Here is a 72,089-nt window from a genome sequence, read left to right as displayed (position 1 = left end):
GGACAATAGGAATAAACCTGGATGGTCCCCAAGAACTGGAATGTATGATTACCACACTCACGACCTAGTCTTCATAATCAGAAGTTGTATCTTCTATTATATATGGGAGACACTCTACCTATGGTTTTCCATGCTTCTTTCTAAAAGGAATTTAGGAAGTCTTTTACATCCTTACCTGGTTATTATTAATCCTGTTTCCTTGTTAAATAGGCCTCGAATATGGAGGACTACAAGGAAGCCCTTATTTAATATTTTCTTACCTTTCTCTGTCAATAAAAGTCCTTACAGGCCATTGGAAAGAGAGTCCCATCTTTGAAGTCGGACTAGGCTACATATTCAGGTCTGCCATCAAATAGTACATGACCTTGAGCAAAGTTTTTACATTTCTTGGAGTGTTAGTTTTAGTTGTGAATGGGCGGACAGGTGGTACTGGAGTTTGATGGTGTCTTCCTGGTTCACCTGAAACTATCCTGGTTTAAAAACTAAAACTCTGCCTCCCAGCAACTCTCAGTCCTGGGCAAACTGGGATGGTTGGTCACTTTACAACCCAGCAGAATTATTATGAAGATCATGTGTGGCATGTCATAGTGCATCTCATCCAGATGGAGCTGCTGTCCTCAGGACTGTTGAGTGACTGTTAGAGAACAACTGCCTAGTAAAAGTGCTGTTTTGCTTTGCTCTGTATCTATGTAATTCTACTTTATCCCCAACTATGCAAAGTCACAATCTGTTCAGTAGGTATATCTGGATAATGAGCTGGTCATTTAAGTCATCTCAGTAATACAATTAATAATTAAGTACAAAGTAAGAATTTTGAAGACTGATCTGATACCACCCTTTCCTCCCCCTCCCCCAGACTAATCCCCAAAATAATTCTTTAAAGAAGACTCTTTAATCCTCTCACCAAAGTCTATGTTGCTAAAGGTAGGCTCGATTCTCCTGTTACTTTGGAATATTCTCTGTGATCAGAGAGGCAGAGGATCAATCAAGCTGTACATTCAATCCTCCTCTCAGAGGACCAGCGGGAAACTTCTCTCACAAAGGCTTCATTTAGACTGGCTTAAAAAGAACCTTCTTTTTTCTAAGACACAAACTGGGAAGTTAAAGGTTCTCCTACAGCTAAATTTAAGCATAATGAACTCCAATTCATACTGGAGTTTTCTTGTGGCCCACACCAGTCTGTAATTTACTCACGAATTTCATTTTGAAATTTCATCCATGGAGATGTCTGGGAATTGACGGTTAGGCTAGAGGAAGAGTTTAGAGACCTAACTCTTACTAGCAACTCATATATTGGCTACAGAAAGCATATATTGCCTACAAATTAAGGCACCTCCTTCTGTTGGACTCTTCTTTTAGTTCTTTTTGTTTAACTTTTGCCCTACTTTGTTGTGCAAGCTTGCTTTGCGAGGCTGTGCCAGCTGTGGCTCTGGGACAAAGCTTTCCTTTTTTCTGCAGAGTTGTTTCATCTGGGGCCAGTCTTGACTTTTCTTTCAGCCATAATGTAGGCATGAAAATACTATGAAAATGAACAGCACAAATAAGGTTTTATGGCTCTCTCCAGCCACGTAGGAAGCCAGGAAAGGCAATAACAGAATTCAATCAGTCATCTTCCTTTCCTGTTAACTTGATTTCAATTTCTCTTCCAGAGTAAATATTTGACAAATTTCTTCATTAGTGTGGAGTTGGAGAAAGTGCAATAACTTCAACTCAGGTGGGTTCACACTGCTCTACCCTGGCAGCTGGCCTATGGAGTTTAGCATTGGATTTATGATTCATCAGGCAAAGACTATATAGCAAAAACTGAATAAAAAAGGCAATAAGTTTGGTGAGTGGGGGTCCAAGGTTGACACAGCCAAGAGCAGACATCCCATGCCAAGGCTGAGGTGTGCTGGCAGAGATGGGCAAAGAACGAACTCTGTATCCACTAGCTGTACGCATTCCCAGAAGTACAACCCATTCTCCAAAGTGGGAAACTACAAAAAGACTACTACAAAGAGAGTGAAGCCTTCAACAAATTAAACGCAGTCATGATATTCACAAATTCCTGGGGTCAAAGTGCTAGGTGGTCCTTGCAAGTCAGATTAGGGGGCAGTGACACAAGTGCACATTCCAAAAGGACAATGAGGTAATTCTGAGAGGACACATTCAGGGCGGCCTGAAGCAAAGTTAGGCGATTTCTCCTGGCCTCCCTACTTCTGCTAGTTTATTTTGTTTCTCAAGTCTTATAACTCTTCACTTTTTCCAGGAGACTTCTGGCTCCATCCATTCAGTGAGACACTGAATTCCTAATTAAAAAAATAAGGAAATGGCCCTGGGCTCAGCGGTAGAGTGTCGGCCTAGCGTGCGGGGGACCCGGGTTCGATTCCCGGCCAGGGCACATAGGAGAAGCGCCCATTTGCTTTTCCACCCCCCTCCTTCCTCTCTGTCTCTCTCTTCCCCTCCCGCAGCCAAGGCTCCATTGGAGCAAAGATGGCCCGGGCCCTGGGGATGGCTCCTTGGCCTCTGCCCCAGGCACTAGAGTGGCTCTGATCGCGGCAGAGCGATGCCCCGGAGGGGCAGAGCATCGCCCCCTGGTGGGCAAAGAGTCGCCCCTGGTGGGTGTGCCGGGTGGATCCTGGTCGGGCGCATGCGGGAGTCTGTCTGACTGTCTCTCCCCGTTTCCAGCTTCAGAAAAGAAAACAAACAAACAAACAAAAAATAATAAAAAAATAAGGAAATGCTTCCAGGAGAACGTCATATGGTGAGTTTGATAATTTGGGATTCAGGTTTAGATGTAAATACTGTCTTCTTATTACACTCTAGTAGAATGAGGTGCAAACCAGCCTGCATACTTAGAATCCCCTTGGAAGTTTTTTATTTATTTTTTATTTTTGGGGAAGCCTTTTTAAGTATCCATTCATTCCCCTCCTTCCTCTTCTTCCTCCAAGGAAGCAGGGCACTGAGGGGAGGGGGCGTTATGCTGATGTGGTGGGGGGAGGCAGTCGGGCTGTGGAGCAGAGTGGGGAAGATGCAGAGGTGACAGGCGAAGGAAGCAGGCGTGGGATGGGTTACCTTCAGCAAATAAATTAATTGATTGATCAAATATATTGAGGATTATCAGGTCTACATTTCTCTTCCTCTGAAACAAGAAGTCCAAACATTAAAATAGAGGGAGCTAGAAAGATTCCAAGGTGTTGGACCGAACTTAGAAGTCTTAGTATAAACTCATAAATTTTTATAAAGTTTCTTTTTTTTAAATTTTTATTTATTTATTTATTCATTTTAGGGGGGGAGAGAGAGAGAAAGAGAGAGAGAGAGAGAGAGAGAAGGGGGAGGAGCAGGAAGCATCAACTCCCATATGTGTCTTGAACAGGCAAGCCAGGATTTTGAACCAGCAATCTCAGTGTTTCCAGGTTGATGCTTTATCCACTGCACCACCACAGGTCAGGCTTTAAATACATATAATATAGATATAGAGATAGTTATAAATACATGTAGCAGTGAGCACAGTAAGTCCACAGATCTTGTCTTTTAAACACCTCCTCTATTAAAAGGAGTCAAGTCTCCTTACAGGAGTGGCTAATGTAAGGCCAGGGCAAGAAAATAACAAGATAACCCTGAGTTATCTTGTTGTAACAGAAAATAAATACTCAAAGAATGATAGGGACATGTTAATGGAACACACAAATCAGCCTGAAGGAGCTCTTACTGGACAAGTTCAGGAAAACTTAAGCATCAAAATAAATAATAAAAACTTTTAGTAGAAACTCAGTAAATATGACAAGAGTCTATGGGTTCACAGTAATATAAATAAATGTATAAATAAACTAATAAAAAGAAGAAAATGTTTTTCTTTACAGGAGGATAACAATTGAATGTCAAGTTTTGATGAAAAGTAACATATTGGTGTAATATTAGAATATCTCCCACAAAACACTAATCAAATACAAGGAGGAAATCGTGTATTCAGTGGCGAACTTGGCAGAAATAAATGTGGCTAGGTCGCCAGATTAACATCACCGGTGGTGAACAGGTTGGTACAGTGCAGCCTCCCAATGTGATACATTGAGAAGAGCAGAGCATCATTTCTCCAATTTTTCTGTCAAGAACTGCAAGGCTTGAGTCTGAGGATTCATCTGACTGATCCAAGTAAGTGCAATCCTGGTGAACGAAAATCTATGTTCTTTAAAACTGTCGAGGACAGAGCTGGGCATAGAAGGGTGAACTGCCTCAGAACGAAGGAGAACAGTGAGACAATGGGTTCTCCTGGGGAGAAATAAGGAAAAGGGACATGTCAGTAGATTGGAAGTTGGTGTTGTGTTGATGTTGACTTTCAGACTGTGGAGATGGGGTCATGGTGCCACAGAAAAGCATTCTTGTTCTGTGGAATTAGACGCGAAGTATTTAGGTGTCATGGTTCAGGATGTCGGAAAAACAACTCTTCTCTCAATAACATTATATATATAATATTTTTTATACTTCTCTATATAATTTATAAGTATACACAAATGTGCATGTATGTGTATGCATGTATACAGAGTTACTATAATCAGCCTAAATACACAGAGCATTAGGGGACTAATACAAGAAACAACCTACTATGTGCCGGGCCCTTTTCATGTTCTTGGGACACATCAGTGACCAAGAGGTAAGTTCCCCTGTCTTTGTGGCACTTCTGTGTTAGGTGACGATTTATGTGTATTATCTGTGACATAGAGTCATCTGGATGGTGCCCACCTCACTAAGTTGTGACCACACCACAGCAGAATTGAGACACACTATGTTTGTTTTGATTGAAAATGAAAACTGTTCCCATTGTGCCTACAGACAAAACTTTCCCACAACACCAGGAAACCTGGAAATTCTCTTCAATGACATAACCGAGTTTCTTCCATGATCTGCACAAGCCATCCCTCTTCTCCTTTGGGCTCTGGGGGACCCAGGTGGCTTTAAAAACAGTCAGACTGTTCTCAGCACTGGTTTTCCATTGAACAGAGCCATGTACTCTAGTGTGTCAGAGAAAACTACATGTTTTTGGGGCTGGAAGTTAGCATACTACGTCCTCATTCTTGTAGCTTCCACATGTGAGGGCACCAAGGACGTGCACATGAACCCTTACAGTGCTTGGTTACTTCTGTCCTTACCTGAGTGTAACTCTGACAGGCCTGCTGATGGGGCTTACTATGCTACCAATGTAGGAGAAGAGGAACATCTCTGCCTTGGTCCCTGGAGGGGGAATGGAAATGCTGGAACGGGTTTGTTTTGATAGGAACCCCTGCCTTGGCCTTGAGCCTGACCTACCCCGGATGCCCTGACAATGACCCCTGCCTGACCCTGGCCGAGCCAGCCTCTCCCTTTATAAGAAATGCACGCTAGGGAGGTTGGGGTAGGGGGAAGGGGTGTTAGGTGAGAGGCTTTTACCACAGTGTAGACATTGTGGTTTTGTTGGAATCACATTCGGGTTTATGTGAATTTGGGTTTTGTGAAAAATCCAGGGCCATTTGCCTAGGAGTGAAATGGGTTGACCCAGCGCAGCCATAAATGATGTTTTGGCTAGAGATAAGCTTCTAGAGGGGAGGGGGGACACCCCCTCCTCTAACTCTAAAGACGGTGCGGCGAGAGAGACGGACGCTTGTGTTACAAGGGCTTCGCTGCTGCTCTCTCTGTCAAGCAGTCAGCTGCGTGACCAAAGCCAGGCCTGGCTGCCTCTCTGGGTCTGTTTCTTCATTGCTAAAATGAGTGGGGGTGGAACAGATGAGCTCTCAAAGTCCACCTAACTCCGACACGCTACAATTCTATAATTCTATGTGGAAATTTGTGGGTCAAATATAAAATGAAAATGCAGGCCCTTGTTCAAAATTCTTAAGAATGTCAGGGCAGCCACAGCAGAACATATAACCAAGCATAGGGCCCTTTCCAAGCATGGGGCCCTGCACACCTGCCCAGATAGCGTGCCTGTGAAGCCACGCTGGATTCTATGCAGGTCCCCCTCACCAAACCTTTACTTCCTACTTTTCATGGAGGATGTGTTGACATAAGGAGAAGAATATAAGCTTGCAGTCAGAAAGCCTTGGTCTTTAACCTTGGCCCTGGGTACTTGGATGTGGTCTTGGGTGACTCGCTGAACTGATCCCTGCCTCAGTTTCCTTGTGTGTATAAAACAGGGATGATCATACCTACCTCGCTGAGCACGTGGAGGGTTGCGGAAACAGCATCACCAGTGTCGGGAGGTACCACGGAGTCACATTAAACTGAGTTCCCTCTGAAAGCGGATTTCACGGAGCCGTTGCTTTCTAAGGCAAGGTTGTGTGCTGCTGGAGGGGTAGATTCAAAACAGACTTCCTTTTTGCCAAAGAAAAAGTCACGGGTGGTTTTCTACAGTACCAGCCTCTGCGGCGCTCTGCTTTCTGGACCACACACTCTACGATTTAGGAAGTCATTCCGTTCCCAACTGTAAATGATCTTGTGGGCCTGTTACGTTTTTCACTCAGTTCCCTATCCTCCCACTCTTTTTTCCTGCTCTTCGGGATGGCCTATTGGTTTTGAGAAAAACCATTTGAGTTTCACATTTGTTTCATGGATATTATTGGTTCTTGTTTGCTTTTAGTTCACATGTATCACAGGTTTTTCCCTGCTCTTGTGTAACCGGTGATGACCTGCCTCTCCTCGGGTCTCTCTCGGCTCTAGTAAACACACTGAGTGGAAGTCAGCTTCCTGCAGGGCAGGGATGATCACTCATTCATTTACGTATTCTTTCCTTCCTTCCTTCACTCATCATTTTTTGGGGCACTTACTATGTGCCGGCCGTGTTGCGGTGCCCTGGGAATACAGAGATGAATTATGAGCTTTGAGAAGCTCAAGAACAAGTGGGAGAGACAAATAAGTGAATGTAAAACTTGAAATACAGCAAGGTAAATACTTCTACAAGGACTGTGGGTGTGGGGTGCGGGGAGAATGACTCCTGTGAGTTCAGCTTCTACCTGGGTGAGCCTGAGAAGGGAACATTTGAGCTGGGTCTTAAAAGGTGAGGAGTTTTCCCCTGGCTGGTTGGCTCAGTGGTAGAGCGTCGGCCTGCCGTGCAGAAGTCCAGGGTTCGATTCCCGGCCAGGGCACACAGGAGAAGCGCCCATCTGCTTCTCCACCCCTCCCCCTCTCCTTCCTCTCTTCCCCTCCACCAGCCAAGGCTCCATTGGAGCAAAGATGGCCCGGGCGCTGGGGATGGCTCCTTGGCCTCTGCCCCAGGCGCTAGAGTGGCTCTGGTCACAACAGAGCCACGCCCCGGAGGGGCAGAGCATCGCCCCCTGGTGTGCATGCCGGGTGGATCCCGGTCAGGCGCATGCGGGAGTCTGTCTGACTGTCTCTCCCCGTTTCCAGCTTCAGAAAAATACAAAAAAAAAAAAAAAAAAAAAGTGAGGAGTTTTCAAGCTATGTCCACCTGAAAGGAGTCCTGGAGCCTCGCTGCTGCTTTGCCGTCCTTTAAATGGTCTCTTGTCACTTCCCTGAAACATCTGTCTTAGGACCACGCCCCTGTGTCTCCAGCTTCAGTAACTGGGCAGGCCTATCTCCTCTCTTGTTCTAGCAAATGAGAAAACCTCCTCTTACCTGAGTTATGTCGTTCTTCATTCCTCCCCTCCTTTTTCCTCTCCCCCAGAGGAACTGGTCCTTCCACCTTCCAAAGCCATCCCGCCTCCTCTAAGACCTGCTTATGGAGCTTTTTCTCCCAGAGCTTCGAAATCCCCTGCTTTCCAGTTCCTTTCCCTCTGTCCACAAACACGTCAGTCTCAGTTGGCCTAAAAACAAGCAAAACCTTTTTGAACCCTGCTATCCCCCCAAGTGATGGTGCTGCTGCTCGGCTTCCAGGTTTCTAACGTACTTGTTGAGGAAACTGGCTTTCAGGCAAGACATTCTCACTGGTCCTTCAAGCCTTACCTTCTTCTTCCTTTTTTTTTTTTTTTTTTTTTTACAGAGACAGAGTCAGAGAGAGGGACAAATAGGGACAGACAGACAGACAGGAAGGGAGAAAGATGAGAAGCATCAATTCTTCATTGCGACACCTTAGTTGTTCGTTGATTGCTTTCTCATATATGCCTTGACAGTGGGGGAGGGGAGCTACTGCAGACCAAGTGACCCTTTGCTCAAGCCAGCGACCTTGGGCTCAAGCCAGCGACCTTGGGCTCAAGCCAGCGACCATGGGATCATGTCTATGATCCCTCACACAGACCCCACGCTTAAGCTGGATGAGCCTACCCTCAAGCCAGTGACCTCAGGGTTTGGAACCTGGGTCCTCCGTGTCCCAGTCTGACACTCTATCTACTGCACCACCGCCTAGTCAGGCCATGCCTTACCTTCTAACACTCTGGTTTTCAGCCTTCTTCACCTGAACTCACTACATTTTATCTTTCAAAAGTCAAAAGGCCTCCAAATCTAGGAAGCCACAGGCCCACCTCCAGCCCTCATTCTCACCCACTTCGGCATCTTTAAATCCTTGGAGTGTTATTGTCTCTTGGCATTGTGCTTCCTAGCCCCGTCCTGTTCCCCTGCTTGCCTCCTTGCCTCCCTACCAGCCCCTTCTCTTCCTTTATCCCAGACCCCACTCCCCAGTCATCCCATATTGCTCCTTGGCCTCAGCCATGTATCTGACTCCAAAACCCTGTCTTTGGGTTCTTTCATTTCCCTAAGCCTCATTCACGTCTTTCCAACACTCTCTTTGATTTTATTGGTGTGGTTCACAGACACTTCAACTGCTGAGTTCATTACCTTCTCCCCCAAATCTTGATAGTTTGGTGAGTAATACTGCCATCATCCCTGTACCCATAATCAGGATCTAAATGATATTATTTATTTCTACTCCTCTCTCCCTTTTGTCCATTTTCAGTTAAGTACCAAATCTGGTGTGGTGTCATTTTAAAATGATTCCTGCCATCTTTGCTGTTTTCAAAGCAATGGTTTTACCTTGCCCTTGAACGAGAGTGGTTGCCTGATAGCGTACCTCCATTCTCTTCCCACCTAGATAAATTAATCTTTCTTTGATGGTGTCATAATCCTCTTCTTTCTTGAATTTACTCACATATGTCTCTGGATATTAACTGAATGTTTTAAAAACAACCTTTGATTTTTCTATTTAATTCAACAAATTTTTGTTTGATGTCTAGTATGCTCAAGTCAGTTGATGAGGAGCTGCTTAGCTAAAAAGAAGATAGAGGCCTGACCTGTGGTGGCGCAGTGGATAAAGCATCGACCTGGAAATGCTGAGGTCGCCGGTTCGAAACCCTGGGCTTGCCTGGTCAAGGCACATATGGGAGTTGATGCTTCCAGCTCCTCCCCTTCTCACTGTCTCTCCCTCCTCTCGCTACCTCTCTGTCTCTCTCTCTCTCCCTCTGTCTCTCCTCTCTAAAAATGAATAGATAAATAAATAAATAAATAAAATTAAAAAAAGAAGATAGAGAGTATTTGCCTTTGAGGAGTGGAATCTAACTTCAAGAGAAGACCGTTGGTTTAAGACAGATAATGAGAAGAGCTAGAATGTAGAAGAAAAAAGCAGTAATGCTTACAGAAGGAAGAGATTACAGCATGTGTGTGTGCGCACGCGTGCGCGCATTTGTGTGTATATCTCTAGGGTTGTGAAAATAGAGGTGCTGTTTGCAAAGGATTTTGACAGGGAAAAATGAGAGTAGAACTTTCCAGGTAAAGACAAAAATTTCAGCAACAGTGTAAAGATGGGAAAATATTATGCACATTTAGAAAATGGTAACTAATCCAGATTTGCCGAAGCATAGAAATCTGGTGCGGTCTAGTCCAATTTAATCTACTTGATAAGTATGTAAATCTACATATTCCTCTAGGAACTACGTAGCAAGTGATATAACTTTGGACTTTGGCTTACGCTTCAATAAAAACATTTATTTGAATTGTGTATATTTGTTGGGACACACATACACACACTCGCTCATGAGATCGTGCTGGCTAAGGTAGCGTGGACACACAGACCTTGCTCTTGAGGAGCTCACAGCCTATTGGGAGTTGAGAATAAGTGCAACTTCCCATGGGAAGCATATTAGTACAAACAGAGATGTGTGCAGGGCCTACGGCAGCTTGAGGGTGAAAAGAAATTGGCATGAATTGTAAGGAAAGCTAAATAGGTAGCATTTGATTTAGGCTTCAAGAATAAGCTTGAGTTTGTCAATGCAAAGGGGGAAAGTGAGGTGTTTCAGATAAAGGTAAGAGGAAGAAAGGTATGTGTGTATGCTGGGGGGAGTGTGAGAAAATGTGTTCATAGGAAGGCAAGCTGTCTCATGGGCTAGAGAGCTGGTTCTCAGTTGGGGGTAATTTTGTCTTCCAGGGGACATTTAATAATGCCTCTGTACATATTTTGATTGGCATGGCCTTGGGGAACTGCTACTGGCATCTATATAGTAGGCAGAAGCCAGGGATGCTGCTAAATATCCTACCCAGGACAGCCCCTTATAACAAAGAACTGTCTAATTCAAAATGTCAAAGTGCTGGGGTTTAAAAACCCTGGGGTAGAGTATGGCAGTCCTAGAAAGTTGTGGCAGGAGATGAAGTTGGAAAGATTGGTGTTAATTTGTGAAAGGTCCAAAATAATATATAATGTAATGGATCTTTCTAGAAAGGTACAAGTTTTATTTTTATTCATTTAATTTACTCAATGAATGGTACTCATTTAATTTAGTCAATGGTACCCATTTAATTTACTAAATGGTACTCATTTATATTATAGTTCAATAAAAAGTGATAATGCTTACAAGTGACAAAAGAGCACTTTCTTTACAAAATTCTATAACTAAAACTTTGAGGTCATTTGAGCAAAGATTTCTTATTGAAAAGTATCCATTTGTATCCCCTCCCTGGTTACTGGCTAGATTCCTCCGCCCTCTGCCATCCTGCCCACTCCTGCCCCCACGCGACCTCCACCCAAGGCATCAAGGTCACCCACTGTGCCTTTTGGCTAAGCTGACCCAGGAAGTACAAAGTCTGACCTCTGGGTACAGGTGGACTGGCCCCTCCGGGACTGTCACCGGGAACTGATCACTTGTTCAGAATTACAGCTAGAATTACTGGGTCCCCAGGAAAGATCGGCTCTGTTCTAGGATTAAAACTGGATGTTTGTGAACAGAAGTCTGGGGATCACTTTTTCTAAGCTGTATTCACGTTGGAAAGCTGAATTCATGTTACCATCACCTAGTCCAGTACTGCCCCTCCGCCCCACACACATTTTGAATTGTTGGCCCATCCTCAGAACTAGGTGTTAGATCAGCTTGAAGATTAGAAGGTGGATAACTGGCTGGAAATTACTTAGAAACACAGGACCTTGTAAGCCTACTTTCAACCTGCTAAATAAAGGTATCTACCCAGAAACTGTTTCCCAAAATATAGGGGAAAGAAGGTTATACAGCCAGACCGTTCATTCTGACCAAAGAAGACTGATTACCAAAGACTATCTACTAGTGTTTTTCAAAACTTTGAGTGCAGGAAATACTTCCAAATATTGGAATTTTTGATAGCACATGTAAAGGGATTAAGTGGAATTCATCACCATACTCTGATGGTATTCATACATTGAAATTAAACAGATATAACCCATATGTCCAAAGAGAAATTTGACGTGGAAATCATTCAGTTTCAGTTGAATGATTCTCCCAGCCTTTTACTGAGAAAAGTACATGCTGAAGATTAGGGTTGCCAGATAAAATACAGAATGCCTGGTTAATTTTGAATTTCAGATAAGTAGTGATTCTTTTAAAGTAGAAGTATGTCCTTTGCTAAATTCATTTATTTGAAATTCAAATTCAACTGAGCACCCTGTATTTTTATTGCTAAGTCTGGAAGGCCTAGGCCAAGAGCAGGGGAGGCGGGAATCTTCTGCTTACTCGGTCAGGGCCTGTCCCTCCTGCTTCTCTGGGGCGAGCAGCTTGCCTCTCCGGGTATGACTGTTGCTAAAGATGCATTTACATGGCCCCTTGACCCAGGACAACTGCTTCAGGTAGGACTCCACTGAAGGAATCATGATCTGCTTGCTGTAGAGCTGCAGTGGGGGAAGATTGTCCGAAGAGGACCGGCTTACAGATATTGGTCTCTGGTGTGGTACATTTCCTAAGTAAGCATTGTCATATTAATTGAGAATCTGAACTATTCTAGGCACTTAGGACAGAATGAGGTACAAAATATTATAGTTTCTTGTTAGCACAAAGAACCTAAACATTCCTTTTCTCATGATGCCTAGATGCTCATGGGCTTAGATTTTCAATGCTAATTTCTTTCTTTCTTTTTCTTTTCTTTTCTTTTTTTTTTTTTTACAGAGACACAGAGAGAGAGAGAGAGTCAGAGAGAGGGATAGACAGACAGGAATGGAGAGAGATGAGAAGCATCAATCATCAGTTTTTCATTGCGACACCTTAGTTGTTCATTGATTGCTTTCTCATCTGTGCCTTGACCATGGGCCTTCAGCAGACCAAGTAACCCGTTGCTCAAGCCAGCGACCTCGGTTCCAAGCTGGTGAGCTTTGCTCAAACCAGATGAGCCCGTGCTCAAGCTGGCGACCTAGGATTCTCGAACCTAGGTCCTCCGCATCCCAGTCCGACGCTCTATCCACTGCGTCACTGCTTGGTAAGACATCAATGCTAATTTCAATGTCCTTAATTTTTATCCTGGAATTGACCTGAGTTAGAGGTGACTCCATGTATTGGCTTTGGCACACTTGATTACTTAGTAACTATTTGAATACATCTGCTTACTGCCCCAATCATGTTTTCTTATACACTCCTGAGGTCAAATTCTTGCTATGCTAGCATCTCTCATAGATTTTATGAGAACAGACAGCAATAAATACTGGTGTAAAAAAGAAAGCTTTTAGGAGCCTGATTCTCAGGAGAACTTTCTGTTTTTCTGGTGTGTGGGCATTTGTGCGTGTATGTTTTCGTGAGTGGATCTGGGGCTACAGATGACGGGTCTCTTGGAAATGCTGGGTGTACAGAGATCATCTCCTTTCTGAGTGAACCCTAATTAAAAGAACAAAAAAACCAAACAATTTTCTTGAGCTGTAGAGTTGCAAAAGCAAACACTTGAAAGATTCCAGTAACAACTTTTGGGGCAGAAAAGGTGGCTGCTGCTCAGAGCTTGGTTCTGCAGCAGACACTGAAATGTGGCTTGGCTTGGTCCCTTGGCATGGTACTAGGGTGTTATGTTCCACTAGAGGCCCTGGTACCTTCTCAGAAACTCGCCAAATCAGGCACAGACTTGCTGGCAGCCACAGTAGAGGGATCTTACTGATCCATGCCCAGCTCTCAGGAGGTAACTGGCAAGAGAAAAGAAAGCAAAACAAGCAACCAAATCCTTATACACCTTATAAATTGACTTGGAAATTTGGCCTTAAGGCTGTCAAAGACTAGAAATAATGATTCCATTTTCTCCAAGGCCAGTTCTCAACATTTTGTCTTTAATGTAGAAAAAAGTAAATCCATGATCTGATGATCAACCTGGTTTTTTTTTCCCTAAGCCTAGCTCTTCTGAGGATCAGGTGCTTCTGCTCCTTACAGATAAACTTGGGTATGCCACTCCTGGCCAAAGCCAGGCCTTTAGGTCCTGTGCCTGCTTTCCCGTCAGGGGCCACGCCTTGACGTCATGTGCATCCACTTGCCTGTGAGACACTTGTTTACCTGGATCCCTCTGCCTGGGAGAGTAGATTGTCTCCATTCTGTCTGAGTTTGTGGGGCTGGGACTCCACAGGGGAGTTGGAATGTAGATTAGGTTCCTCTGCTTTGTTGTAACTGAAGCCAGGATGAATGATTTTTTTTTTCCTTTTCATTGAATTTACTGGGGGGACACCGGTAAACAAAATTACAGGTTTCAGGTGTCCAATTCCACAGCACATCATCTGTGCACTATACTGTGTGCCCACCACCCCAAGTCGCCTCCTTCCAACACCATTTGTCCCCACTCTGCCCTCTTCTGCCTACCCCGCCCCATTTCCCTCTTGTAATCACTATACTGTTGTCCGTGTCGATGAGTTTTTCTCTTTTTTTGACTCAATCACTCCAAGCACAGCCCCCCAAACTCTCTCACCCTGACAGCTGTCAACCTGCTCTCTGTCAGCCTGTCTCTATTTTGCTTGTTAGTTCATTTTGTTCATTAGATTCCATATACAAGTGAAATCATTTGGTATTTGTTTTCTCTGACTGGCTTATTTCACTTAGCATAATCTTTTCTAGATCCATCCATGCTGTTGCAAAGGGTAGGATTCCCCTTTTCACAGCTGAGTAGTATTCCATTGTGTAAATGTACCACAGCTTTTGTATCCACTCATCAACTGATGGGTATTAGGCTGCTTTCTAATCTTGTCTATTGTAAATAACACTTCAACAAACATAGGGGTGCATATATTCTTTCTAATTAGTGTTTCTTGTTTCTTTAGAGAAATTCCCAGAAGTGAAATCTCTGGGTCATAAGGCAGTACCATTTTTTATTTTTTAAGGAATCTCCATACTGCTTTCTGCAGGGGCTGCACCAGCCTGCATTCCCACCAACAGTGCACGAAGGTTCCCTTTTCTCCACGTCCTTGCCAGCACTTATTCTGTGTTGTTTTCTTGATGATTGGTGTGACATTCTGACTGGTGTGAGGTGATATCTCATTGTGGTTTTAATTTGCCCTCCTCTAATGATTAGTGATGTTCAGCATCTTTTCATCTGTCTATTGGCCATCTGTAAGTCCTCTTTGGAGAAGTGTCTATTCAGGTCCTTTGCCTATCTTTTAAAAATTTTATTTAGGGCCCTGGCCGGTTGGCTCAGTGGTAGAGCATCAGCCTAGTGTGCGGAGGACCCGGGTTCGATTCCCGGCCAGGGCACACAGGAGAAGCGCCCATTTGCTTCTCCACCCCTCCGCCGCGCTTTCCTCTCTGTCTCTCTCTTCCCCTCCCGCAGCCAAGGCTCCATTGGAGCAAAGATGGCCCGGGCGCTGGGCATGGCTCTGTGGCCTCTGCCTCAGGCGCTAGAGTGGCTCTGGTCGCAACATGGCGATGCCCAGGATGGGCAGAGCATCGCCCCCTGGTGGGCAGAGCTTTGCCCCTGGTGGGCGTGCCGGGTGGATCCCGGTCGGGCGCATGCGGGAGTCTGTCTGACTGTCTCTCCCTGTTTCCAGCTTCAGAAAAATGAAAAAAAAAAAAATTTTATTTAGAAAATTAAATTTAATGGGGTGACACTGGTCAATAAGAGTACAAAGTTTTCAGGTAAACATTTCTATAGCGTCTGAACTGTTGATTGTGTTGAGTGCCCATTACCCAAAGTCAAATCATTTTCTGTCACCATATATTTGTTCCTCTTTACTCCCCTCTCCCCGGTAACCACTTAACTTTCATCTATGTCCACGAGTCTCAATTTTATATCCCAACTATGTGTAAAGTCATATAGTTCTTAGCTTTTTCTTTTCTTTTCTTCCTCTCTCCCTCCCTCCTTTTTCTACAGAGCCAGAGAGTCAGAGAGAGGGACAGATAGGAACAGACAGACTGAAAGGGAGAGATGAGAAGCACCAATTTTTCGTTGTGGCACCTTAGTTGTTCAATGATTACTTTCCCATATGTGCCTTGACTGGGGGGCTACAGTGGAGTGAATGACCCCTTGTTCAAGGCAGTGACCTTGGGCTCAAGCCAGCAAACTCTGGGCTCAAGCCAGTGACCATGGGGTCACGTCTATGATCCCACGCTCAAACCAGCGACCCCACATTCAAGCTGAATAAGTCTGCGCTCAAGCCGAATGAACACACGCTCAAGTCAGCAACCCTGGGGTTTTGAACCTGGGTCCTCCGCTTATCAGTCCGATACTCTATCCACTGCACCACCACCACCTGGTCAGGCATTAGCTTTTTCTGATTTACTTATTTTACTTAATATAATGTTCTCAAGGTCCATCCACGTTGTTGTAAACGGCAATATATCATAATTTCTTATGGTTGAGTAGGATTCCAGTGAATATATTAGATCCTTTGCCTATTTTTAAATTTGTTTAATTGTTTTGGTGTTGAGTTTTACGAGTTCTTTATAAATTTTGGACATTAACCCCTTACCAGATGCATTGGTGAATATGTTCTCCCATTCAGTAGATTGTCTTTTCATTTTCTTGATGGTTTCTTCTGCTGTGCAAAAACTTTATTGTTTGATGTAGTCCCAATTTGTTTACTTTATCTTTTGTTTCCCTTGCCTGAAAATATATATCAGAAAAAAATTATTGCTATGAGAAATGTCTGAGATTTTGCTACCTATGTTTTCTTCTAGGATTTTTATGGTTTCAAGTCTAAAATAGAAGTCAGGAATCCATTTTAAGTTTATTCTTGTGTATGGTGTAAGAAGGTGGTCTAATTTCATTTTTTAGCACATATCTGTCCAATTTTCCAAACACCATTTATTGAATCTTAACTCCATTATATTTCCCTCCTTAGCCCAATATTAATTAAATGTAAGGCATGGATTTATTTCTGGGTTCTCTATTTTGTTCTATCTGTATGTCTGTTTTTATGCCAGTATCATGCTGTTTTAATTTCTATGGCTTTATTTGATATCAGATAGTGTGAGTCCTCCAACTTTGGTCTTATTTCTCAAAAATTACTGTGGCAATTTGGGTCTTTTGTGGTTCTGTATACGTTTTTGGAACACTTATTCTAATTCTGGAAATACGCCATTGTTATCTTGATAGGAATTATGTCGAATCTATAGATTGCTTTGGGTAATATGGATATTTTAATGATGTTAATTCTTCTTGTACATGAAAAAGGTATATACACTTTCATTTATTTTTATCTTCTTCAATTTCTTCAGTGTCATAATTTTCTGAGTACAACAAATCTTTTACCTCATTGGTTAAATGTATTCTTATGTATTTTATTCTTTTTAAAGCAATTGTGAATGGGGTTGTTTTCTTAGTTTCCCTTTCAAGTAGTTCATTATTGATGAATAATGCTGCTTTTCTGAATTCATGTATTAGTTCTAGTAATTTCTTGGTGTAATCTTTAGGGTTATCTACATACAGTATCATGTCATCTGCAAAATATGACTTTTATTTCTTCCTTTCCAATTTGGATGCCTTTTATTTCTTCTTCTGGTCTGACTGCTGTCACTAGGACTTCCAGTACTATATTGAGTAAGAGCGGTGAAAGTGGACACTCCTGTCTTGTTCCCAGTCTTAAGGGAAATGCTTGTTAATGTCTCTATTTATACTTTATTTTTATTGTCAAATAAGTTAAGTAACTATTATTTATCTATCTTAGAAAAGTATCCATGAATATAAAATAGATATTTTAAATGGATTCTAAAGATTTTAGAATAACATTGGACTGTTATGATTATTTATCCTCAGGAACGCATATCTCTGCCTAGCTCAGCAAACTCCATATTTTACTAATAAGAGCCACTACCTCAAACAGCTGTGGTTTGTTTTGCTGGTTGAGTGGAACAATTGGTACAATAATTGCCAGGACCTGGACACATTCCAACTAGGTTTGTGACTGGGGTCCTACAGTGAGAGCACCCCATTCTTGGTGAAGACAAGAGGTCCTCTCCGAGCTACGTGGAACCTGACTTAAAGCCATTTGCAAAGACCCCATGGGACACTGGCTCTTCTTTACTACTTCATCTGTAAAGCCAAAGCTGAGCTTTTGGTGTATTTTGAGGTGACAGTTTACATCCATCATCAGTAAAGATCAAACAAGACTCATTTTTGACCACCTGACCATCTATGAAGACAGTCCAGGCGGACACGTCTGGATCTATATTGTTAGCAGATCCGCAAGGGCACGGAAGGGTCGCGTGTGGACGCCCGAGTTGCCCTGTAGGTAAGGGCGGCTCAGCGGGCTCAGGCGGATCCCAAACGCACGCGGGCCGCCGCCCGGCGCGCCAGGGCTTGCGGAGCACCTCAGTACAGGAGCATTGGCCACCACTGATAACTGGCACCGCACTCCTCTCCTGGCCCGCCCTCCGGGGCAGCTCACTCACTCCCACTCGCAACTGACCACCCCTGTCCAAAAACGAGCGATTTTAGCCAGTAATCTGGGTACGGCCTCTTGCCGCCCTCTGGTGGTAAGGTGGGTGTTGAACAAGCCATAATAGGACTTCCTCATTTTCTTAAGTGCTGCTATTCAAGTGTAGGTGAAAAGGTCCGCGGGGAATAATTACACTTTGAGCTTTTAAGTTACACTAAAATGGGAAACTCAGTGTTATAATAGAGATATATATTAAATGAATAAAGTTTGAAAGACTGCTGTACGAGAATCTGATTTCTCAGTAATGAGGAGCTTTTAATTCTACCCCCTTGTTATTTGTTTGCTGGGAAATTGTTATTCATTTTTCTCTCTAAGCTTTTCATTTTCTTTAACCATAATTTCACGTATCTTGAGATAATTATAAGGTTCTTTCAAGGAGTAATCTCTAAATATTTTTAAAAAGTGAAAATCAGCATTTGACCCCAGAAAATGTTAATTTTTAGATACTCCAAATCTTAAACTGGGATTTGTACCTACATATTCAGGTCAAAATCTAAACCAAAACTTTCTACAGGGATTCAAATGATACATACTAGTTTTATCTCCTCTGAAAGACCTTCAGTGCAAAGCTGTCTTATAAGATTTTTGCCTACAAATTATATTTTTGGAAAAAAAAAATTTAAAGCCCTAAAAGTGCCATAAGTCTCAGGAAGTATTGTCATGTAGAAACACGAATTTTTATTTAAAACCTAGGACAGAAAGCCCTTTGCCGGTTAGTTCAGTAGGTTAGAGAGTCCTTCTGAAACTCCCAGGTTGTGGGTTTGATCCCCAATCGGGGCAGGTACAGGAAGCAACCGATGAATGCACAACTAAGTGGAACAACAAATGAATGCTTCTCTCTCTCTCTCCTTTCCTCTCTCTCCTTAAAATCAATCAATACATAGTAATAAAATAGAATAAAATAAAATCTAACAACATTTTTTAGAATCAAAGAGATTTTTTGGAGATTATGTATGAATAATTAACATATTAGTCATATAAGTAAGACTGCTCTCAACTGTGTTCCACTGACTTCTAGACCTATTATGTTTTTTGAATTAAGAAATCCTCTTTAAAAATTTTTCAATTTGTTAATGAGAGGGAAGAGGGAGACATCGATCTGTTGTTCCACTCAGTTGTGCATTCATTGGTTGCCTCCTGTATGTGCCCTGACTGGGAATTGAACCCACAACCTTGGCATGTCAGGCCAACACTCTTACCAACTCCGCTACCTGGCCAGGGCTATTAGGAGGCTTTTCTAATTCATAAATTAATTCATTCAGTATTTATTTGAGAAGTATTTACTGAGCATCTGTCAGCCAGCAAGAAGAAATATATACATTCCTGCAAGAAGGTGCTTACAGAGCTGAGCACAAGTATATATCAATATTTCAACAAGGCAGGCTGTGGTCATCATCACTAAAGAGATAGAGATAAAGTGAGATGGGAGGTCAGAGATGAAAGAGATATTTGAGCTTTTGGGGTAGGTGAAATGAGAAGCATGTGAAATAAGGTTGAATATGATTTGGACATAAAAATTATTCTACATGGCAGAAATTTGGAAATTTCTACTAAAGGAATATTTTTTCTTAGGGAAATAAGTTATAGACAGATAGTGTCATGGAAAAGACTTTTGTCCATTATGGTGACCTGTGAAATGTGAGAATAACAGTCCAGATATTGTCGAGTCTTGACTGATCTCTGTTTTTTATTATGGAAAGATTTCTGCTCTTTTCCTCAAAATAGTCTTCTCTTTCCTGACCCAAAGTAGTAAACAAGAGGAATAACCATTTGTTTTCTTCTCTCTGTCCCCATCTTTTTCTTCAGTCCAATGCTATTCATTTGATGAATATTTACTGTGCTCTAATTATATGCCAGATACTCTGCTAGTTATTGGAAGTCAACAATTAACAAACACACATGATCCTTTTTCTGAAAAAACTTTTACTGCATGGAGACAGCCAATTAAGAAATAGAATAAACACTCTTAATGTGTAATAAGAAAAACAACACATAGAAGTTATTGACCTCTGGTATAAGGTAGCCTGGATTCAAATCTGGGCTCCATGGAATACTTGCCACGTAACTCTTTTCACTTCAATTTTTTTTTTCTTTGTATTTTTCTGAAGCTGGAAACGGGGAGAGACAGTCAGACAGACTCCCGCATGCGCCCGACCGGGATCCACCCGGCATGCCCACCAGGGGCGTCGCTCTGCCGCGACCAGAGCCACTCTAGCGCCTGAGGCAGAGGCCAAGGAGCCATCCCCAGCACCCGGGCCATCTTTGCTCCAATGGAGCCTTGGCTGTGGGAGGGGAAGAGAGAGACAGAGAGGAAGGAGGGGGGGTGGAGAAGCAAATGGGCGCTTCTCCTATGTGCCCTGGCTGGGAATCGAACCCGGGTCCCCCGCACGCCAGGCCGACACTACCGCTGAGCCAACCGGCCAGGGCCTCACTTCAATTTTTGATAGAAATCTATTCCCAGCTCACCTAATGTCCAAGCAGGTGTTCCTGGTGGGGCACGGCTGTCCTCTAGGCAATGATTCCATCTTGTGGCTTCCTTATCCCCAAGGATTTCACCCTAGCTGCTGAAGGGGAAAGAGAGAGTGTGGAAGAGACACCACTGCTTCTTTAAAGCACTGGTCTGGGAATGGCATCCACTGGCCAGAACTCAGCCATACATAGGGTCACCCTTAATTCAAGAGAGGCTGGGAAGAGGAGCCATTCCCATGACTACATCCAGAAACTGAAAACTCACAAGTGTCTATCTCAGCTCAGATTTTTCTTTCTGATCTTTAGACTTAAAGTAGTTTGACTGTGGAATTAATCTCCCTCTTCTTGGGGAAGAGAAAAGAGAGGACAATTAGTGGAGAAACCCTAAAGTGGAGGGAGAATTTCATTCTAAGACGGAAAAGACCTATTTATGTTTAAATGCTGATAGAAAAGGGCCAATAGAGAAGGGTCCATTGTTGATGTCTGAGAGTAGGGGATTCGTTTATTGTCTGAAGTGTATGAGAAAGCAGAAGGCTTGGGGACACAGAACACAGATGGAGGGTTTGCCTTAGGCGAGGGGTGTATCACCTTATCCACTGAAACTGGAGGAATGACAGGATGGCTGGGGGACAGGAAGTTTGTAGGTTTGGTGTTAGGAAGTTGAGAGAGTTCTTGTCTGGGGACTTCTTTTTTTTCTGTAATCACAGCAATTTCAGAGAGTAGGATTAATATAGGGATGTGTATTTTTCAGGCAAATGTAATGGAAGTACAATGAGGTGAGGAAACTGAACGTTGGCAAGTGATGGTCTGAGAGACCTAAGCTATCCAGAAATAGGGGTGGAGGTGGAGTGCTACTGATTGGGGAAGGCAGGGGTGAGGCACTGGTGAGACAGTGGATTTAAGATTAGATTTATAAGGAGTAATTTAAGTAAGTCAAAGAAATAGGAAGCTATTTGTCAGAAAAGTAAATGCCTGAATTTATGATTTCAGAGATGGAAAAATTTTGGATGACAATAAAATTTGTGCTATGACTCAAGAGTGTACAACTGAAGTGAAGTGGATAAGAAGATCACTGGCAATGACAATGACGTAACTGTGAGGATGGGGGACTGTGGATGGAGAGGAATGAAAGTATTCAAGATCACTACTTCAATGAAGGGAAAAGTGACTGGAGAAAACATCTCCTCCCCATTCCAGAAGTCCCGACCATTTTCCTCATTATCCTAATACAACATCCCACCATTATGTCCTCCTCAGAATCCTGGATCTGATGTGATTGTGCCAGATGGGAACCCCTGTCCCAGGCCTAGAACTCAGCTTTCCCCTCAACCTCCTCTCCCCCAGCCTGTCAGGAGCTTACCGCCGAGAGTCCCAGCTCCCACTTTCCACGTGGTGGGGAAACTGGCTCAGGGATATGGCCGGACATAAGTTTCTACCCTGGCTGCCTGGGCTTGTTCGAGGCAAGGGTGACACAAGTTGAGGAAGAGTACTTTTCCTCTCTTAATCTTGATGTGGCAAGAACTTTTCTGTAATAATCCCAGGGTCTACAGCTGGCCTCTACAGAACCAATGGCAGGGATGTCATAAATGGCTGGAGCAAAGTGGGTTTGGTGGCCTGGTTCTGGATTCTAATCCTCATCTTCTACAATAATTATATGGGAGAATGCATTCAGCTTCAAGCAGTAGACTTAGAAATGACTTTTTAAAGTTAGGGGTTGTCTGTATTAAAATTGTGTGCTGGTCTCTAAATACTTCAGGAGATGGTGTAGCAAAAGTAATAATCAATGGGCATCATTCTCTACATTTTTATGAGCTTCTAGGAGTTGAGATAGAAGGTTGATTGCCAGCAATGATCCTTGCTAAAAGAGTGATTTGTGTTTATAATTTAGATATTTTAACATTTAAAAATATCACCTGATGGCAGGGGTGGAAAAGGTGAAGGGTTTGAGCAGTACAGATTGGTAGTTACAAAATAGTTTTGGGGATGTAAAGTACAGCATAGGAAACACAGTAATATTTCCATAACTCTGTATGGTGCCCGCTGGGCACTGGAAACACTAAGGGAAACTGTTCGTGAAGTATGATTGTCTAACCATGGTTCTGTATACCCGAAACTAATACAAAATAATATTAAATGTAAGCTGTAGTTGAAAAAAATAAAAAACACATTAATATATCATTTATCATGTTACAGAAGTAATTTGTGTTCATTGAACACAATTCTGAAAGTGAAAATAGAAAATAAAACTTCTCTACTCTCACCAACCAGAAATAATTATTATTTTATCTTAGCATCATTTTCACTCCAGGTAGACATCTCTCTTTGCCCTTTCCCCAACTTGGAGTCATACTGTGTGTAATGTTTTGTAATCTCTTTTATTCATTTACTATAACGTGAACTTTCCCCTGTGTGGTTATATATCTTTAAAATATGATGGAGGCAGAATCTTCTAGCTGATCCCCTTTCTAGGCCTCCCTTGCAGTTGGGTGTAGTCAATGGAATATGACTGAATGTGACATTCTTGAGTCACTGCTTTTAAGAGGCAAGTGTGTTTCCTTTATGTTACCTGTTTTCATTTCTTCTAGCAAGATGCAGATAATGACAAGTCCCTAGGGAAATTCAAAGCCACAGAATGGAAGGACCCTAAAATTTTCAATAATCATGTATTGAAGATAATGCAGGTGAGAATCAACATTTATGGTATTTGAACCATTATGTATTTTTGGGTCTGCTTGCTATAACAGTTTCCCCTGTTTTTCATCATATGGATATACCATAATTTTTTAAAGAAATGTTTATTAGATGACAATAGGTTGTTGAAAATGGCTCCCAATGAATGAATCATGTCTTCCTGTATCCATGCTTCTTTGCAATATGTCTTCACAGATTTTTCCAACAGGGTCTAGAGCAGTGTTTCCCAACGTGGGGCCCATGCCCCACAGGGGGGCAATTCGATAGTTAAGGGGGGCAATTTGAAAATGGACTCGACACGACTTTAACTCTTTCGCCCCAGGCCATTTAAATGCAGTGCTAGATATCGGTGCCAAATTTAACAAAAAATGCAATTCTTAAATAATTGCGGTAAATAATTATTCAGTATAATTTCGTTTGACGAGACCAAAATATCAACTGGGTGATTGGCGTCATCAAGTAAACTTCATCCTGGGTTCATCGCGGAGCGTGCCGTCTGCCGCGGGGAAGCCCGGATGTTTTAAAAACTCGCTAAACAACGCAGTTATTCTCACCTAATTGGCCCATCGCAACTTCTGTAGTGTTTCACATCATTCAGTTGATGTTAATTTGAAATAAGTGTCAGTCAAAACTGTTGTAAAAGCTCGTTGATTTAATAAATATACATATATATTGTATAGATATAATTGGTAAGTATTTGATTTTATTTTTATCAATATTAAACTCTTTATTAAGTACTTCTTGCATTGGGGCTAGAAAGTACTAATATTTTAATAAATATTATTGGGGCTATAATAGTGCATGCACGGCAATTTTAATTTTAGAAGCATAACTTTCCAGAAAATTTTGTCAAGTGGAAAAAATATAGATACCTTTTGATTTGCGGTGGTAGTGTAGTAAATGTATTATATACATTTAAATAAATATGAATTTTTAGTATACGTTTACTCTATGTCACATTGAATATATTTTAACACATATTTTAATATTAGTTTTTAATTGATCTTATTTTTATTTCTTATAGCCCATAGTAAAATGAGTGGTGCAAGCAAGAAAAAACTCGTCAATATTCGGAGGAATATTTAAAATTTGGGTTCATACCTGCTGTTCACGATGAGCGGATTCCTTTTTGTCTTTTATGCCAGCAATGCTTGACCAATGAATCAATGAAACGAGGTCGTCTTGAGGCGCATTTGAAGGCAAAACATAGTGCTCATATTAATTCAGATTTGAGTTACTTTAAACCTTTAAAGAAAAATTTTGAAAAAAGAACAACATTAAAGTCTCTATTTACTGCTCATACTTCAACTAATAATCGTGTTCTTGAGGCTAGTTATCAAATTTCTTTATTCATCACTAAAACTGGAGAAAATCACACTATAGGAGAGAATTTAATAAAACCGTCAATATCAGCATTTCTTAAAACGGTTCTTGAAAAAGATGACAAAGATGTAAAAGCTATGCCACTCAGTGACAATACTGTTAGCAGAAGAATAGATGAAATGAGTGAGGATATTGAAAAACAACTTATTGAAAAGCTGAAAACAAGAAAATTCTCCTTGCAAATGGATGAATCAACTTTGAGAGACAGTGAGGCAGTATTGATAACTTATGTAAGATATATTGATAAAGGACATTTTGCTGAAAAAATGTTGTTCTGTAAAAGACTAGAAAGCACCACTACCTCCAAAGATATATATAATAAGCTAAAAAACTACTTAGATGTCAATGATATACCAATGAAAAATATAACATCTTGTGCTGCAGATGGTGCTCTCAACATGATGGGCAAGAAAAATAGCTGCTTAAAATTGATGAAAGATGTGAATCCAGAAATAATTCTTGTGCATTGTGTTATTCATAGGGAAAACTTGGTAGCTAAAAACATCTCGCCTGTTCTGAATGAAGTATTACATACAGTAATAAAGTGTGTTAATGCTATTAAAGCTAGTGCCAAATGTGAGCGTCTTTTCAAGCTATTTTGTGAAGAACAAAATGAAGACCATTTTTTTTCTTAATAAATAAATTTTTATTTTAATGGGGTGACATCAACAAATCAGGGTACATACATTCAAAGAAAACATTTCCAGGTTATCTTGTCATTCAGTTCTGTTGCATACCCATAACCCGAAGAGAGATTGTCCTCTGCCACCCTCCATCCAGTTCTCTCTGTACCCCTCCCCCTCCCCCTCTCCCGCCTTCCCTCCCCCCACCCCCTGTAACCACCACACTCCTGTCCATGTCTCTTAGTCTCACTTTTATGCCCCACCAATGCATGGAATCCTGCAGTTCTTGTTTTTTTCTGATTTGCTTATTTCACCCCCGCACAATGCTACCAAGACTCCACCATTCCACTGTAAGTGATCTGATGTCATCATTTCTCCTAGCTGAATAGTATACCATGGTGTAAATGTGCCCTACCTTCTTCATCCAGTCCTCTATTTTTTTTTACAGTGATTAAAAGCCTTTAAGCAAACTCTTGGCCAATACAGCAAGAATCCATAAAAAAGTAGTGTCCTTAACATGTTCACTGAGTCCAAGTTGGCCCATCACCATGCCAAATCCCTGAAAAATGCAACCCAACCACAGTTCGTCTGTTAGGAGCTGTCACAGGGAGCAGGAGTCCAGGAAAGTTCCCCACAGGAAAAGTCCGCATGGCACTGGAATTGTTGTCACCATTCTATACTTTGCAGCTCATGTCCAAGTCCCAACAACCGCTGCTTCTAGCTGGTAATGATTCAGGTAGACTGGAAAAAGCCATTTGCAGCATGCGTGGATATGGAGCTTCTGTTCTCCTCTACCTGGAGAGTTGAGACCAGGGTGCTTTTCCCTGGAGCTCTGTGACTGTGGCATGGTAAAGAGAACCTTGGGATACACTAAGCTGGGTGGCAAAGGTAAATTCATAATACAAGTTGGCAAAAGGAGAAAAGAGAGCTCTAAATTAGGAGTAGGTCCCAGCCTGAAATATGAGTGGGGCATTGAGGTAGGAGGGATAAAGGAAACACTATATATTAGGCAAAGCAGCAGAAAATAGGACTATCAACACCCACAACAGAGATCTTTGAGGGAAGAATAAAAAACCTGACTATTCAGGCAAAACATAGTTAAGTGGCCCTTGTGCAAATGAGATCAGTTTACCTGCTTCTTGGAAGAAATACCCTAGGCTCGTCCACAGTGTCGTAGATGGGGCCGATGGCCCTGGGCACCTTCAGCCTTCAGTGGCAAACCCCAGCTTTCTGGGCAAGGTTAGGTCATAGGTGGCTGGAGCAGGGCTGGAAGAGACTGAACCCTCCCTTAGAGGAGCGAGGGGGAAGCCCACCTTCCAGTGTTTCTGTTTCCTCACAGCAGAGGCGTGTAAGCCTGGCAGGCTTTAGCTCAATGACCTTCCTTTCCACTATTGAAGCAGGACCCAGATGGCATCCTATGAGACCCCTTTGGGGCGTTGGAGCCTTTAAGGGTGTATCCTAAAAGCTGGTAGTTCCCCTGATCTCTATTGGGCTTTTTCTGCCTCTAGGTATCTTAAGAGCCATTCTCAGAAGATCTCGCTGAGGGGTTTGAGGATCCCCATCCACCTATATAAATCTTTTCCATATATCTGGAGCTATTTGGAAAAAGACAAAACAGTGTTATTAGCTAGATCTAATAAAGAAGGTAGTAGTTTGCAGGCGAAAAAGATTTGGTGTCTCCTGTTCATCAGCATTCAAAAGAAATGTAAAATTTTTTTTTAAGTAAAAAGCATGATATGGTAGACCTGTTGGAGTCATTGGCCTGGTGTGCAGGATTCCCGGGTTCGATTCCTGGCCAGAGCATACATGAAGACCATTTACTTCATAGTAAAGACTTTTACTTCATACTGAAGTAAGATGGCTATCTAAAGGAAACTGTTTGAAAATATTTATGGAACTGTTTGATACTCTTAGTGATTTTTTAAGTGACAAACCTGAAATGAAGTATCTGTTAACAATAGATAATAAAGCATTTGTGAGTTATTTAGCTGATATCTTTGAAAAACTAACTATATTAAATAAGCAACTTCAAGGAACAAATAAAACTCTTGTCGATGCAAAAGCAAAGATATTTGGTTTCATTACCAATATTGAGTTATGTCAGAAACATATTAACAACAAAAACTTTAAACAGTTTCATTGGCTCCAAAAATGTGAAGTAACTGATACCGCTTTACTTGTTATTGTCAATCATTTGAATATTCTATCAGCTGATTTAAAAGAAAGATTTTATGATTTAAAACAAATTGATTTCCCAACATGGATGATGCAGCCAATATTAGTGGATTTGTCCGATATATCAAATATGCAGTATCAAGAAGAACTCGCAGAATTGCAAAATGATGAGTCAGTTAAAGCTTTATTTAATATCAAAGGAGCGATGGCATGGCTTTGTGAGGAAACAGAAATCAAATACCCAAATTCAACCAAATGTGCAAGAAAACTATTGCTACCATTTCCATCTTCATTTTTATTTTATTTTATTTATTTATTTATTTCCTGAAGCTGGAAACGGGGAGAGACAGACAGACTCCCACATGCGCCCAACCAGGATCCACCCGGCATGCCCACCAGGGGCGATGCTCTGCCCCTCCGGGGCGTTGCTCTGCCGTGACCAGAGCCACTCTAGCGCCTGGGGCAGAGGCCAAGGAGCCATCCCCAGTGCCCGGGCCATCTTTGCTCCAATGGAGCCTTGGCTGCGGGAGGGGAAGAGAGAGACAGAGAGGAAGGAGGGGGGGTGGAGAAGCAAATGGGCGCTTCTCCTGTGTGCCCTGGCCGGGAATCGAACCCGGGTCCCCTGCACGCCAGGCCAATGCTCTACCGCTGAGCCAACCGGCCAGAGCCTTCATTTTTAGCTGAATGTGGATTTAGTGCTGTAAATGATTTACTGGTAAAAAAAAAGAAATCGGCTGGATATAACACAACGTGGAGACTTGAGACTAAAGCTAACCAAATTAGAACCTAATATAAAATCTCTGTGCAGCAAGCATCAAACGCAAGGATCACACTAAATTAAAATAATAAATTAATATAGAAAAATCTGTATTAAAATTATTTGGAATTTAAAATTGTTTTTCATTATATGTTTTGAAATTTTACTTACTGTGTTTTGTTAACAATTTCATAGTGATTTCTTCCTAGAACCTATCATTTATGTTTATTAAGTGAACAAATCAATTTTTTAATGTTAAAAATTATGTATGTTACATAGGGGGGGACATAAAAATTTTAGAAAGGTTAAGGTGGGGCATGGCACAAAAAAGGTTGGGAAACACTGGTCTAGAGTCTCTTTCCTCATTCCTTAAATCTGGGCTACCCTTATGATTTGTTAAGGCAAACAGAGTGTGACAGAAGTGTCATTCTGGGACTACTGAGCCCAGACTCAAAGAGACCTTGTAGCATCTGTTTTTTGCTCAGGGTAGATCCCAGCTATAAAGAAGTTCAGGTTACCCTATTGATGATAATGTCTATATGGGAAGATAGGTCTTAGAGGAAGAAATTCCATGTGGAGAGAGAAGCCATAGAAAGGAGAACTAAAGCCCCAGACATATGTGTGAGCCCAACTAATGCCATGAAGAGGGAGAGACCCAGCCATTCCAGCTCACCTGCAGCCATTTAAGTCATCTCAGAGGGAGTGCCAGACTTGTGAGTGAGGCCAGCATGGGTCCTCTAGATCCAGTCAAGCCTCATTATTTCAACTCATTAAGTTGTTGATAGTTAACTAGCAACAGATAACTGATACATGGATATGTATATGTTCCCCAAATTTTGTTATAATAAATGACAGTGATGGGCATATCTATTAAAGGAGTCTATGTTGTTTAAGTCTATAAGTTGAACAGAGAGTCATGTCTATCCATTTTGGTGATCAAATTAGGTTTCTGGCCCTTGCTATATAGATGAAGTAATATTTTAATAGTCTGCTATCTATCTACTCACGTCCTACAGACACTGTGACCAATTAGACACTACAAAAGATCCATGCTAATCAAAACAATTGATTAACAAATTTGTCCCTATTGCCCATTATAGTAAATTCACCAATCTTGTCCCTCATAGTTAATTATAGTTAATTGTTATCACTTGGCCTTTGTCATTCTGGAATCCTACCAAATCCATTGAAATCAGTGAGCCAATTTCAATAGTTGGTATCTTCTACCATCACCTTAGCCTACAGAAGACAGCCATCGTAGAACTTTTGTGAGGAGACAGGTGACTGCTCGTAAATGTATTTCTCCGTGCTTCAGTGGAGGGAGTGACCTCTCAGAGAACACAGTTGGGGGTGGGTGGGTGGATGGGTGTGCAGATTGAAGATTATATATTCACTCCATCCTTCTAACCTCCCTGAGCGTTTAAATTCCTCCTTCTACATTATGGCAGGAAATGCTAGCATCTTACCTTCATTGAATATAGACTATATCTGAACCAATCAACAAGGAAAACTGTTAGACAAACTTCTAACTACAAGAATCTCTAGTAACTCATATGATGACCCAAAAAGATAAATTTGGTCTAATACAGTTTTTCTCTATTCTGTCCTCTTTAGTCAAATAACCTTAAGATCCACAATGACATCACTATGACAGTTTCTGTCAATAAAAATTAACATTTTAAAGTACAAACTATCTTCATGTCAGACTGTGTACTTGTCCTCCTGGATCAAACTGAGAGCTGACTTGAGTTACAGCTCTAGAGGTGAGAAGAAGTGGTTGGGATGGGTTTTGTAGTTAATACAGCATCTTCACCCAAGTCTTCTTAGACACCAGAAGGCAGGCTGCTCCAAGATTTTCAACTATTCCCAAGCCAAATGAGATAATTCCCAGTCCAAGTCTCTGATTCCTGCTTACCAATCAATGCCTTAACTTTCACATACAAGACTTGTAGTTTATGGATTCAATTTAGGTTGTAATTCAGCAACCAACAGAATTAAATGTTGGGGCAAGGTCAGCTCTGCAGCTATAATACGTAGTTTTTTTAGGGCCACCATAGAAGCTCTCTGATTCTCTCACTTAAGCTAAGAGTTAAATATCTGAGCCTATCTCTTCTGGCAGGCTCTCCAGTGCACTCGGAAGCATCATTGCTATTTCTGGTAGCACAGTGGTCATCTGGTCTCTTCAGGGTGCCAGGAAGCATTTCATCACAGTCAAACTCAGGTGATTAAGCCTGATTTTACAGCATAGCATGAATTCTCATAATCCATTTCCCCCTGGAAAGGAGAGAACCACTGTGTTCAAAGCTAATGACATGGCCAAGTCAACCTCAGCATCCCATTTTGAGGGGCTGTTTCCTAGGACTACTTCTGGCTCGACGTATTATTGTTAGTCAAAGTTCATTAGTAAAACAGAATCATACTAAGTATCTCACCAGAGAAAAGTTAATGTAAGGAATTGGTTAAACAGGTGTTTAAGAACCGAGTGGCACACATGCAATGCTGAGGTAGTAAGATAACTGCTGAAGACAGTTACATACAACTCTGGGCCTGGGAAGCAGGGGGCAGAGTTTGAGGTTATCAGAATTCAGACTTTTGGAGGAAGGGATCTGCAGAATTGGGACCAAGATATTTGAGGGCAGGACACCATCCAGTTGCTGCTAGTACCTCTGAAGGGCCAGCTGGTTCTGCAAGTGTGGCAGAAGAGTTAGGGAGTAGAACCAACTGCCATGACCTGAAGGATGAGCTGCTGCCCAGCAACACTGTCCTAATAAGGGAGTAAATAAGAAGGAACAAGTCCCTTCTCTCCTCTTCTGCCTTCCCGCCTCTCTCTAGCGGTCCATATTGGTATAACTACAGCTCGCAAAGACGATGTCGCTTTGCAGAGCTCCAGCCACAGAGCAAAGTGTGTGTGTGTGTGTGTGTGTGTGTGTGTGTGTGTGTGTGTGTAATGGTGGGGTTGAAGCTCAGAGGCCATAGCTGGATGGGTAGAAAGGATTTGTGTGTGAATACATTGGTGTGTGTGCACCCAGGCACACACTCCTAAGACTTTGGTATGCACTATTATGCATTAGAAATAATTTTTTTCTCATTACAGTAGCAATACATATTTATTGTCTTTTATTTTATTTTATTTTTTTATGTATTTTTCCAAAGCTGGAAACAGGGAGAGACAGCCAGACAGACTCCCGCATGCGCCCGACCGGGATCCACCCGGCACGCCCACCAGGGGCAACGCTCTGCCCACCAGGGGGCGATGCTCTGCCCCTCCAGGGTGCTGCTCTGCCGCGACCAGAGCCACTTCAGCGCTTGGGGCAGAGGCCAAGGAGCCATCCCCAGTGCCTGGGCCATCTTTGCTCCAATGGAGCCTCGGCTGCGGGAGGGGAAGAGAGAGACAGAGAGGAAGGAGGGGGGGGTGGAGAAGCAAATGGGCGCTTCTCCTATGTGCCCTGGCTGGGAATCGAAGCCGGGTCCCCCGCACGCCAGGCCAACGCTCTACCACTGAGCAAACCGGCCAGGGCCTTTATTGTCCTTTAAATAAAAAAGACAAATAAGTTCATAAAAGAAAATAGGTACACCCTACTTCTGGAAAAATAATTATTACTAACACTTTCATTTAGATGCTTCATGTATTTTTTCATGGAATGACGTTATCCATAATTTTCTAAACGGCTTTAAAAATGCTTTACTGTATTGCTAAAAATTGCTCACATCAACACATATTTATATATTTACAACAGTGGGTTCCAAACTGTTCTTAGGAATTGTCTTATGAGCCACCTCTAGAGCCCTTAATGGGAGGTCCTTATGTTCTACCACATACCCTTACTTACCGCAATTCTGCTCTTTATTTATTTGATTTCTACAAAAGATTTTGTTGGGGAAAGAATACTACTGCCAAAAATGAGAAAACAACTGATTTAATATGTGAATATAATACCATTTTCGTGACGATAACAATAAAGGCTCACTTCTAATCTAAAATATTTTCTAAAGCCTAGTAACATGGGACAACATGTTTTTTACTATTTGACAGGCCACTGGCCGGTTTGCTCAGTGGTGGAGCGTTGGCCTGGATTATTTTAATCTATATTTCTTGGATTACTGATGAGACAGACAAGGTTTTATACATTTAGTGGTCATTTGTGTCTGTGGCAGCCTTTCTTTGCAGACCAGAAAATTTTAAAGCGTGGCCCTTAAACCCTACTTTATCTCTAACGTATTTAGCTCATGCTTCTTCCACATCCTCTAGTTCAAGAGCGCTCTGATCTCAAACACCCACTGCTCACCAGAAACCCCATCTCCCTGCCCTCCACTCTTGGTAATGATCACAAATCCTCCCCCACTGATAACATAGAATATTTCTTTTCTGGGGCTCCGTTATCTATCCATGGCCCCACCCCAAACATACAATGTCTAAAGACATCTTTATTTATTTTTTCCTGGCTCAGAGGGAAAAGGCTTTTCAAAATTTAAGTTTACTCCTGTACCTAAGAACCTGACCCAGTCCTTGCTATCTCCTCAGGACGTGGCCTGCTACTTGGCCAATAGCTGATGTTCAAGTAGTTTGTTGAATAAATAATGGGTCTTGCTCCACCAATTCCCTCCCCTTCATCTCTTTAGTATGTCCTTCTTCTCTCACCCTTTTGGCTCTTTTCCCTTAGCCTATAGATGCGATCAAATAATTTCCTGTCTGTGATGTTCAATGTGTTAGATGTGACCAAATAATTTCCTGTCTGTGATGTTCAAAGTGTCAGTTTGGCTAGGCTCTAGTACCCAGCTATTCAATTTCTTTCAATACATCTCTTTAAAATTATATATGTATATATATATTTATATTCTATATAAGATATATATTTTTATTATTTAAATATATATATAATTTTATATGTATCTTCTACTGGTTCCTTTTGACTGGCGGAACCCTGATACACTATCCTGCTTGATCCTGCATCTCATTATTATCATATAAACTGTCTTCCCATCACACCTAAGCTTTTAAAGCATCCTATATTAACCATCTCTACTTCCTCTCTTTGCAGTCACCCTCTGAGCTATAGTGCCATTTATTCATCTGGTGAATCAGGCAGATTCTTGTGGACATCCCATGGGCAATCTCAAACTCAGTATATCAAAAGTTATTTTATTATTCTTGCTTAATTCTGTTTATTTGAATGCTATCTCTCAAACTTAAGGTAAAACTCTAAAAGTCATACTAGATAACAAAATATCTAAATACTAGACATCTAAGTAATCATATTGTCCATCTTCAGTGCCAATGTTTGCATTCAGGCCCTCATGATGCCCTACCTAAGCTTTTGTAATAGACTACCTTACCTCCAACCTCATATTCTTTAAATCTGTTCTCCAGCATGCTCTTCCTTTGATGCAAAGTGACTGAAATTGCCCTGCCGAAGACACAGTGACTCCTTTATAGCCTATAGCAAGGGGTCCCCAATATCAACCATCATCACAAGGAGCTTTTAAAAACCACAGATTAGAACCTTACTCAGACCTAATAAATACAAATTTCCAAAGTGGGGCTTGTAAAACTATTTTTAAAAGCTATCCAGATAATTCTGATCTGCCTGGGTTTGGAAATCACCAGTCTTCAGGGAAAAATCCAAATTCTGCCCATGATCTGATATCTCTATTCCCAGCTTCATCCTCAGTATACATCATGCTCCAGCAATACTGATCCAGCACTAGTGAGTCTTCCAACCATGTTGGTTAACACCTGACTGCCAGGAAGGTCCTTCTTCCCATCTGCCTGGGAACATCCTATTCATCCTTCAAAAACTCTATTCAAGCACCATCCAGTATCTTATTCTCATGAAACTGTACACATTAAATATGTGCGGTTCTTTGTGTATCAGTTATACCTCAGTCAAGCTGTTAAAATTTACATAGGTCCTACTACATGCCAGGCTCTGAGCAAAGCACTGAGATATAAAGATCAGTAAGTTATACTGAGAGTACTTACTGCCTTCAGCAAACTCACACGCCATTGGAGATGGAGACATACAAATATACAAATCAATACAATGAAGTGAGGTAAATTTTTGCGAGAGTTTGCAGTAAGTTGAATAATGTCCCCCTCCAATAATGTCCACATCCTAATACCCACAGTCTGTGAATATATTACTTTATATTGCAAAAACAGATTTTGTAGATATGATTAAGTTAAAATTTTTGAGATGGGGAGGTTAGCCCATTATTTTGATGGGGTCAATGAAACCACTAGGGTCGTTTTAAGAGGTAGGCAGGCAGGAGGGTGAGCGAGAGGATGGAAGGAGACTGAAGATGCTATGCTACTGATTTTGAAAATGGAGGATAGAGACATAAGCCAAGAAATGCAGGTGGCCGTTAGAAGCTGGAAAAAGCAAGGAAGTGAATTCTACACTAAAGCTTCCAGAAGGAAACAGCCCTGCTGATTTTAGACCAGTGAGATTGATTTTTTTACTTCTGACCTTCAAAAATGTAATATAATGACTGTATTATTATTTTAAATGACACATTTGTTGTAATTTGTTATAGCAGCAACAGAAAGCAAGTAAAGAGGCCAACACAAGGCATGGCAGTAGTAGGTAAAGTGGTCTCTATATCAAGTTACAGAGTGAGGAAGGAATGTTCAGGAAGAATTACCTAGAAGTGATGACCCCACAGCTGAGGAGGGGAGATTGTGTGTCAGGAGAATGGTCCAGTAGAGAAGTTAGTGAGTGCAAGGCGCACACACGAAGCATGGGAAGTGTTTTAACAAGGCAATGTTACTTGTAATAAACAAAGTGTCAACAGTATTAATTCTGGTACGTGTTTGTATGCCACACACTGTTCTAACACATTTACTGCTCCGTGAGGCAGACACTATTACTGTCTTCCTTTTACTGTAAGGATATTAAGGTTTGGAGGAGGTAAGTAACTTTCTTGAGATCACAGAGCCAGTAAACGGGAAGAGCTCCAATTAGAACCTTGGCCGTGTGTCTCCAAAACCCACTAACTGCCTCTCTAATACATTACCATAGGAGCCTTAACTACTTCAATAACGTGGCATTAGTGTGGTTGAAGATAAATGAACAAATAGAAAGACAATGACGCCAGGATCAGCAGAGCTTGGAACATCTAGTCTTAGATACTGAGGCTGTAATTGACAGAAAGTCAGCCAACTTACAAGTTTCTTTGATGTGATTGCGGTTTTGCAATTGCTCAAGACAGAGGAGCCTGGACTATCTCAAGTAAATCACTCCTGTAATTACCCAGTCCACACTTTGCATAATCCTCTTTATTTCATTTCTTCCTTTTCTCCTAATGTCTGAGGTAGAGTTACGGGTGCATGCAGCAACTGAAATCTGGGCCCCAGTTTCCACGTCTATAACGCCTTGAAGTACTGTAGCTCCAAGGTTGGTCTTGCCTTAAAATCCCCTGCGGTAAGCATACAGAAAACGCAGAATCCTCGCCCCAACCCCGAGATTTAGATTAGTAGCGGGATGAGGCTTTTTACCTCAAAACTCTCCCATGATGCTGACACACGTCCATTGGTGCCCACTTGGGTCCTTGCCAGTTCAGTGTTTGGTCCACGATTCCGGAAAAACCTTCCTGCGCCCCGCCCCTCGCCTCCTCTCGCCCCACCTCCCGCCCCTCGCCTCGCCCCGCCCCTCGCCTCCCGCCCCGCCCTTCGCCCCGCCCCGCCCCCCGCTTCCCGCTCCCATGCTTGTTCTCATCTCCCCTCCTTCCGGGGTTCCACTGGTCCCGCCCTGCTCTGCCTCTGCCAGCCCCACTCGCAAGATGGCTGCGCTGCTGCAGTTCCCGGAGCCGTGGAACCGCGTGAGAATCCCCAAGGCGGGGAGCCGTAGCTCAGTGACAGTCCAGGATCCCGGCGCGACCCTGGGTGAGTGAGGCGCCCGGCCGGCTGGCTGGCGTTTTCGGAGGCGGGGTCCGCCGGGCGGCGCACGTGCGTGGGGGGCGGGGCCTCCTGAGCCGAGGCGCGAGGAAGGGGCGCGGAACAGGCTGCGGGGAACCTGGGCTCGGTTTGCCCGAGAGTCTTGGAGGGTCTGCGGCTTCAGATCCCCTCCCTGAGCCCAGTGTTGGAGCGACCCAGCCCCGGGGCCCAGCCCGGGGCAGAGAGGGCGGAGAAAGGCGGGCGCGGCGAGCGTCACAGAAAATGCTGCCTCCGCACCCGTGTTCGCTCAGGCCACCGGGAGCCCTGCTCACCCTCAGCCCCTTTCCTGACTGCTGCCTCCCGGCAGCTGGGGGAGTCCTTTAGGCCCTCTGGACTTGAAAGGCGATCTATCCAGGCCCCTGGTTCCTCATTTGTAAAATGGGGTTAGTCCTCCCTTACCCATCACGGATTGTTGAGAGCATCAGTGCTTTTTTTATTTTTATTTTTTTGTAATATCCAACAAATTACGATATATACTTACAGCAGTCAATCTAGAATTTTAAATGTCCTGCTCTATGATTACCCTCTGTGACTCTAGTTCCTCATATACCTAGAAGCTACCTAGTACGTACCTGGCATACAATAGGCACTCAAGCAATGCATGCAAAATGAATGATTGCATAATACTGTTTGGAAGACACAGAAATTTAAAATTTAATCTGTCAAACACCAATCTTTATAGTTGAAAACACTTGAAAAAAGGCATTTGGCAGAATATATGATAGCAGGTTTAATAATTTCTTTTAATTTTTCAATTACAGTTGACATACAGTATTAGTTTCAGGTGTACACATGGTGATTAGACATTTGTGGAATGATCACCCTGTACCTCTAGTTTTACCAATGTATGATGGTATTGTTATTTTTAGGCAGTGGAGGTAGTTGGAGTTTGGCCAGGTGCCTTAAATTTGAATTCTGGCTCTTCTCTTTGCTGGTAATTGTCATTGTCTAACCGATCTCTTTTCAAACTTTTTCATCTCATGGCATACATAAACTAATTACTAAAATTGTGCAGCACACCAAAAAATATTATTTTTTTATCTATCTGACAAAAATAATAGGTGAAATTTTGATTGATACACACTGGGTGGTTATCATGTTAGCTGTTTTCATTTTTATTATTTGGCAGGGGTCATCAACCTTTTTATACCTACTGCCCACTTTTGTATCTCTCTTAGTAGTAAAATTTTCTAACCGCCCACCGGTTCCACAGTAATGGGGATTTATAAAGTAGGGAAGTAACTTTACTTTATAAAATTTATAAAGCAGAGTTACAGCAAGTTAAAGCATATAATAATAGTTACTTACCAAGTACTTTATGTCAGATTTTCGCTAAGTTTGGCAGAATAAATCTTTATAAAACAACTTACTATAGTTAAATCTATCTTTTTATTTATACTTTGGTTACTCCGCTACCGCCCACCATGAAAGCTGGAACACCCACTAGTGGGTGGTAGGGACCAGGTTGACTACCACTGGATGGGAAAAGCGGTCAGTGCCCCTGACTAAATACAGGTAGTTGGGTAGTGCACATTTTAAAAATTCTTGAAGCACACTGGTTGAAAATCTTTGGTCTAACCGTTCCTCTCCTCATCTCATTTTCAAAGGGGGTTAAAACAGTACCTACCTCTTAAGGCTGTTTTGAGGAATGAAAGAGTTAATGTTATAGGTAAAGCATTTAGAAGAGTGCCTAATACTGTAAATACTTAAATGATAGTTATTAATATTAAAAGCATTTAACCCATGTAATCATCACATCCTCCTCCATATCCATCCGTCCTTAGCAGTTTACAGATTATCTTCCTTCTTCCTCTCTTCAGAAATTCCTTAACAGGATTCCTATCAGGGGTGGAAGTTCACTGATGTACTCTCTATCCCCAAGGCAAGCCATTCTGGCTTCAAGTAGTTGGGACAAAAGCAAGTTCCACATGTTGTGTAGAAATAATGCCTTTGTGTCACTTCCATGTAGGATTCTAGTGCTATGCTTAGAGCCATACAGAACATACAGCGTTTCCCACTTTGAAGTGGTTACCTCCTGCTGAGTGTTCACTCAGGCATTCATCCAGTAACTTCCAGTTGCCATGCTAGTTGCTCTTCTCTTAATATATTCTTATTTTAAAGTGGTACCCACATACAGTATCTTTGACTTTTAAGAGCATTAATTTATCCATTCTGTCTTGCTTTTGTGCATAACAAAATTGAGGATTTAGAGAAGTATATAACATATGCTACACCTTCAAGGTACTTACTTAAGGTTTAAGTGTGCACCAAATGACTGATACAAAGTATTCCTATGAAAGATTATGAAATCATGATAAAATGTGATGTAAAGATATACATACTTATTTAATAGACATTCTCTTGCTTTCTGGACTTCATATCATCTGTCACCACTTTCCAACTTCTCACATACCTAGAATCATTAGTTACGTCTTTCCAGTTAAGACTGATTATGTATTTGTTCTTGATTGCTTTAAAACAGCGACTTTCAACCAGTGTGCTGTAAGAATTTTTAAAACGTGGAATACTTATTTAGTCAGGGGCACTGACCTCTCTTCCCGTCAAGTAAAAAAAAAAAAATGACAACAGCCAACACAATAGCCATTTGGTGTGAATGAATAAAAAAAATATGTATTTTTTGTCAGATTGGCAAAAAATATATTCTTTGGTGTGCTGCAGAATTTTAGTATTTAGTTTATGTATGCCTCCAGATAAAAAGGTTGAAAATCACTGCTTTAAAACAAATATGGGCCTGACCTGTGGTGGCGCAGTGGATAAAGTATCAACCTGAATTGCCAAGGTCGCCGGTTCAAAACCCTGGGCTTGCCTGGTCAGGGCACGTATGGGAATTGATGCTTCCTGCTCCTCTCCCTTTCTTTATCTCTCTCTCCTTCTTTTTCTCTTTCTCTTCTTCTCTCTCTCTAAAAATGAATAAATAAAATCTAAAAAAAAAATTAAATATGGAAAGATGCTTCTTTCATTTGTATCTTGATATAATACACTCCGTGCTGAACTATATATTATTCTTATTAAAGTTCTCTGTTTTAGACCTTTGCGTTGCAGCTGTAATTAAAGAATGCTGTCTTCTTACACTGTCACTGAAGAATCAAACCTTAGATGCAGAAACGGATGTGTTATGTGCAGTCCTTTACAGTAATCACAACAGACTGGGCCACCACAAGCCCCATTTGGCCCTCAAACAGGTAAGGAGGAAGCCCTGCTGTGTTTGAGACTCAACATGTTTACTTTATGAAGATGGAGATCACACTACTACTTAATATTTTGTTATTTATAGAAACTGAGTAAAGTACTTGTGACTTATAAGAACTTAAACTCTTTCCCAGTCCTGTCTGGGAGGTAATTTTTATGAAAAGTTTTCTTCATTTTACACAATCTATAATAAATTACAATGCCATTTCCTAACTCAAAGATAAGTGATATGATCAAGACAAAGTACCGGATTAAGAAATAATTTCCTGGGCATAATCAAATACCTAAAATCACAAAAAGAACAAAGTTGTAGTTTATTTATTGTGGAGTATATAATCTAATTGGTAATATATTACAGTCAACGGGTATATAACAAATTATGTGAAATGGCTTAGTGTAATTTTTGGAGTTTAAGACAAAATTGGGCCCTTCAATTTAGGGGCTACACCAAAGAATAGAGCCCCCTACACTGGGTTCTTTATATTCTCATTCACTGATTCACTTTCTTAATTCTGCAAGTATTTTTTGTAACTTTCTATGTCAGACATTGTGCATAGTGTACAGGGAAGAAAAAGACACAGTCTCTAAACTTACAGGTTCATGCTCTCTGGTTAATTTTCTACTCCCATTACTTATGGTAAAAAGATGAAGATTTCTTCATCAGAGAAAGATCTGGGATCATGGTCTCTCCCTAAGTGTTCGTGTCTGGGCAGCTTTTTATCTCCTTCTGAGTCTTTGGTTCTAAACCAAACTCATCTCAGGTTGAACAAATTTCTCCAGGATTCCAAGTTGTAATTATCCAGTTAGAAAAATTTGGTGTTTTATTTTTTCTGCTTCTTCCTTTTATTATATACATATGAATTTGAGCTGTTCTTCCCCTTTCAGGTTGAACAATGTTTAAAACGTTTGAAAAACATGAATTTGGAGGGTTCAATTCAAGATCTGTCTGAGTTGTTTTCTTCCAGGTAAGTGGTCCAGTTGCTCTGTGGTGGGAGCTCTGTCATGCTGGGATCTCCCTCTGGTTTTCTTCTGCTTAGTGTTGGAATGTAACTACATTATACCTCAGCTGTACAAATTTTGTTTAATAAGGGGCACCTGGTACTTGTGGTAACCTTCCTTTGTTGGCTTGTAGGAGGGACTGGGGTGACTTGAAATCTGGAAAATTATAAGATAATATTGAAACATCAGTGTCTGTAAACTCCAGTAAGTCATCATTGAGCATAACTACCTCAAGTTGAACTTAAAGCAATTTGAGAAAACTATCTAAGTGCTTTATATTTTTCTTTTTTTTTTTTTTTTTCATTTTTCTGAAGCTGGAAACAGGGAGAGACAGTCAGACAGACTCCCGCATGCGCCCCACCGGGATCCACCCGGCACGCCCACCAGGGGCGACGCTCTGCCCACCAGGGGGCGATGCTCTGCCCATCCTGGGCGTCGCCATGTTGCGACCAGAGCCACTCCAGCGCCTGAGGCAGAGGCCACAGAGCCATCCCCAGCGCCCGGGCCATCTTTGCTCCAATGGAGCCTCGGCTGCGGGAGGGGAAGAGAGAGACAGGGAGGAAAGCGCGGCAGAGGGGTGGAGAAGCAAATGGGCGCTTCTCCTGTGTGCCCTGGCCGGGAATCGAACCCGGGTCCTCCGCACGCTAGGCCTACGCTCTACCGCTGAGCCAACTGGCCAGGGCCTAAGTGCTTTATATTTAATGATGAAAGTAATGTCCCTTTCTGTTTTGTCAAGTGAAAATCAGCCTGTAACTACCAAAGCGTGTGTCATCCCCAGCCAGCCAGTGGTGGAACTGGTGTTGATGAAGATTTTGGGAGCCTGCAAGTTACTACTTCGCTTGCTGGACTGTTGCTGCAAGACATTTCTGTATCCTTGAGTCAAATGAAATACCTTCTCAGTTGGAATTGTTTGGATAAATTTAGTAGTATTTCTGTTTGAAAGCTAGGGGGTTCTATAGGAGTTAAAACCTATGGGGATTTAAAAATGTTGCTTCTTGGCCTCCTTTACTCAGGAATTGCCTGTTACAACCATTGCCGGAGACTGCCTGTTTCTCGCTAGTATTTATTATCCTGAGGACATTGACAGACATTCTTAATCTTAGAAACTAAACCTTAGAAACAAGCAAAGAAAAAAAGGAAAAAAAGTGAAAGTTAAAAAAATACAACTAAACCTTAGAAACTGAATTTAATAGTGAGCAGAGTGAATATTTATTTTTAGGTTTCCAAATGCTGTACATAGAGCAGGTTTTAAGGCTTTAATTCCTCAAGAAAATCCTATTTCCAGTCTAGTTCTTTCATAAATGTAACTTAGAAAATCCAAATTATTTTGGTTTTGTTTTCCGACTTTAACTTAATTCTCTAGCTTGACTGTGAAACACTTAGGTTTGCAAGAATTCATTATTTTAAACCTTGTTATCGTTGGGCTGGTGAGCAGATTATGGTATGTATGTACACACCTTCAACATCCTTCATTTCTTTTTCATCTCTAACTCAGCTCGGGTTTCTCACTGGTTTTCATATTTGTTTTCCCATGTGTTGCTTATGTTGCAGGAGTTGTTTCATTAGATCTGAGTTTATGTGGGGTGGATTTGGAGACTAACTGTTGAGGTATGTCAAAAGATTAGGCTTTAAATCTGAAGCCAGGAGATCACCTCAACACCAAACAATTCAAAACTGGATTCCTAGGATCAATATCTGGAATAATAAAAAATGGCTGCTGTAATCATACAGCAACTACTAGCCCATTTAAAATGAAGGTATTCCTGGGAAGGTTGTATCACTTGACTCTTTTTGCCTCTATGTTTCTAACTGTTAATGGCAATGACCTTCCTTATGTGCTCCAGACTCTTCTTGTCCACCTGGAACACCACGGAACACCATTTTTTTTTCCTTTTTACTAAACACCTTTACTGCTTAATTAACTAGAGCCATTCTGTGTCTTGCAAACACGAATTGTAACGAAGAGCCAGCTCCTGCTCTAGGGCTCAAATGCATGGTGACTGGAAAGAAACCCCCCTGGTTTTTAAGGTGTGGGTAAAGAACACTAGTAGTAGCTGCAAACCAGAGACCTCTTGTATATCTCATTATATATTTTGAAACTTATTTGATGGATAATGGGACTGGGAATCGGCCCATATTTGTAAAGAGACCTGTTTTGGGCCATTTTAGACAACTGAGATGGTTATATCTAATCTGAATTAAAACTAAAAACGAACAAAAATTCTGTCTTTGAAGAGATTAAAAGCCTTGTATGGAAGTCTAAACCTGGACATCTTAAATATTTCCAATATTGTTTTTTATTCTGCTAATTCTTAGAGGTAACAATGTTAAAATTACTAATTATGTTAGTTTACAATGAAAATAACTATTATAACAATAATACATGCTAATTTTAAGAAATTTTAAAAAGTAGAAAACAAAGAACCTGAAGTCTACCTAAAATCTCACCACCTAGAACAAGGGTCGGGAACCTATGGCTCGCGAGCCAGATGTGGCTCTTTTGATGGCTGCATCTGGCTCACAGACGAATCATTAATAAAAAAAATAACATTAAAAATATAAAACATTCTCATGTATTACAATTCATTCATTTCCTGCTGCTCATGTTCATGGTTGCGGGTGGCTGGAGCCAACCACAGCTGTCCTCTGGGACAACACCAAATTTTTATTGGATAATGTGTAATGTACATGGGTCATTGTATGGCTCTCATGGAATTACATTTTACAATATGTGGTGTTCATGGCTCTCTCAGCCAAAAAGGTTCCCGACCCCTGACCTAGAATAAGCCTAGAGAAAAATTATGACTTCAATGCACATTCTTTGAGACAGCTTTCTGTCTCATACTTTATTTAGTTTTAAGAAACATTTTATATTTGGGTTTTTCTGTTAAGGCTAGCCTGATCTGGCTATTTGCAAATATGTGCTATAGTGTTTTTTATCTGTAGTGGCAGATTGATAAGCATTTATTTTCAGCTTTGAATTATTGTGGTTATCATATCATCTGCAAATTGTAATTACTGGTTAATTCATAAGCTCCTATTTCTTTTTCTAGGGTTCTCTATAAAGGTGTTTTTAAAAGGCTGATTTCTTTATATGAGCCACTGTTTGAATTGCTTCAAGAGATCTCTAGGATTCAACCATTGCCTTACTTCAGAGATTTTACCTTTCCTTCTGATATTGTTGAATTTTTAGGAGAGCCATATTTTGAGGTCTTTAAGAAAAAAATGCCTACAGCTTCTGCAGCTAAAGGAGTAACTAAATTGTTAAATAAACTGTTCTTAACAAAAGAGCAGTCACTGAAGTGCAATGAAGAAACTTCACTTAGAATATCCAAAAAAGCTGAACAAATGAAGATCAATATACAGAATAATGTGGATCTTGGACAGCCAATAAAGAATAAGAAAATCTTCACAGGTAATGCTTTGATATAGCATATACTAAAAAAAAAATGTTGAAAATACAATATAATCATAGATTGTGCAGAAAGAAATCCCATACCTTTTAATTTTAACTCACATTGATTATCTTTAGAGAGGTATGGTAATATAAGCTTGAGCATTTAAAGTTGTTTCTATTGTTTCATCATTCTTGCTTCCTTTACCTTTTTTTATAGTAATTTGGGAAGAAATGTTATCATGCTCTTAAGAATTTGATTTGAAAATAGTATGCCTAAGTTTTTGTATTTGATCTTTCCATCTCCACAGAAAAGTCATCAGAATTGGATGTGAGGGCTTTCTGCAAACAGCTGAAATACAAAGCTATTCAGGTTTGACTTATTTTAATATAGCTTACGATTTCTGCTAATGTATAGAGTAGATGCCACTTACCAAGAACAGAGATCAGATCTTCTGTTTTCAGTCCCTAGGCCTAAGCTTAGTACCATCTCAGTCTCGGTCTGTGCTTCTGAGTGGAGGTACTCCAAAGGATTTTAGTGCAACTATTGATAGTTAATAGAATACCTTAAGAAACATATTATTAAGAGTTTTGCTCAAATTTTAAAGTGACCTTAGGATCCATTGTAGGTGTGGATTACACTGTAGCTTAAGTTTCAGTTTGCAGACAGATAGAAGTGCTTTGGGTCCTGGCTTTGGTTTGTGCTAGCTGTGTGAGTATGTAAGTTTCTTGACCCGCCCCTGCCTCTGTTTTCTAACAGTATGCACCTCATGGGGTTGTGGTATTCTCAATGCATGTAAAGCGTTAGCATAGTCAGCAGTATGGTAGACACTTAGCCAGTGTTGGATGTTATTATCTACTTTCAGCATCATTATCATCATCCTCATCCTTTGTCATGAGGCTTCTGTTTCTTCCTGTCAGGGTTCAGTCTTGAACATGATTCCTCTTAGTGTCTGTAAATTCTGCTTGTTCTGGACCTAACAATCGATGTCAGTGTCACCCTCTTTCATCTGGTAACTATTTGACTTCTGTTACCCTTTGTCTTCTCAAAATTGTTTTTTTCTGGTTTGCTTCATTGGTTATTTCTTCCATTCTATTTAATAAATCTTAGTCATTTCTAATAAGTCGGTGCTTTCCTGAACATTTATAAGGCTTCCAGCCTTCATTTACATTATGTGTAATTCATGAGTTCCAGAGCAAGGGGGAATAATAATAATAATATATACTTATAATACTGCATTTACTCTTTACCAGAAACATTTTAACTCCTAAGCCTCACACAGATGGTGAGATAGGTGCTGTTGTTACTGTTTACCTATTTCATGTGAGAACACTGAGGCACAGAAAGGGCAGAAACTTGCTCAGGCTACACAGAAGATATGGGGTGGAGCTGGGATTTCAATGCAGGCAGCTCGGTTTTATATAGTCTTTGTTCTTAACAATTTACACTACTCCCCAAAATAGTTTTGTCAGCTCCTTTAAGAACTGGGGCTCTGTGTGACCTTTGAAACTTCTGTCATCTGTGTACCTATTCCTAGGTTTTGAAGTTGGTTGGTCAGCATCTTATTCATGACTATTACTACCCCATTTTTAGCAATTAGCACTAATGTGCTTAGTTTGCTTTTAGGTAAGACTTCTTTACCTGATCACCAACACAGGGCACTGATAGGTCTCTACTTTTATATTTTCTACTATTTTTTTTACATTCTTGAGGATAAGAAATTTGGAAGGGAAGCTTGAGTAAAGGATGGAAGAAGACCTATTAGGTAGCATATTTTCATAAACAGTAAAAGTTGGGAAAACTCAGAATTGACTTGCTATGGAAAGATGGATTGAAGAGACAGGTACCACAACAGAAGATGGTTGAGTTGGAATTGGAAATGCTACTCAGTAAGCGTTTTTAACAGATGTTCAGCAATTATCTGTCTTCCTGTGTTTCCAGGGTACAGAAATAAGTGAAAAACAAGTTGTGGTAGTCCAGAAGTATAGAGAAAATAGCTCTTCAGTGTTTTCTCCCCCCACCAGATAGGATTTGACCAACATTTAATCGTGGAGTTTTATTCTTATAGGCAGGTAAAAGAGACATGTTAGAATATTTACATCATTTCCCATGTATAACTGAATTCAGCTATAGATGGGATCTATTATAGCACAGAGAGGGAAAGAATCTTGTTAGAAGCAATTAAAGTCTTTTTTAGGACAAAAGGAAAGTACAGTGAGTTTTAAAAAGTTTTTTTTTTAAGATAGATTTTTAAATTTTGATAGTCTGTGAGTCAATTTTTCTGTTATATATTTACAGTTCAGTAACAAACTGTGTATTTCTCTCACCTTTCCATGTTTCAGGAGGCCAGTTTTGAGTTTAAACATCCTCAATCCCAACTAAAGGCAACCAAACATTCTTCTCAGAAAGTGATAGGAACGTCCTGTGCCAAAAGATTTGTGCAAAGATTCCAAGAGGCTAAGACTTTCACGCAACTTTCTGAAGGAATCCAAAAGGCAATTCTGTGGTGCAAGAGCAAAAAACTCAAGTCTCAGGCTTCCTTTCTGGGCAACAAACTCCTTAAAAGTAACCGTCTTAAACATGTGGAAGCTCAAGGTTATAGGTAGGTAGAGTATTACAAAAATATCTGGCAAAAGTATCTACCATATATTCAAGTCAGCTTTCTTTAAAATGGGATGTCCAGTAGCCTGAGGAAGGTAAAAGTGGTATCTACTCAAAGTGGAATTTAGTTTGCTGCTTTTGTTAGGCAAAATTATGTCACAAGGAGGAGTAAAGTAAACTTGGTTAATTGGATTAATTCATTTATACTCTTTACCATTCCATCTGTTTATTCAGAAGCATTAGAAGTGTCTGGGAATACAATAGTGTGTAAGACAGACTTAATCCTCAGAGCTCTAGCATTAGTAGGAAAGACGGCCAGTGTGCCCACAGCTTCAGTGCAGCAGGAGAGTGTGAGAGCTGAAGAAGAAGGTGCCTGCCTTCTACAAGGGCACACGCCAGACTCCGAGGTCAGGGCCGGGTAATGCTTGTTCACAGGGGCTGGACTCTCCATGAACTGGTTTCTTCCCTTCCTGTGATTTCTTACATTCACAGAACTGCTTAAGGATGGCTATCTTTGATTGTGAGTCAGTCATTATCGCTTGAAATAATACATGAAATTAGACACTTCAGGGTTTTCTTTTTAATTGAAAAACAACAGATGTCCATGATAACATTATCAGTCACAAATGGCTATAAAGATCCTTAGTCCCCCTTCACAGAGGCAGCCATTCTGAATGGATCCTTCAAGAAATATTCTGTATCCACCATAACTTTTATTTTCATTTATTGATTTTTAGAAAGTGAAGAAGGGAGAGAGAGAAACATTGACCTATTTGTTCCACTTACTTATGCATTCATTGACTGATTCTTGTATATGCCCTGACTGGGGATTGAACCTGCAATCTTGGCATATCATGACCTAATTTCTTATCATAGTTATAGACATAGATATATATATTCAGGACTTGACAATGGTTCCCATGGATGAATCACTTTGTCTAAAATTTGTTAAAATTTCTTTTAAAAGGTATGGAAAAGATACTCCCATTTTAGTAAATTTGATAGTGAGGGTTTTGTAAGAAGTTTTGATTAAGATCTAGGGGAGAAATTAAGTATTCCTAAGGAATAAATTGTTAGAAGGGTTTTACATTGGGATCTCCAAAAGGCCTGTTAGCCTTCGAAAAAGGATTTTTCTCAGGGTGGAAACTCAGCCTGAGATGGAGGGAATTGTTCTGTTCAAGACTGGGTTTAATGTTGGGGTAAATGAGGCCAAGTTGTTAATCATTAAAAGTTAATGAGAAGGATAATAACACCCTGGGGTTTATTTGGTTAAACCATTATTTTGTACCTCACAAAAATATAGTGCTCCTTCATCCTGTCCTGTTTCAGTTTCAGTAATGTACAGTTTAAATCTACTTAGTGCCCACAGTCACTGTGGGGTGGGCAGTACTATTCCTATTTATATAGATGAGGAAATACTGTAAAGGATTTTGTTCAGGGTGTTGGAGACCCAGAAGTTAATTGAGATCCTGATTCTTCTGTTTTCATTCTCTCTCTTTCCATTTCAGTAGGGAAATATATTTACCCTCTCCGCACTTAAATCACCGCTTATATTAAGACAAGAAGGCAGTTTGGAAACACAGATCATGAATTACTATTACAATGGGCTTCCACAAAAGTCTATACTTGTTTAAAAAGGAAGAGGGAGGGTGTTGAGGCAGGAAGTGCAGACCCATCCTAATCCTTCTGGAGTCTGACTCACAAGCAGGGAGGCAGTCGGGTACCGACGTGCTTTGTAGCAGTGCACCCTGTTCAGAAGCAGAACACCTAAAGTAATCAGCTATCTGAGTTCTGAATTCCCAAACTTGATATCTCAATCACAAATTACATAGCTCAAGTCTGTCAATTCGTCTGTGACAGAAGCCCTGTGCTCTCATTATTATATAAACTCCTTCATTTTTATTCCTTTTTTCTTATTGGTTTACTGCTACACTAAGTTGTTTATCCAGAAATGGACTAATGCACCCTCACAGATACTTTGTTTCTATTTGAGATATATCCTTTCCTCAGTTCTACTCCTATTAATTACATTATGAAAAGATTAGTAATTATCGGGGAAAAGCACTGTTTAGCTACCTTGCTAAGCAGTTTTAGGAGTTACTTTACTTGTGGAACATAGTGGGTTCACCTTTGCCTACAACGTGAACGAGGGGGCTGTGCTCCGAGAGCACAGCTTTGGGTTGAAGCTCCTATTTCCTTATCGTTCTTCATGATTCTGGGAAGTGCACAGTCATGGGACTTAGATAAAATGTATATATTTTTGTTGGAAGTTGGCAAAGAGATGTTAAAAGTAGTTTTTGAGAATGTTTTCTCTGCATTTTAACAATATCAGATTTTTCCTTTCTCTCTCTCCCTTACAGCTTGCCCAGGAAACTAGAGTGTGTAAAAGCATCTCTGTGCAACTGCCTTCTTCGTGGCTCAGACAGCAAAACTTCAAAGCGTCACCTGAGACTAAGACGATCACAGAGTACATTTTTACTGAGACAGAGAAAACCACAGAGCAAGTGGCAGTCAATTCTTTTAAAGGAAACTCAGCAGTCCCTTAAAGGGACGCAGAGCTCTACAGATACTAGTCAACGGAGACTCGCACACTGTGCGGTCCTTAGAACTCAGCTCTACCCTAACAGCAAGCAACTCCTGAGTAACAGAGTTACAAATCCTGTCATACAAACTAAGGAGAAAGAAAACCATGGAAATCCTACGGGAAGCAATGAAAACAAAACTGATCCATGGACCATGATGCAAATAAATAAACATAATACATCAGGAATCATTAAGGAGACAGATGACATTGATGACATTTTTGCTTTAATGGGAGTTTAGATGCTCATGTGTGAGACTGCTAAGTGATTAGCAAACCAGTCCAGTGTTCAGCTGTTTAAGTGCAACTCTCCAGAGCTGGAAGATCTGAAAGCACCACTTGGACTCAAAGGAGCTGATTTAGTGCAACACTGTATAGCAGTTTATTTCAGTTCAATAAACATTTAGAGCAGCTTTGTGTAATTTAATCAAGTGTTTGACTATTAAATAGTCTAAATTGACTAAATGTCATGTTAAGATGAAAAAAAAAAAACTATCACATCTTGCCCTTGAAAAGCAGATGTAATAATTCCTTCCCTTACTGAAACTGGTAGGTCCATGAAGAACAGTACTTTTATGATCTACCAGGGAATTAAGACCTGCATAATTAGGTCTGTAAAAATCTACTCTGTGCCTTAAGATAAATGGGAAACGGAGGTGGGGAGTAGCAAGGAAGCACCCAAAAGGCCACTTGGGCCTATTTGCTCTGTTATAGGTAAGTCTGCTTCTGAACACCATGGTTGGTTTGCAGCTTCTAATGGTAGTGCTGTCTTGTTTATATTAATATTGAACTCAAGGTTGTGCTGGCTTGAGCAGGGGTCACTCAGTCTGCTGTAGCCTCTTGGTCAAGGCACATGTGAGAAAGCAATCACTGAACAACTAAGATGCCGCAAGGAAGAATTGATGCTTCTTATCTCTCTCCTTTCCTGTCTGTCTCTATTTGTCTCTCTTTCTGTCTCGCAAAATATAGGGACTCAGAAAAAGATAAATTATAGGCATACATATGAGCATTTATCTTCAACCTACCTATCAGTGCTTGACAGAAAATTCCTTTTTTACTCCATTTTAATACTCCATTTATACATATAAATATATATTTATATAATAGATATTTCTTTAAAAGATAAAGCCCAATAAATAACCTTATCTACACAGTAGTAAATAGGTTTCATCTTACAGACTTCTGTATGCTGCTCTTGTCAGCTTGTTAAAATAGGAAAAACTGCTAGTGTCTATTGTAACGAATGGTATAATTCAATCATTTACAAACCTTTTTTCCCCAGGCACAAATTCATTCTTGCTTTGAAAGATGTAGATTTTAAAGCTGAACTGATCCCAACATCCTCTGCAAATTCTAGATACAAAACATTTAAAACAATGTCGAAATGTTAGGTTTAACTCCAGCTGGCATAAAAATGTTGAGTCTTCAGCTCAACTAGACACCATCAGTCTTAAGGTTGCCTGTTATATTTGCTATAAAGCATCTCAACAGATGGATTCCAGAATAGGTCACAGCGCTGTGAAAAGAAAAGAAAAATTATTTTCTTCCTTACTTCAGAGGCAGTAATAGATCTGAATTCATCTAACTTGAATAAACTGTTTATAAACTCTGAGACCCACGTGTGAAACAGACATCTTAATTTCTCTTACCTTTCTCCCCCAGCTTCCTGTGGTATTCAAAATCTTGTGGTCGACACTGTCTGACTTATTTCCTTCATGATTCTAAAACTTCCACCACCTAGTATTTTGTTTATTTGTCAGACTAAAAGTTGTTTTTGTTTTTTCATGGAGTATAATTGACAACATTGTATTAGTTTCAAGTGTACAACATAATGGTTCAATATTTGTATATACTGCAAAATGATCACAATAAGTCTAGTTAACAGGTTACTATACATGACTATAATTTTTTTTTTCTTGTGATGAAGACTTTTAAGATCTACTCTTAGTAACTTTCAAATATGCAATACAATATTAACTACAGTCACCATGATGTATATTACATCCAGGACTTATTTTACAACTATAAGTTTGTACCTTTTGACCCCCTTTCCCCATTTCTCCCATCACCCACCCCCACCTCGGGCAAACACCAAACTCTTCACTGCATCTATGAGGTTGGTATTTTGTTGTTTAAATTACACATATAAATGACATCATACGGTGTTTGTCTTTCATTTATTTCACTTAGCATAATGCCGTCAAAGTCCAATTTGCATTTCTGTAAATGGACAAGATTTCATTCTTTTTATGGCCAAATAGTATTCCATTGTGTATTCAACCACCTTTTCATTTTTTTTTTCAACCACCTTTTCTTTTATGGACATTTAGGTTGCTTCTATGTCCTAGATATTGAAAACAACGCTGTGGTAAACATGGGGTTATCTTTTCAAATATGTTATTTTCAGTAGATAAGTATCAGAAATGGAAATGCTGGATCAAATGGTAGTTCTACTTTTAATTTTTTGAGGAATTTTCATACTGTTTTCCATAATGGCAGGACTAATTTACATTCCCACTAACACACAAAGGGTCTTTTTTCTCCACATCCTTGCCAACACTTGTTTCTTGTCTTTTTTGATAATACCCTGACAAGCAGGAGGCGGCTTCGCATCGTGGTTTTGATTTGCACTCCCTGATGATGAATGATGTTCAGCATCTTTTCACGTATCTGTTAACCATTTGTATGTCTTCTTTGGAAAAATGTCTATTCGGATCCTCTGCCCATTTTTTAATCATATTATAGTTTTTTGCTACTGAGTTGTATAAGTCGTTTGTATATTTTGGGTATTAATCCTTTATGGGATAAATGATTTGTAAATACTTTCTCCCATGTAGTAGAAAGCCTTTTCATTTTGTTGAGTTCCTTTGTTGTGCAGAAGCTTTTTAGTCTGATGTAGTCCTACTTATTTTTCCAAAGGAATCATCACCAAGACCAATGTCAAGGAGCTTAGTGACTATGTTTTCCTCTAGGACTTTATGGTTTCAGGTATTACACTCAAGTCCTTAGTCTATTCTGAATTAATTTTTGTGTATAGTAGTTTAATTGTTTAATTTCATTCTTTTGCATGTGGTTGTGCAGTTTTCCCAATACCAGGTATTGAAGAGACTGTCCTTTCTCCATTGTATATTTCTAGCTCCTTTGTGTAAATCAACTGACCATAAGCGTGGGCTTATTTCTACACTTCTTATTCTGTTCTACTGAATTTTGTGTCTGTTTTTCTGCCAATAGCATACTGTTTTGATTAGTAGAGCTTTGTAATATAGTTTGAAATTAGGAAGCATGATGGCTCCAACTTTATTCTTTCTTAAGATTTCTTTGGCTATTCAGGGTCTTTTGTGGTTCTGTGTAAATTTTAAAATTATTCTATTTCTGTGAAAAATGTCATTGGAATATCTTGTTTTATATTTTTATTTAAAAATTTTTTTTAGATTTTTATTTATTCATTTTAGAGAGGAGGGAGGGAGAGGGGGAGAGATAGAGAGAGAGAGAGAAGGGGGAGGAGCAGGAAGCATCAACTCCCATATGTGCCCCGACCAGGTTAGCCCAGGGTTTCGAACTGGCAACTTCAGTGTTCCAGGTCGATGCTCTATCCACTGCACCACCACAGGTCAGGCAGAACATCTTCTATTTTGCTTTTTATTTCCAATACTAAAAGGTTTGATCTTTTAGTTTGCTGTTTTTATGACAAGATGCAATCACTCTGATCATTTAGACCGCTTTTCATGATTAAAAAAAAATCATCACCATTATTGAATCAGTTATTTATCTGTCTCACTTTATCCATCCATATCCATTCATCCATTTGTCAGCACTGAAGTGACCACATGCTTCCCCAAGATATATGGACTTTCATTGAAATACTATGACTTTTATGGATACTGGTATGGTGTATACCTATATATAAAACAAGTAAACTCTTCTCCTGCATTGCTAATTCCCTTCTTGATAAAGTACAGCATTTTGGACTTTTTGACAAAACCTGCTTGCTTGAGAATAGCCCACAATTATTCTTGGGTTATAAACAAAGTTATACATATACAGTTTACAGGAGAGATAAGTACAAGGTAGCAGTTTACAGGAGAGATAAATACAGTTTACAGGAGAGATAAATACAAGGTAGCTAATTATGACACCTTGAACTCATTTGTGACATTTCTGTCAACTCATGATTTTCTTTGTCATTACAATCAGTTCTCATTTGCTTGGGATTTTACTACACAGAAAACCTCAGAAGCAATTACACTGTGCCTACTTACGTATTTCTCTCATACCATTAATGAGAGATTGAATCCAGCATCGATCTTTAGGAGCCTTTCACCACTTACACTTCTCCACGCAGCTGGGGCAGAGTTCAGACACGATGGTTACCACTTAAGTTTTGCCTATAGGCTTAATGGCCAAACCTCTCTGGATGTCTACTTACATTTCCACCTTCTATCAAGATCATACAGGAAGGGAAAGAACTAAAATCTGATTTATTTTGTAATAATTATTCTGTGAATAGGCCAGATCCATCTTGCAGGAGTTGATCATGGTAGAAAAAGCAAGGCTTATATACAACTTTCCTTTCTGAATTGGGGTTTTGAGAACTACAGAGGACAGCCTGCCAATTTCCTGCATATGTCACCGTGGTATAGTGAACAATGACGTTCTTCAAAGTCAGCAGGCTTGGACTTCAAGTGCTGTGTAGCTTCTATAGCGGCTTGATCACCTATGGTGAGTAGTACATGGCAGCAGTCATTCCGGGGTCACACAGCAGAGAATGCTTGCATATCTAAGAGGGAATGCCTCTGAAAAGTACTAAGAATCTGATATTCTGGGTTGTTGGCCTGACCCTGCCATTTACTGACTGACTGACCTTTGGCAAGGAAGGAAACTAATATATATATATTTTTATAATTAGAGTACATCAGTCACAATACATTTTTACTTTAATCCTTCTAACAATCACATTTTTACTAGTCATAAAAGACTAATAAAATAAAATAGGTTGCTTTAAAATCTATAGTTAAGAAGTAGAGAAATCATGCAAAGTCATGGCTTGTCTCTAAAGCTCATGTTCTTTTCATTAGATCCAACACCTCTCTAAACTCACTTTCTCTGACTTGTAACCATGAAATAGGAATGTTTATTTTGGGAGCAATTAAATATTTTGAATGATCTAGTGACATAACGTGCCCAAGACCATCAGTTTTCAGAGCTCTAGTTCTTAATGTCGGGCTACCATCTGGCTGGATTAGCCCAGCAGCATGGAGCTCGGAGCAGTGTGGGACTACTGCTCGATCACTCCCTTGTTTTAGATACTGTAATCCTATTAATGTAGCTCAAGAAAAAACTGTCAGTTATTCCCTAGCTCCTTTATACTGTTGATTCAAACTCAGCTTCTAGTCAACTAAAACTTAATATTTTAAAAAATAAGTGATATGAAAGCAAAATTACCCATCTTATGTTTGTGTTGCCTTTTTAGATGAAGTCTCACTTTCTTATTATTAAATAGTTAAAAGAAACAGCTATTTTTCTATGTTAATGCTCAGGGTTCTAAGAAGAATTAGGATTTCATTCCTGCCCCCAGGAGTTTCACTGTATATATAGGACACAGGCAAATGAACAGGATAAACACTCAAAGATAAGAAAGGGAAGAAGAGCATTTTGTAAAAGTGAATGAAAATGGATTTTGACAGGTTTGTTCATAGTTATAATTTTTTACAAATAGATTTTATTTATTGATTTTTGGAAAAAGAGAGAGAGAAAGAGAGGGAGAGAGAGAAAGAGAGGAAGAGAGGGAGAGCGAGAAAGAGGGGGGAGAAGTGGGAAGCATTTACATGTATTAGTTGCTTCCTGTGGGTGCCTTGATCAGGCAAGGACAGAGAATTAAACCGACTACCTTAACACTGCAGGGCAACACTTTACCCGCTGTGTCCCTATAGGTCAGGCCCATAATTACAATTTAAATGTGATTTGCATTTGTAGGAAGAAGAAGAATTGCTTAGAATAGTGGTCTCCAACCTTTTTTGGGCATGGACCAGTTTAATGTCAGAAAATATTTTCACGGACCGGCCTTTAGAGTGGAACGGTTAAATGTATCACGTGACTGAGACAAGCGTCAAGAGTGAGTTTTAGACAGATTTAACAGAGGGAATCTGGTCATTTTAAAAAAATAAAACATCATTCAGACTTAAATATAAGTAAAATGGAAATAATGTAAGTTATTTATTCTTTCTCTGCAGACCGGTACCAAATGGCCCACAGACCAGTACCAGTCCGCGGCCCGGGGGTTGGGGACCAATGGCTTAGAGGATAGTTTCATATATAACTGCTACTTAGTTTCATTATTTTCTCATAGCAACCCCACAGTGCCTTTCACAAAAAAAAAAATTAAAACTAATAAAATTACAGGGAGTGGCACTATCTCTCTACAACAGTTCAGGTTAATTACTGTGTCCAAGGAATACAATGAAAGTCCTAACTCATGTTTTATTGCTAAACCATATCTAATATCTCAAAAATTGCCAGCTGAGGAAATAACCATTCCATCTGCTACCAATGCTTAATTCCAACTTATATGAAGCATTTCTTCTTTACATATGGTCCTTTCTACCCTTCGTAGCCTGAAAGAGTTTTCTACCATAAAGGTAAGTCTTTGGAACTGAAAGGATGGTAGTATCTTTATTGTGGTTGTTGTTTAGCTGATTCTAAAAACTAAAGTTTTCACTTCTTTTGTGGTATAGGGTTGAGCTAGGCTGAGAAGGAAAGAGAACAAAGATATGGGTTGTGCCAATAAATCATGGCCAAGTGCATAGTCTTCCAAACTTCCCTAATTTTATGTGATACTTCAATTTAGGAAACACCAATTTGCGCTTGATTTTAGCCAAAAGGCCGAGGAGTCTAGGAAACACTGATAAAATACTAAAGGTTGTTAGTATATAAACTAAAAACAATTCAACTCTTACCTTACAGGAAACAACTGAGGAAAACATCCTTGTGTTTTAGTGTCAACAAATTTCTGGATCTGAAGCACTTGTTTTAAAAGATGTCCCTTGGAAGATTTGTCAATTTTCGTTAACACCATCTGCAAGAAAACAAATATTAAAGCATTAGAAATAAACTATTTTTTAATATACAGTTTTACACATTTTAGCTACAAATTTTCAATAACTAGGTGACCCATGCAAGTTTTATAATCTCTGTACTTGTTTCCTCATCTATAAAAAAAAAAAGAAAAGCAATGTGTACTAAAAGGAATTATTGTGAAGTTTAAATGAGTTAATGTATGCAATGTATAAAGCATACACTATGTGTCTGCTGTTTAATGGTGCTTTAACTACACAGGACTATACTACCTTAAATACAAAACCAGTGAAAAGCACCCTGGAGCCAGCTGTATTTGCAACTACCATAAACCAAATGTTTCATTTGATCACTATAAATCTTGTGGTCAAAGGTACATAAGTGAGTATTATTAGGCTGATTCATATAAAATTGCCAACTTATAGTCATTTTTGACCTACAAAATAGTTCTATTTTACATATAATAATGTAAAGGAAAAATAAGAAAACAAGCTATTTGTAGGTTGTATCCATTATTCCAAGTTATATACAGTTATAGTTTAAATAAGCCTAAAATTTACTAGGCTTACTAGTAAATAATTACTTTGAATAATTTACTTATTCCAAGACAAGTACATACTTGAGGAAGGTCAAGGCATGGCTCATTATAAAATCAATTAAGAAGTAAAACTTTGATCTATCAGATTTTCCTGGGGAATTTCTATAAAATTAAATTTCCTGACTCATCATTTATACTTTTCAGTTATAAAAAGTATAAATGGCAGAGGAGCTACACTAACTTTTAGAAGTGTGTAGCTTTTAATGACCTGTGAATCCTGCCAAATGGGAGTCTTTTCTCATAAAGGCAAATGCTGATATTTAAAAGGAAACATGTTCTGGAGAGTTAGCTCAGTTAGTTAAGAGCATCATCGGCCCGAAATGACAAGGTTCCTGGTTCGATCCCCAGTCAGAGCACACACGGGAAGCAACCAATGAATGTACAATTAAGTGGAACAACAAATGAATGCTTATCCCCCACCCCCCGCCTCCTTTTCCTTCTCTCTGTCTTAAAAAAAAAGAAAAACAGAAAAAAAAATTCAGCCCTGGTCGGATAGCACAGTTGGCTGGAATGTCATCCTGAGCTAGTTCAATTCTATGATAAGGGCACATACAGGCGCAGCTCCATGTTCCTGTCTTTTTTTTTTTTTCTCTTTGTCTTTCTCAAAAATGGAAATAAAATAAAATAAAATGAAACATAATTACTCTATTTCAAACTCTTCTTCAAAAAAGAAAGTAATTGTTCTTTAAAGTAAAAACTGAAGAAAATATATGATTTCACAACTGGTACCTATGATACCAAATCAGGAATACTATCATTAAAAAAACAGATTAGCATTTTTTAGGCATTTTTAGTATGTAGTCTATGTTTATCAATCCTTTGGCTTCTCATTATTGTAGGTTATCACTAATGCTTCACAGGGCTTTGCAAACCCCAAGAACTCCTTAACTATAAGAATACAGAAACGGGCCCTGGCCAGTTGGCTCAGTGGTAGAGCGTTGGCCTGGCGTGCAGAAGTCCCGGGTTCGATTCCCGGCCAGGGCACACAGGAGAAGCGCCCATCTGCTTCTCCACCCCTCCCCCTCTCCTTCCTCTCTGTCTCTCTCTTCCCCTCCCACAGCCAAGGCTCCATTGGAGCAAAGATGGCCCGGGCGCTGGGGATAGCTCCATGGCCTCTGCCTCAGGTGCTAGAATGGCTGTGGTTGCAACAGAGCGACGCCCCAGATGGGCAGAGCATCGCCCCCTGGTGGGCGTGCCGGGTGGATCCCGGTGGGGCGCATGCGGGAGTCTGTCTGACTGCCTCCCGTTTCCAACTTCAGAAAAATACAAAAAAAAAAAAAAAAAAAAAGGAATACAGAAACGTTGCTGACTAGTAACATAGTTTGATTAATATCAAATTCAACTGTTACATTTTAGTGGTTTTCTGACTTTTAAAAAAAACAAATTATAGTCAATGGATTCTTCACTATTCCTTAGAAAGGAACTTTAAGAGTGCTATTTTATTTGTAAAAATCACTTTTTGTTTCTCACTCCAAAATAAATGTGGATACCAACTGAATAATCTGTATTCTATTCCAGAGCAAATACCAGAAATAACACTGGTAAAATATTCCCTGAAGAAATTTGTTTAAGAATACAGAATAAAATCCTACTCGTGTGTGCTGAAACCAGCTCTGTTCTTGTAATGGTTCTTAAATTTCAATTTAGTTGAACAATTTTTCAGTTGCAATTTTATTTACATACTGATAACATCTGCCAAACTAATGTTAAAGAGCTACTAACATGTTTTAGACAAATGTTTATAGTTTTTTAAAAATCTTAAATAAAAGCACCCAGGAACACTAAACAGCTTTATAAAACTTTTACTATAATTTTGAAAACTTAAAAGCTGAGAGAAGGAAAAGAGAATAAAAGTAGCACAGAACTTATTAATGGCTGAAAATTGAGAAGATTATTCAAAAAGAACTCCTTTTATCTCTTGAAGAGGCAAGACCTACTTATTCTTTAAAAAGACACACACACACACACACACACAAACAACCAGTACTTCTAACTGTGACCATAATTCAAAAGAAATACTTACCACATAAGGTAATGCAAGTTCTTCACACATTTCTATGGCAATATTGTCTGCTTTTTGAATCCCAACAACACTATCCACTAACAAAAATGTTCTCATCAAACTAGAAGAATGTAGAAATATAGATTAATGACAATTTAAAATCCATTCATTTCTCCCTTTGACTCTCGATATACTAATAAATTTTCCTTTGACTAATTTTTAATGCAAAATTGAAAAAATTTCTTTAGGCAAAAGGAATTCTCAGTCAACTTGTAAGTCCACCTTACAGTCCAATATTTAACTAAGTTTATTTCAGTAGCATGTATTGAACTTGAGCATGACACTATACTTGACACTGAATACAGCCCTTTCTTCTATGAGCTTGAACTGAAGTGGAAGAGAGAGGTATGAACCCAATTAACTACGTTATCATAAAAATGTCTAAATTTTCAACTATTAAGACTAACAGATAGCACAAACCAGACACATTATATTTTGTATTTTCTTATGAAAATATTTCATCTTAGTTTCTATGTAAAGCCACAAAAAGCAAGGTATTTTTTTTCATACTTCAAAAGTTTAACATAAACTCTATATATGTGCAAAGTTTGAAACATACAACTGCCATTTGAGTACCTAAGGAAACAAAAAAAATGGTAACATTGACATAGGATGTGATGTCAGAAGTACTTTAAGAATGAGTCGAATTTATAGAAGTTTATTTAAATTTGGTAAATACCACATTAACCAACAATTTCCATGTTCAAAATTAGCCATCTGAGACTTTGGTATAAAAAAATGTTAGTGCCCTGGCCAGTTGGCTCAGTGGTAGAGCGTCGGCCTGGCGTGCAGAAGTCCCGGGTTCGATTCCCGGCCAGGGCACACAGGAGAAGCGCCCATCTGCTTCTCCACCCCTCCCCTTCTCCTTCCTCTCAGTCTCTCTCTTCCCCTCCCGCAGCGAGGCTCCATTGGAGCAAAGATGGCCCGGGCGCTGGGGATGGCTCCATGGCCTCTGCCCCAGGTGCTAGAGTGGCTCTGGTCGCGACAGAGCGACACACAGGAGGGGCAGAGCATCGCCCCCTGGTGGGCAGAGCATTGCCCCCTGGTGGGTGTGCCGGGTGGATCCTGGTCGGGCGCATGCGGGAGTCTGTCTGACTGTCTCTCCCCGTTTCCAGCTTCAGAAAAATACAAAAAAAAATATGTTAGTAAACTCTGCTGAAGTACTATTTGTTGTCTCATTTTAGGAAAACACTTGAATTTAAGATTAAGCTAACCTAGGAAAAAAGCAAAGCAAGCAGGAAACACCTTGGCCCAAAATATTGTGTCACAGAATATTATAACAAAATGGATGTTCTAAAAGAAGTCACTTGATAAAACTGAAGTCGTCATCATGTGTAGAATGCTCTAGTAACAAAAACATGCTTTTGGGTTCAATGTACAACTATTATAAAAACTTAGTCTTCCGCCTGACCTGTGGTGGCGCAGTGGGATAAAGCGTCGACCTGGAAATGCTGAGGTCGCCGGTTCGAAACCCTGGCTTGCCTGGTCAAGGCACATATGGGAGTTGATGCTTCAAGCTCCTCCCCCCTTCTCTCTCTCTCTCTCTCTCTCTCCTCTCTCTCTCTCTCTCCCTCTCCTCTCTAAAATTAATAAATTAAAAAAAAAATTAAAAAAACAAAAAAACAAAAAAAAAAAACTTAGTCTTCCTTACTTCTTTCGTTCTTTTAGATAGGTCTCCACCATATCAACAAAGTCTTCAGGCGCTCTATAGCCATAACCTGGCATGTCCACCAATGTAAAATATTTTCCAACCTTGAAAAAATTCATTTTCTTTGTGTGCCCCTGATAAAGTAAATGAAAAAATGGAAACTTCCTTAAAATATATCACCACTTTATATATTTCACCTTTATATATTTCACCACTCAAAATATTTTCTAAACAATCATACTTATTAATATTGTATTATTATTATTAACATAATAACAAGTATTCTGTATATAATCCCAACTATGCTGATGATGATACAGGAAAGGAACAGAAGTGACTGGATAAAAGCTTAGATGATATGACACTTCTCTCCAACTCTTAATTTTAATGGAATATATGTGACATAAGAACTTTAGATTCCATATCATAAATATATAGACAAAATATTTTGGAGTCTTTCTTATTTCATTAGCTCTTTCCCAGTGAAAAAGTTGATGTGTTCTAAATGGTGTGACTGTACTAGTCAATATTCTCTGCTGAGTAATGTATCTCTAAAGAGAAATGAATTATGGCACAGGTAAGTTAAATGCTTACTGTTAGTCATACAGTCATAAAACCTAGATGCAAAAGTTGATAGTTTATTACGCCTAGATTATTGCTTCCCTAAAATCAACATGTCTTGCCTGTTTCATTAGATGAGTTTTAGTGCTTTCATTCAACCATTTTAAAAAAGCATGAAATAACACTATAAAATATGTGTATAACTAAAATTGATGTACAAGTAAGTGGTTTATTCATGGTTTTGTGTCTATGGAAATTTATTAATCAGAAAGGAAAGATGAAGATAAACAATTTAAAAAGCCAAATGTTAGGAACTTAGAACAAGTATTTTCAGAGGAAAGATTTTATAAACGAGTCTTCAGTTCTCAGTCAGCTAAGTGTCTATCTGTAGGAAAATGATGTTAGAATTACAGATTAGGAATGTCAAAAATACATTTCTCGCATTGTCCTCTGATAGCAGGAAGGGAACCAGCCTCCCTAGAAGTGAGAGTTCAGCTGAGCTATCTGGTAAGGTAGGGCAGGAGGATTAATGAATGACAACCATCATCAGTGACAGAGCCACGGAATCCACTCTATGAAGTAAGTGGGCAGCAAGAGAGGACTAGTGAGCCTCCCGGAAGAGGTGCAATGCAAGGGAAGGGGACAGCGAGCACTGGGTGGGTGGTAATGTTTTGCCATGGACAGACAGATAATAAGGTGAGGGGCACTGGGGTAGGTTTTGAAGAGAAGGTATCTTAGATACTAGATGTCTGCATCATTGAGAAGGAAGTAGAGGAAACTAGAAAATGACAGAAAGCTCCTACAGCAGACTGTGGAATAGTAAGCACATGGTATGGCTCAGGGTAAGCTGGGGGTTGCCTGACGAGTGTTATGTATCAGTTAGCAAGGAATAAAAAATTACAGGAGGAAAGAAAACACTAAAACGGTTTCCTCTGAAATCAATGTAGAACTAGAAGCAAATATAGAATGACAATAGAACAACTCTGGAAAAGATTTAGACCAAGAAAGATTTCCTCAAGATACTGGAAGACTACTAAAATATTAATAAATCCAGACATATTTCCTTTTCTTCAAAGAAATACACAGGCATTAATGAAATGTCTTACTTTATTACTACTATTTGAAAGAAATCACTTTTCTAGGAACTTGGCAATTATGATTTCTTGTACCTTCCAACATTAGTCACTTTAGTCAATTCATAGATATTTCACACAGATTTTAAATTTCAACATACCGGTTTTTTGGAGACTCTAACTTCAACCTCTGGAGCCAATGAAAATAAAGCCTTTATTAGAGAAGATTTTCCAACATTGCTTCTGCCTATAAAACATACCTTATACAAGAAAAAAAGAAGGGGTTCTGGGTGAAAAAGGTGAAAAGATTAAGCAAAACAAACAAATAAAAAAACCCTCATAGACACAGACAACACTATGGTCATTACCAGAGGGAAAACGAGGTAGACAGAAGAGGGTGAAGGGGGTAAATGGTGATGGAGAGGGACTTGACTTGGGGTGGTGAGCACACAACACAGTGTACAGATGATGTGCTAAAGAACTGTACACCTGACACCTGTATAACTTTATTAAGCAGGAAATTCAATAACAATTTTTAAAAAGAAAAAGACAATTGAGTATTAGTATATGTATTCAATTACACACACACACACATATGATGTATTAGCTGTAAAAAATCTGTCAAACTCTTCAGTCTTGCCTAGCCATAAAAAGTGGCTTATGCTTAGTCAAACCTCAAAATTCTAACAAACAGCTGCTATTTACTGAATCATGTCAACATGCCAGGTGTAGTGCTAAGCACTTAACATAGATTTTCTTACTTACCTTTTACAACATACCTGGGATAGCGAATATTATCCTCATTTTACAGATGATAAAACGAGGCAGAAAGAGGTTAAATAACTGGCCAAAAACTATACAGCTAGAAAGAGGAGTTAAAATTTGAACTTGAGGCCCTGGCCGGTTGGCTCAGCGGTAGAGCGTCGGCCTAGCGTGCGGAGGACCCGGGTTCGATTCCCGGCCAGGGCATATAGGAGAAGCGCCCATTTGCTTCTCCACCCCTCTGCCGCGCCTTCCTCTCTGTCTCTCTCTTCCTCTCCCGCAGCCAAGGCTCCATTGGAGCAAAGATGGCCCGGGCGCTGGGGATGGCTCTGTGGCCTCTGCCTCAGGCGCTAGAGTGGCTCTGGTCGCAACATGGCGACGCCCAGGATGGGCAGAGCATCGCCCCCTGGTGGGCAGAGCGTCGCCCCATGGTGGGCGTGCCGGGTGGATCCCAGCCGGGCGCATGCAGGAGTCTGTCTGACTGTCTCTCCCTGTTTCCAGCTTCAGAAAAATGTAAAAAAAGAAAGAAAAAATAAATTTGAACTTGAGATACCTATATCCAGAGCCTGTGCTTCTAATTACACTATGCTACTCAAGAATATCTGCAACATTTATTAAACATTCTATATTTACAAAGCTTTTAGAAGTGAGAATCACGTTTCCCCACAAACTCTCAGAGTACACTATAATTAAGAAGTTATTCCTTTGTCTTGAACTCTCTCTTCTTCCAATTAAGCTTTTCTCCATTAGTTCTCTATAGTGTAAAAAGCAACAGAATATTCCTGATAGTAACCATGAATACAGATTGCTCTGCTTTTTAACATGGTATTAAAGGGGGCACAATACCAGTCGGTGGTTCTAAATGAGGACAGTACCGCCACCTGGGGCATGTTTTGGAAACTGGTAAGAAAAGTTTTGATTATCAATATCATCCAGCAGCATTCAGTAGGCAAGGGACCAGGGATGCTATTTATTGTGCAAACTGGGTTCCTTCCAAATAAATTGATCTGAATCCTGCATAAATTCAAAATGCAGTCAGATTAAATCCAATGATAACCTACAGATAATAAAACTGAAGTGTAAAAAACGAATTACACAAAAAGTCCAGTCATTTCAAGCTTAAATCAAAATGCGACGCTATCTGAAAATCACTAATACATATGCTCTTAAATTATAGCAGTTCTAAATACATTAGAAGAAATTTTTCAGGGTAGTAGTGCAATTACAACAAATACAGCAGGTCCTTGAATAAGATCCTTTGCTCAACATCGCTCATGAGGGGAAAAAAGTCAGTTCGGGGCCAGGAATACTGTTTGTGTGGAGTTTGCATGTTCTCCCCATGTTTGTGTGAGTTTCTCTGAGTACGTCCACATCCCAAATTTGTGCACGTTAGGTGAACCGGCGAGTCTACACTGCACCTCTGAGTGAGTGTGTGTGTGAGTCCAGCAAGACATCCTGTCCAGCGCTGGCAGGTGTGTGAGTCCTGCAGGACATCCTGTCCGGTGCTGGCGTGTGTGTGAGTCCAGCAGGACATCCTGTCCCGCGCTGGCGGGTGTGAGTCCAGCAGGACATCCTGTCCCGCGCTGGCGGGTGTGAGTCCTGCAGGACATCCTGTCCCGCGCTGGCGTGTATGTGAGTCCAGCAGGACATCCTGTCCCGCGCTGGCGGGTGTGAGTCCAGCAGGACATCCTGTCCCGCGCTGGCGGGTGTGAGTCCTGCAGGACATCCTGTCCCGCGCTGGCGGGTGTGAGTCCAGCAGGACATCCTGTCCCGCGCTGCCGGGTGTGAGTCCTGCAGGACATCCTGTCCCGTGCTGGCGGGTGTGAGTCCAGCAGGACATCCTGTCCCGCGCTGCCGGGTGTGAGTCCTGCAGGACATCCTGTCCCGCGCTGCCGGGTGTGAGTCCTGCAGGACATCCTGTCCGGCGCTGGCGGGTGTGTGTGAGTCCAGCAGGACATCCTGTCCCGCGCTGGCGGGTGTGAGTCCTGCAGGACATCCTGTCCAGCGCTGGCGGGTGTGTGTGAGTCCAGCAGGACATCCTGTCCCGCGCTGGCGGGTGTGAGTCCAGCAGGACATCCTGTCCCGCGCTGGCGGGTGTGTGTGAGTCCTGCAGGACATCCTGTCCCGCGCTGGCGGGTGTGAGTCCTGCAGGACATCCTGTCCGGCGCTGGCGGGTGTGAGTCCAGCAGGACATCCTGTCCCGCGCTGGCAGGTGTGTGTGAGTCCAGCAGGACATCCTGTCTGGCACTGGCGGGTGTGAGTCCTGCAGGACATCCTGTCCCGCGCTGGCAGGTGTGTGTGAGTCCAGCAGGACATCCTGTCTGGCACTGGCAGGTGTGAGTCCTGCAGGACATCCTGTCCCGTGCTGGCGGGTGTGTGTGAGTCCTGCAGGACATCCTGTCCCGTGCTGGCGGGTGTGAGTCCAGCAGGACATCCTGTCGGCGCTGGTTCCTGCCTGGTGCCCTGAGCTGCCCAGAGGGGCTCGGGCCCTGATACCCTGAACTGGAATAAACAGGTACAAAATAATTATGTTACATGTTTTTATTAGTCGTTCTTACATGTATACATAGTTCACATTTATTTCAGTGTTTAAGATCAGAAAGGTTTTGAGTCTTTATTTAGATGTTAGGTGATGTTTTGGGACCAGAAATATGCCATGGGAACTTAACTCTTGTATTAATTAGCCTTCGGTAGAACTGATTTCGTTACAGTAGTTATGTCGCTTCAAGTCCTGGTTTCCAAGAAACCATCACTATGTAGAGAGCACCTGCTGTTCGACGTAAAGAGAGAAGCGCTTTCTTTGATCAGACTTAGAACAAAACATGAAACTGCGGTACCTGCACAAAATGTACAATCGTGGGATGTCACTAAAGTAGCTTTTAAAAACCTACATTATCGCCATCTATGTATCTTTTTTTTCTTTACACATGACTTTCTTCACTTTGTCTTCCCCTATTTTAATAAGAAAAAAATTAAAAGGAAAACTGAACGCTTAGTTTGGGTTTTTAAACCTTTCAAAGTCTTCCATATTCATAACCAAACTAATTGAAACTAGATTTACTCACTCAGGGAAAACAGTTAAACGCTTCCACACAAAGTTAGAAAATCTCTCCCATTTTGTGACGAGAACGGGTGACAGCAGAAGCCCGGCCCAAAGCTCCCCGCCGGCGGCCGGCGCGCCCTCACCTCCGGGCGGGCGAGGGCCGGGGCGTGGTCCAGGCGCACCGCCGAGCTGTGGTACTCGATGCGGTTCCGCTCAGTGGCCGTGAAGAACCAGTCTGCCCTGGCGATGTCCTCCAGGCGCGGGTCGAAGGTCTTCAGGTGCAAGGCGGGCTTGGAGTCAGGGAGGAGGTACCGTTCGAGATCTTGTAATGGGAATACAAGCTTCGTCAGTTGACTTTTTGGCAGCTGTTGAACCTCTGTGAAGGCGTGTGGCTTGCTGTAAGGTCGGCTTACACGCCCCAGCACCGTGGCCACCTCAAAGAACCTGCCAATGCCAGGAAGCAGCCCGGGCGCTGCCATCTTTCTTTCACAGAATCCCCTTAGCACGACTTTTTTCCCGGCAGCTGGGTTACGCGTGCGTGACCCTCTTCCGCTAAGCTTCATGGGAATTGTAGTCTCCTTTGCTCTCCAATAACTGCCCTAAGGGCTTTCATCTCTAGAGACCAGGAGGCAGGCGTGTCCCGGTGGGGAAATACCCGCTACGTGCTTTCACACTCTGGCCTTGATGTCGGTGCTTTTAGCTTGTATGTCGCTGTGGGGAGGCTGTTTACTGGTTTCCAGAGGTCAAAAGACACACCTGGCTGTGTGCTTCTGAAGTTAGAAGGAAAGGAGAAAAAGTGTGAAGTGCTGGTAGATGTCAGGCCCATTTACTCTGTACAGTTTCTGGTTGCCTCACGGATCTTTGACGTTGACAAAAACATAACTAGGAAAAACACTTCTGCAGAAAAAAGAGGGCTGGTGAGAAATGTGGTTGAAATGGTATCTGGTTAACAAAGAAGGTACAGTTTATATTTGCACCTCTATAAGCCACAGGTAATGTCGTTAAACTTTAGAGACTTCTTATAGAATAAAAGCAAAAACAGTTTTACACAGATGTAACAAGAGTTGTTTTATGGAAGTTACATAAGGACATCTTATTTCAAAAGTTTATTCTCAAACCAGTTCAAACTCATCAGCGCCAGATTGGGAGATACAGGTGTCATGATGAAATGAATAGGTAAGAGCTATTCCTGCTTAAAAGACTATAGGTCTTCAAAGCATCAGCACCAAACAGCAGAACAACTTTAACAGCCTCTTGAGCAAATCCCCAGATTGATCAGTGACTAATCAAGGCAATTCTTGAATGAATGTCATATAAAAGTTAATGAACTTGACAGTAGACTGTCCTGCTGTCTGCCTTATTTTTGGTCTTTGTATTATAAGCTTGGAGGCTTCCCTTCTTCCCGTTATTCCCCATGATAAAATACTTTATTGTAAATATCAGTGTATTTTGAATACATATATTACTGTGTATGTGTATTTCAAATCAAAATACTATTCTATAGCCTCCCCTCCCAAACGAACTTTTAACAGTATATTTAGAAGTCTTTCTATATGAGTACATCCTGACCTACATGATTTTTTTTTTTTTAAGAATGAGAAGGGAGGAGAAAGAGACAGACTCCCTCATGTGCCCACATCAGGAACCCAGCAACCTGGGTCTGGGGCTCATGCTCGAATCATCTGAGCTATCCTCAGCACCTGAGGCCAACACTGGGACCAACCAAGCTATCCTCAGCGCTCAGGGCTATTGCTGGAAGCAATGGAGCCACTGGCTGCTAGAGGTGGTCTCTTTTCATGTGTGCCCTGACCAGGGATCAAACTTAGGACTTCTGCACGCTGGCTTTAATGTATTCTAAGCTTTGAGTTATGTTTAGAAAATTCTTCTCATGTTTTTTTGTTTGTCTGTTTTTTGTTTTGTTTTTAAGTAAGAAATGGGGAGGCAGAAAGACAGACTCCCACATGTGCCAGACCAGGATCCAGTTGGCATGCCCACCAGGGGGCGATGCTTGGCCCCTCTGGGTGTTGCTCTGCTGCAATCAGAGCCATTCTAGCGCCTGAGGTGGAGGCCATGGAGGCATCCTCAGCACCAGGGCCAACTTTGCTCCCATGGAGCTTTGGCTACTGGAGGGGAAGAGAGAGACAGAGAGAGAAGGAGAGGGAGAGGGTGGAGAAGCAGATGGGAGCTTCTCCTGTGTGCCCTGGCCTGGAATTGAATCTAGGACTTCTACATGCTGGGCTGACGCTCTACCACTGAGCCAACTGGCCAGGGCTAAGCCTATAAATATATTAAGCTATCTTTTTTTCTAGTAGTTTTATGCTTTTTAATAGTTAATTATTTAATACATCTGGAATTTAATATAAAGACTCTATTAGGAATTTAGCTTTATTGTTTTCTCAAATGGTTAGCTAGTTGTCACAATATTTACTAAGTAATTTATCTTTTCTTCACTGATTTGTAAAACTACCTGTAACAAATTTCCAAGTCTATGTGGGTCCATTTCCAGACAATTCTGAACTTTGAAAATGCTTTCATGGGTGCCATTTCATTTCTAAACCTTGGGATCCCTGGTTTGAAATAAACCAGAGCATAAAGGGCTTTGCCCTTAGAAGGGTTTAGAGCTATTCAGGGATTAGTAAACATCACAGTACTCATTTTGTAATCCTACACAATCTGATCTAGAATCACTTGACAAGACAAGCAAAATAAATTGTTTTGTCATCCACTGCTTAATTTATTTAATCATTCTTTTTCTCCTTCACTATATATATATTTAGAGAGACATACAGACAGATAGGCAGGGACAGACAGAAAGGGAGAGAGATGAGAAGCATCAATTCATAGTTGTGCTATGTGGCACCTTAGTTGTTCATTGATTGCTTCTCATTTGTGCCTTGACCAGGGGTCTCCAGCCAAGTCAGTGATCCCTTGCTCAAGCCAGCAACCTTGGGATTAAGCCAGTGACCTTGTCCTTCCAGCTAGCGACCTTTGGGCTCAAGCCAGCGACTGTGGGGTCATGTCTCGGTCATGGCTGGTGATCCCGCACACAAGCTGGTGAGCCCATGCTCAAACTGGCAACCTTGGGGCTTTGAATCTAGGTCTTCAGCATCCCAGGTCTATGCTCTATCTACTGTGCAACTGCATGGTCAGGCTCATTTACTCTATTTTTTAACTAGCTATGAAAATAAGGCATACAAAACTTCAGAAAGATGGTTAAGAGTAAATAACACATTATGCTTTCCCTGAGTAAATGTAATCAAGCTCTTCTATAATTTACAATGCAGGTAGAGGGGTCAAAGATGGAGCATGCATAGCAGTGAAGTCTATTAGTGAGAGGGAAAAAGCTAGAATGGGAGAAATTAGCTTAGGGGACCTAATTCTGTTATAGAGCTGCAGTGGAAGTCATGGGGCCCACAGGAACTGTCAAAGCCCAGGAAAATTAGTACTGAAGGGATTCCAGTCTGATGAGTGGGAAGCTGCTATAGTACTCCGTGTTCTGAAAATATTCTGATTGATTGGTAGCACTTGGTTCCAGGCGGTCTGTGTGGGTGAAGTAGTACCTTACCCAGGGATTAATAAACATCACATTGCTCATTTTGTAATCCTATGTAGTCTGAATCCAAAATCATTTGACAGGACAAATTTTTGCAAAATAATCTTCCAAAGTTGGAGGGGTCAAATAAAGAATCCACTGGCAATAAATCTGACAAGGAAAACTATAATTTTCTCCTTCACTATGTTTTTTTAAGTATCTATGTAAATAAGGCAGTGGGAATCAGGATATTGCCTCCTGGGTGTGGGCTGAGATTCAGAAAAGGATTCAAATCCTAGTGGGGAAAGGGAGTGTGGATTAGGAAACCAAGCAACTATTTAGTCATGCAGCTGGTGCATGCATAACAAGGACGTGAGATAAGGCTTGACTTGATCTAAGGACATTTTAGCATTCCTCCCAGACCGCTATGGAAAGCCCACTCATGGTCTAGTTCTACAGCACTGAGGTCAGGATGTACTTTGCTAAACTGTGGTAACCAGGGGAGGTCAATAAATTTAATATGACTTGGGAAGATACGTTGCACACATTCTTTAGAATCAGCTTTTAATGCTAAAATCTATCTGACCTAAATGCCATAGTTATACTCCTCTGTTGTGTTCATCTACTGAGACTAGAATGAAGATGGGTAGAACAGTGTAGGGATCTTACCAGTAGGACATGATCATCTCAGTTGTTCCTTTGGTAATGTCTGTTTCTATAATGAAAAGTTATTGGGTCCAGAGTGATCTCAATATATGTCCAAGTCTTATAAATTATCAATTTTATGGAATCCATCTACAACATGAAAACAAGTGTAGGCCTAGATAGGTAGGCAGAATCAGGGACATCAGAGTCAGGAAGCACAGCATACACAGATAAACTCTCATCTTATGCTAGAAAGAGTCTGGATGCTCCGACAGAAGTAAGATTCTAGGACAAGTTACTTCTTGATGCAGAAAGGTGATGGGTCAGATTTCAGTAATTTACACAAAACACCTTCCTACCATATTTCTCCTCTTCTTGTAACAACAGTAGTTAACATTTATTGAGTATCTGCTATACCAGAATTAATCTAGGTGCCAGGAATAAAATATGAGAAAAGCATGGTGTAAAGCTAGTAGCCACGGCCAGGGCCACCACAGCAGCCCAGCCCATGCAGGTTCACATTGGATTCGGACAGTCGGTAAAGAAACAACGAAGCCAAGAACTGGTGGGCCATTAGCTTTAATTCTAGCTTGCACCCGGTGGGCAAGTAAAAACACACACGGGGCTCCAAAACCCACTCACATTCAGTGCTCACAAAGCTACTGACTTATCCGAGTTTCCTAGAATCAAAGGTTTCTAGCTCACCAGACTTATTCACCTCTGTTCCCCGTCTCCTTCCTTCTCCCTGCACAAACTCTCCCCTAACTGGCTTCTCAGTCAACACTCCACCATCTTGGCTGCTTCTCCTGGCCTCTTCCACGTGGCCTTTCTCTGCTCTCTGCTCTCTAGTACTAATCTCAGGAACCAAGAGTGCAAGCTCCTGTTCTGCCCCTATTTTACAGTGTAGAAATACAAACCTTTAATCCAATATACAAAATAGGGAAGTCTCTAATACAAAGTCACTTATTAGAGCAGGGGTCCCCAAACTACGGCCCGCGGGCCGCATGCGGCTCCCGCTGCACTTCCGGAAGGGGCACCTCTTTCATTGGTGGTCAGTGAGAGGAGCATATTGACCATCTCATTAGCCAAAAGCAGGCCCATAGTTCCCATTGAAATACTGGTCAGTTTGTTGATTTAAATTTACTTGTTCTTTATTTTAAATATTGTTTTTGTTACCGTTTTGTTTTTTTACTTTAAAATAAGATATGTGCAGTGTGCATAGGGATTTGTTCATAGTTTTTTTTATAGTCTGGCCATCCAACGGTCTGAGGGACAGTGAACTGACCGCCTGTGTAAAAAGTTTGGGGACCCCTGTATTAGAGACATGATGGGATTGTACCACCCCACATCAAAAAGGGTGGGAAAGGCTTAATCCCAAACCCACGCCCCAGGCTACAAGGATTCTGCCTGCCCACAGCCCACAGAGACACACATTAATATCACCTGGGCAACGGCCTCCACGTGAGCAGCGCCATCTTTAACAAAGTGAGGATAATACATTTTATCCGCCCAACACATGGTCACAATCCAATTGGGACCACACATACTTGTACTAGGAAGAAAATAGTGGGAGAAAGAAAGGCATTATATGAATGAGAGTAACATGGGAGAACTTTCTACACATTACTTAAATTGCTTGAATTTCAATAATTACTGTCAGAATGAATGCTTTAAATTTAAAACATATTTGAGTGTTTTCTCAAGTGTTCTGTTCAACAGCTCATTAAAAAAATGTACATTAGATATCACCTAATATGTTTAAAGAAATATGTGGCACACACATGAAACATAATGTATGATTTATCCACATAATTTCTAATTAGACTATAAATTGTTATTCTTAAAATTTATTATTTTACCATCATTCAAGAAATAATAGTGATATATTTTCTATGATCCTTGTTGAACAAATGAGTTTGTAAAATTTGTGGTTTTTAGTTCACTTTTATTGTTAAAAATGGCGCTGGGCAGCCACATGTGTGCTTGCCCTCAGAGTAGGGCAGTTGACTACAAATTGTGGATTACCTTCCTGCTTGGGAAGGGCCGTTGTTATGCTAATGTTTGCTGGAGGAGGGGTTTTGCACCAAAACGTTTTAAAAAGAAAAAGAGAAGAAGAAGGAGAGGAAAAAGGAAGCCAAGATGACAGGGTGCTGAAGGAAAAGCCAGTTTGTGCAGAGAGGAGAAGGGAGAAGGTGTGCAGATGGGGAACCAGAGGTGACTAAGACTGGTGGGGGCCTTTGATTCTAGGAAAAACC

The 72,089-nt window shown here is 40.8% G+C and overlaps 2 protein-coding genes across 3 annotated transcripts; one reads left to right on the top strand and one right to left on the bottom strand.

Moving 5' to 3' along the window:
* The first annotated feature begins 35,853 nt into the window (after positions 1–35,853).
* NEPRO (nucleolus and neural progenitor protein) lies at positions 35,854–49,199 on the top strand. Its single transcript, XM_066346954.1, has 9 exons — positions 35,854–36,002; positions 39,102–39,256; positions 40,149–40,228; positions 40,999–41,130; positions 41,626–41,703; positions 43,316–43,677; positions 43,968–44,029; positions 46,000–46,259; positions 48,619–49,199. Exons 1-9 carry the CDS (start codon positions 35,900–35,902, stop codon positions 49,079–49,081), a joined length of 1,695 nt encoding a protein of 564 aa, XP_066203051.1. The 5' UTR covers positions 35,854–35,899; the 3' UTR covers positions 49,082–49,199.
* Positions 46,085–66,150, bottom strand: GTPBP8 (GTP binding protein 8 (putative)). 2 transcript variants are annotated; one of them, XR_010746778.1, is made up of 7 exons: positions 65,801–66,150; positions 62,014–62,112; positions 60,222–60,352; positions 58,532–58,631; positions 55,793–55,911; positions 50,109–50,355; positions 46,085–46,158 (listed from the first exon to the last, which is right to left on the bottom strand). XR_010746778.1 is itself a non-coding variant. In XM_066346955.1 (6 exons), exons 1-6 carry the CDS (start codon positions 66,134–66,136, stop codon positions 50,274–50,276), a joined length of 867 nt encoding a protein of 288 aa, XP_066203052.1. In that variant the 5' UTR covers positions 66,137–66,150; the 3' UTR covers positions 49,320–50,273. The 2 variants fall into 2 exon arrangements, 1 of the variants encoding a protein (XP_066203052.1); XM_066346955.1 differs by lacking the exon at positions 46,085–46,158 and having other exon boundaries at positions 49,320–50,355.
* Positions 66,151–72,089: the final 5,939 nt, after the last annotated feature.

This window comes from Saccopteryx leptura, chromosome 8 (genome assembly GCF_036850995.1).
Source record: "Saccopteryx leptura isolate mSacLep1 chromosome 8, mSacLep1_pri_phased_curated, whole genome shotgun sequence".
In the NCBI taxonomy this organism is placed as follows: Eukaryota; Metazoa; Chordata; class Mammalia; order Chiroptera; family Emballonuridae; genus Saccopteryx; species Saccopteryx leptura.
This window is presented reverse-complemented; position numbering and strand designations above follow the sequence as displayed.

Excerpts from the sequence above, each read along its gene's own strand:
- NEPRO (XM_066346954.1), top strand. The coding sequence starts at position 35,900 with ATGGCTGCGCTGCTGCAGTTCCCGGAGCCGTGGAACCGCGTGAGAATC. Across the intron at positions 39,257-40,148 it reads CCCATTTGGCCCTCAAACAG|GTTGAACAATGTTTAAAACG; the intron begins GTAAGGAGGAAG and ends TTCCCCTTTCAG. Across the intron at positions 40,229-40,998 it reads TCTGAGTTGTTTTCTTCCAG|TGAAAATCAGCCTGTAACTA; the intron begins GTAAGTGGTCCA and ends TGTTTTGTCAAG.
- GTPBP8 (XM_066346955.1), bottom strand. The coding sequence starts at position 66,136 with ATGGCAGCGCCCGGGCTGCTTCCTGGCATTGGCAGGTTCTTTGAGGTG. Across the intron at positions 58,632-60,221 it reads TATCTAAAAGAACGAAAGAA|TTTGATGAGAACATTTTTGT; the intron begins GTAAGGAAGACT and ends ACATTCTTCTAG. Across the intron at positions 55,912-58,531 it reads AACTTGCATTACCTTATGTG|ATGGTGTTAACGAAAATTGA; the intron begins GTAAGTATTTCT and ends GTTTTCTTGCAG.